The sequence below is a fragment of the Canis aureus genome, chromosome 4, assembly GCF_053574225.1.
Source record: "Canis aureus isolate CA01 chromosome 4, VMU_Caureus_v.1.0, whole genome shotgun sequence".
NCBI classification, from domain to species: Eukaryota; Metazoa; Chordata; class Mammalia; order Carnivora; family Canidae; genus Canis; species Canis aureus.
In genome coordinates this window covers 88,002,153-88,074,241 of record NC_135614.1, presented here as the reverse complement: position 1 = coordinate 88,074,241, position 72,089 = coordinate 88,002,153, and the positions used below count along the sequence as shown (strand labels likewise).

The window sequence follows — 72,089 nt, the reverse complement described above, 5'->3', positions numbered from 1 at the left end:
ACTATTATTTTTGGAAACACTGGAAGGACTAATCACAGTCTTTTGAAACAAGATGAAAAGCATATGTAAACTGTTACAAAGTTTTGATTTCCATTCATTTACTAAAATATAGAAAACAAGTGCAATTATAGAAATCTGCCTATAGTTATATTATCTGATAATTTCCAATTTCAGTAGTGTTGCTGAGGTTTCAGGAAGTAAAAAAAATAATTTGTCTTTTTAAAAATTTTACTGTTTCCCCTTACACATATATGATGTTATTTCAGTGAATAAATGTGGTTCACCTTCTTTTTCCTTTTCTTCACTCCCTACATTCCTCCCTTTACCCACATTAGCATTCTTGACTCTACTCCACATAATTCACATCATCAACCTGTTAGACAGCAACCACATGTCTGGACTCACACAGAGGAAGACACATCCACACACCCAAACACTGGAGGACAGGCTTCTGGAGGTCAAATTCTCAGGTTCGCCCCTTGGTGCGATTACTTGCTGTGCGACCTTAGGGAGGCTTTCTAATGTCTCAGTGACTCAGCTTCCTTATTTTTAAAATTTGTTATTATTTTTAAAAGATTTTATCTATTTATTTGACAGAGAGAGAGAGAGCGTAAGCAAGGGGAGCAGCAGAGGGAGAGGGAGAAGCAGACTCCCCGCTAAGCAGAGAGTCCGACATGGGGCTGGATCCCAGGACTCTGGGATCATGACCTGAGGCGAAGCAGATGCTTAACCGACTGAGCCACCCAGATGCTCCAGCTTCCTTATTTTTAAAGTGAGGTAGGTTAAGAAAGATGTTGTGAAGAAGTGAATTATTCTGTGCCATGTGCTTAGAAAAGTACCTATTACATAATGAAAATTCAGTAGTATCAGTGATTATTATGTTATTATTATTAAATTCGTCAATAGCCTGCTTTTCGAAATACGATCGTGTCTGCACGATTTTCTCCATCTCCATCTTACCTACCTTTCTCCATCTTACCTACCTCACTCGGTTATAGTTCGTGGAACTCCTCCCAAACCAACAGAATTACTGTGAGTCAGTGTCTTCATATCATTCTGTGGTGTGGATACATCCTAAATTATTCAGTCCTTCTCTTAGTGATGAACTTCCATCATACTCTGGTGTTTTACCATGGTGAATAATGCTACAATAAACACCTGGGTACTGTGTCTGCTGTATTGTTTTTTTTTTCCCCTTCAAAAAAAATTAAAAATTAATGGCAAAATACACATAACAAAGTTTGTCATCTTAGTTATTTTTTAAAATTTTTATTTATTTGAGAGAGAGAGAGCAAGCATGGGGTGGGGGGAGGCGGCGGGGAGAGAATCCTCAATCAGACTGCACTGAGCAAGGAGCCCAAGGCTGGGCTTGATCCTATGACCTTGAGATCATGACCTGGAGATCATGACTGGAGTCCAAACCAAGAGTTACCCACTTAACTGACTGTGTCACCCAGGTACCCCTACCACCTTAACTATTTTTAAGTGTAAAGTTCAGTAATGTTAATTCATGTTGTAGTGCAATGAATCTTAAGAAATTTCTTCAACTGGCAAAACTGAAGCTCTGTGCCCATTAAACAGAACTCTCTGTTTTCCCCTCCCAAAACTCCCGGAAAACCCCTTCCAGTCTCTCTCTAAGAATTTGACTACTTTAGTTGCCTCATATAACTGGAATCATAACAGTATTTGTCTTTTTGTTTTTGTTGTTGACTAGTGTAATTTTATAATATGCATAATGTCCTCTGGGTTAATCCATGTTGCAACATGTGATCAGAAATTCCTTCCTCTTTAAGCCTGAATAATATTCCACTCTATATATTCATATATTCATATACACACTACATTCTGTTTATCCCTTCATCTTTCAATGGGCCCTTGGGTCATTTCCATCTTTTGGCTATTGTGAATAATGATGTTATAAGTATGGGTGTATAAATACTTCTTTGTGATCCTGTTTTTGATTCTTCTGAGTATAATTCCAGAAGTGGAATTGCTGGATCATATACAATAATTCTATTTTCAGCTTTTTGAGGAACTGCTATACTGCTTTCCTCACAGGTATCACCATTTTACAGTATCAGTTCTTATTTCTATTGGCTTTCTCTTAACATTTTGAGCCCCAAATGGATTGATAACTTTTATAGACAAGATGTCTGAGAAAGAAAAAATGGGTGAAATCCATGGGAACATATGGAATCCTCTAGAAAGGAATCTAGGGGGACTGGATTTGGAACTGATGCAGCTATAGTCTTAGTACCATAAAAGGTCTTTGTAATTAGATAATCTCTGCTATAAAAACTGAAAGGCTAACTTTTGACATTTAAGTGTATAATAATTATATTGTCATACGTTCAGAGATGTCTTTATGAGTTGAGAATTCACCTTTGTATCTGAAAATGTCAGCATCTTTGCTATTAACAGCAGTAGTTTCTAATCAAGATCCAGAATTCATTTGTGAAACAGAAGTCTTATTTTTCCTACTTTTTTGTGTTTCTGTGCTCTAGATTTTAGATACACACATTAACTTATACGTGACCCTTGTTTACTCCTATGGTTTGCTTATTATATAGCAAGTCCACTGAATTATGTTAGTTTTAAAATAAATTTATTTATTTATTCATGAGAGACACAGAGAGATATGCTGAGACATAGGCAGAGGGAGAAGCAGGCTCCCTGCAGGGAGCCCAATGTAGGACTCGATCTCAGGACCCCGGGAGTCACGCCCTTAGCCAAAGGCAGATGCCCAACCACTGAGCCACCCAGGCATCCTTGCATTATGTAATTTTAAAAGATATTTCTAAATGATGTTATACAAATAATTTCTGTTTAGTGGCTACTAGAAATCAACAATATGGCAGATACCAGTTACAAAAAGTCATATTAATTATTACTTATCCAAATATATTCACAACCCCTTTATGTAGGTATAGACTTATTTATGGGGATTGTGGGATCTTTAAAATTCATATAAATCACTTGGGTATCTTGTTAAAATACCATTTCTGACCCAGTAGATGTGGGATGGACCCCATGATCCCTCATTTCTAACAAGCTCCCAGATGATGCTAGTGCTGCTAGTCTGGAGGCCACACCCTGAATAGTAAGAGGCTAGAGTTACCAACAAAGATCTGATTCTTTTGGCATGAAACAAGTCAATTTTTTCAGTTGCTTTTCATCTAAGAAATTATTTTTTTTTTCAAGATGTGTTTTTCCTGGGCCAAAATATTCATTAAACTCTAACTTGCTAAGCAGATTCTTTTTGTATCTCTGTCCTCCTACAATAATCATCAAATTCTTATTCTTAACTCCAAACAACAAATTTCATTCTTTGTACTTCTAAAATTTTCCTGTTTAGTGCTGGACTCCTTTGTTTTTCTGAGCTGCTGCATCAATAAAATCCAGTTACCAACACTTCCAACTTTAAACAGATTTGACACATTTTTTTTGCTGTATATTCTAATATGTAGAGAACCCACATAAATACAGAATGTTTGAAATCATGATATAAAATATTATGGTAATTAAAATTTTTATGTGATAAAAAGTCTCCACTCTTATATGGAGACTGTAGATCTCACGATGAGGGAGTAACACTATCGCTTATCTTATGGAGACACTATATTCTATCAAACTTTTCAACATACAGTTATTTTATTTGAAGGAATATAATTCAACACTAGTATTCAAGAGAAACATACTATTCCTTTAACTAAACAGAGATGCCAGGCACCTGAGTGGCTCATTTGGATAAGCATTTGACTTGGGCTCAGGTCATGATCTCAGGGTCCTAGAGTTGAGCCCTGCTTCAGGCTCCAAGCTCAGCTGCTCAGTAGGGAGTCTGCTTCCCCCTCTCCCTTCGCCCTCCACCCCGCTTGTGCTCTCTCTCTCTTAAAAAAAAAAAAAAAAAAAAAGACTCCCTTACCTAAATAAAAATGCTTTCAAGGGAAGCAGCATGGTTTACCAGAGTGTAGAATTGATTCTAGGGAGTCAGACAGGATTCCATGATGTGAAAATTCTAAGACCAGGAAGATGTTGAATTGTGGACTGGGGAGTTGGTTGTTTTGCAAAAGGAGATTGTGAAAAATTAGACGGTGTGTAGTACAGAAGGAAATGAAAAGGCACAAGACTTCCAATGACCTCAAGGGTGAGTTTGAGGCACCAGAAGCGGAGTTGACCACCTTAATAAACAGAGAATAGAAGTTCAGCTTATGAATAGAAGACAAACCAAAGAAAGTCTGAGGGTTGATGCCTACCCAAGGCCCGGCTTCTCCTGTTGTATGGAGTTCTAACTCCCTGTACATCCCCCTCTTGTCCTTTCTTTCTGTTATTTTTTATCCTTCTGCTTCTGTTTTTTTTTTTTTTAATTCATTCTCCTCTTTAGCTCCTGACATAATCATTGCAATCTCAATATGCTTTTCATTATTACAATGGAATTGTAATGTTGTAGGTAGGTGTAAATCAGAAGGAGGCTATTTTTTGATTAATTAATTAATTCTAACAACATAGATATCTTCTAAATAGATCTTGCTTTGAAATGTGTTGACTTGAAAGTTAGCATTATAGAAATAGCCTTATAAATATTTACTTCTGGGGTCAGAAGAAGTATAGGTGTAGCAGTGTAAGCATTTTATACTAGACAAAATATTGTAGTGAACAAAAAAGACCACCTTATAGCAAGGTGTCTCTAATTCTTAATATGAAAAGATATAAAGAATACTGCTTGGTGAGGATGAATGTAAACTACCACAGTTAATATTTTTATATTGCTGCTAGAGTTGAAAGGTGATATTTGGGACCTAACCATTTCTAACTTCTTAGTTACCCCATTTACAGCACAAGACATAAAAGTCATTTAAAGGTTTTATAAATGTTAATTCTATCCTTTACTTTCAGAACATTTTTTTGTTTATTTTTCGCATGTAGATTATAATGAATAATGAAGATGATTATAAAATCTAGAACGAGGCACACATACGAATGCACACATTGTATTTTAATTCAGAAGGATTTAAATCACTAGTCTTGCTAAAACAAAAAGCATATAACATGTATTTACTTATTGGCTGTTAAACTCTCAAATGTTTCCAGGAGAAGAGTCATGAAACATTATAATTACAATAACTAGAAAAAATATTAATTTATTCATTTTAAAATCTGGAAGTCACGAAAATTATCAGTTTTTGTGAATTCTACGGAACATACCTATGGAAAACAAAATATGAGCAGGCTTTAACTTTTGCAAATTTTAATTAATGTCTCTGAATTTGACATCATTCAACTGCAAAGATAATTTTTATCTAATACACATTAAATATGTAAATAAATTCAATGTAAAGTAATATGTAAAAACTTCATCCGAATTCCTCTAAGGCATTTTCATTTAGGCCTAGGCTCCAGTTGTTCTTTGATCCCCCATCTACAACAGTCCTGTCACCCTCTCTCAGCTCGACCGCTTTGATTTCCTGCACAGCACTTGTCAGGGCTTGAAATCATCTTGCTTATATCTTCATTTGTTTATAATCTGTCCAGTCCAAGGTGAGTCCAGATTTTGCAGGGTCTGAAGCTCACACAATTTTACTGATCCTTTAAAAAATAATTCAAAATTAGATGTACAAAATTAGATACAAGTTCTCTTGGAAAGACCCATGCTAGCGAGGAGCCAGGAAGCTTTGCTTCCTTGGCTTCGGGGTAAATTTGCCTCTGGTCCCTCCTGTTAGCTTGTAATATCTCGGAGAGCCGGGAGTTTATATCTTGGTTACTGCTCTATCCCCAGCACTTCAAAGGCGTGCCGTACCTAGTTTTAGAATGAATTAAGGAACATGCGTGCCCCACTCACACTTCTTTCAAGGCCCATTATGGCTTTCCTCATGGCAAACACACATTGCTGCTGTTATCAGTAACAGGGCACAGTGGCCTCATATTATTTTTATTGTTCTATTTGAGTTCCTCTATTTGTTTTGCTATGATGTTTTTAGCCAAAGTAGTTGTATTGTAATAAGAACTGCATTTTTCTGTCTAAAGTGCCAGCCAGCAGGGCACCTCTCATGGTCTTACTCCCAGGTGAGTAGCCCTGAAAGATGGGACAAGATCATATTTTACTAAAAGAAGAACACAGGCAACACCCTTTTTGAACTCGGCCATAGTAACTTCTTGCAAGATACATCCAAGAAGGCAAAAGAAACAAAAGCAAAAATGAACTATTGGGACTTCATCAAGATAAGAAGCTTTTGCACAGCAAAGGATACAGTCAACAAAACTCAAAGACAACCTACAGAATGGGAGAAGATATTTGCAAATGACCTATCAGATAAAGGACTAGTTTCCAAGATCTATAAAGAACTTATTAAACTCAACACCAAAGAAACAAACAATCCAATCATGAAATGGGCAAAAGACATGAAGAGGAATCTCACAGAGGAAGACATAGACATGGCCAACATGCACATGAGAAAATGCTCTGCATCACTTGCCATCAGGGAAATACAAATCAAAACCACAATGAGATCCCACCTCACACCAGTGAGAATGGGGAAAATTGACAAGGCAGGAAACCACAAATGCTGGAGAGGGTGCGGAGAAAAGGGAACCCTCTGCACTGTGGGTGGGAATGTGAACTGGCGCAGCCACTCTGGAAAACTGTGTGGAGGTTCCTCAAAGAGTTAAAAATACACCTGCCCTACGACCCAGCAATTGCACTGCTGGGGATTTACCCCAAAGATGCAGATGCAATGAAACGCCGGGACACCTGCACCCCGATGTTTCTAGCAGCAATGTCCACAATAGCCAAACTGTGGAGGGAGCCTCGGTGTCTATCGAAAGATGAATGGATAGAGAAGATGTGGTTTATGTATACAATGGAGTATTACTCAGCTATTAGAAACGACAAATACCCACCATTTGCTTCGACGTGGATGGAACTGGAGGGTATTATGCTGAGGGAAGTAAGTCAATCGGTGAAGGACAAACAGTGTACGTTCTCATTCATTTGGGGAATATAAATGATAGTGAAAGAGAATAGAGGGGAAGGGAGAAGAAATGGGTAGGAAATATCAGAAAGGGAGACAGAACATGAAGACTCCTGACTCTGGGAAACGAACTAGGGGTGGTGGAAGGGGAGGAGGGCAGGGGTGGGGGTGAATGGGTGACGGGCACTGAGGAGGGCGCTTGACGGGATGAGCACTGGGTGTTATTCTGTATGTTGGCAAATTGAACACCAATAAAAAAATAAATTTATTATAAAAAAACACAAAAAAACAAAAAACCAAACCAAAACAAAAGGTCATATTTTACTTCTCCTTTGGGGGATTTTATGGGTATTTGTATTTATTTTGTGTTTCATTTTATTTTCTGATTTTCTTAATTTACTTTTTCTCAAAGAGCAAATATTGATTTTCGTAATAAAAATTAAAATAAGTTCTTAAATCAATTAAGCTCAAGTCTCATAGTGTGCCTGAAGCCTATCATCATTTTGAAGAATACCTTTGCCGTGTGAAAATCTTGTTCACATTTCTTAACCATTTTATCCTAATTTTTGTCTTCAAAGTGGAGGCGGCTTATTTTATACTACAGACAGATATCTTCTGCAATTTGGAGTATTTCTCAATGCCTCGTTCTAAGATCTGCATTTTGTAAATATGAGTTATGCTTCTTGTTCCGTTGAAACATCTTGAGATTACATGTGAAAAATAGTATTGCTCTTACCAGTCTGAGTAACTATAAGGATGAGTTTGGGCCCACAGCCATCCTTATTCTATTTCTTTTCAGAAAGCCCTACATTTTAAAGGCTTACATTTTACCAGTCTCGGTATATTTGATCTCCAGTAATTAACTGTATAGCATCTGGGACAATTACACATCTGTTATAAATGTGGAAGCTGATTGAAAGAAATGACTAGGTGACTTCCCCTTGTGGGACACTGGCTAGAATGAAAATATAGAAACAGACTTCGGGGATTAAAGGTAGCCAATTTTAGTACTGTCTTTTCTTATTAACATCACTCAGAATGTTGCTGGCTAACTCTACTCATTCCAGCACCGTAAACTCACGCTGGTATCAGCCCAAGAAGAATATAATTAAGAAGAAAATTTACTGTCTCCCAAATAAATAAATGAGAAAAATCCTATGCTTGCCTCTATGTTAAACAGAAGTTACTTTGAGACTATTTGATTTGGATTATCCATATTGGAGTACTCCATTAGTCTTGACCATCAACAGTTTGTCTGTAGAAATTCTGGAGCCAAAAGAGGGTATATGAAAAAGTATAATCAATATTTATTGGGAAAATGATAATGGAGGGATGTGAAAGGCACTTCCTATCACCAAGACAACAGTTTTCAAACATCAGTTGAACAGAATCAGATGCCTGTGAACCAGACCTTGTTTACATGCAATATTTTTGATGAGCCTTTAGGAATTATTCGAGAATGAGTAATTTGGAATTCTATATGACCTGGCATGATGGGACTGGGTCTTCAGGGAGCATCAGGAGTTCAGTATTGTGGAAGGAGGTGCGACACAGAGAGAGCACTACACCAGAAGTTAAGATTGCACATTTGTGGGCCCCTGGGTGGCTGGCTCAGTGGTTGAACGTCGGCCTTCAGCTCAAGGCGTGATCTCGGGGTCCTGGGATCTAGTCTCACGTCGGGCTCCCTGCATGGAGCCTCCTTCTCCCTCTGCCTGTGTCTCTGCCTCTCTCTCTGTGTCTCATGAATAAATAAATTAAATATATTTTTAAAAAGCATAATATTTTGTTTTCTTTTTTTAAAATATGAATCTTTTAGCAATGATAATGTAGTGGGTGGTTCTTAAACCTTAAAGTGCATCAAAATAGTCTAGAGGATTTGTTGTTAAAACAGATTCCCTGCCTTTCCTCAGCCTCACAAGACTGAGGATGACGAGGGACAGATAATTTGCATTTCTACCAAGATTTCTGATACCGATGGCTTAGAAACCACAATTTGAGAACAACTGGCATAGGATATTGATGGGCTAAAAATCACTCCGACGTGTAGTTTAAAGGTTATAAATCTACCAGATTTATTATTTTACATGCCTTTGTGCAAAAGGTAAGGAGAGACAAATCTTCAGCTTTTCTGCTAATGAAATGAAAAGGCTATTCTTATAGTTTCTGATATTGTAGAATTTGATTTAAATATGGTAAACCATGACTACTAATTAGCAGAAATAAAGACCTGTAGGGTTTAGAATGTAGCTTCCACGCATCCTTCATCCAGTTACCCTCACAGCAATATCCTGCTTACTATAGACAACATCAAAATTCAAAAATTGACGTTAGTCTAGTTAAAGAAAAACCTTGCTCAGATCTCACTAGCTTTACATACACGCAGTTGTGTGTATATGAAGCTCTATGTGACTTTATCACATGTATGGATTTCTGTAACCACTACCACGACCAAGAAACAGAACAGTCCTACTATCACAAAGATTTCTTTACCTCTTTATTTCTTTATGTTCCTTAAAGCAACATCCACCTTCCTTGCCCCTGTCCTTAAACCCTTAAGCCATTTATTTTTTGGTAATGTGCAGTAATGTGTCTTGATCTTCAGAGCTTACATCCTCCCTGTACTGGCTAGGATAAAATTCAGAGCTCTAAGATTTGGAAGAGCCATAGCCGCCCTGGCCATTAGATTTGTAATGAACAGGTTTCAGTGCCACTAAAGGTAAAGCGAATGTCCTGGTTGGTATATGATGGATCTTTGTTTCCGCAGCACAATAGGGGGGTGGTGATTGCTAAATGTAGGGCTTGCATCTCCATATTTTTCCCACTGATATGGAAAGAGTTAACTCCAGTTCTGAAAGTTCTGGCCAGTGCTTAGAATTTCTAAGAAGGTTTTGCTTTCAGCTCTCCTACACTCATCTGAAGTATTCCAGATAAAAGGCACCAGAAAACTCCATAAGTCTTCTGTGTCAGGTGGTTGTGATTAGAGGAAAATGCCTGCCAGCTGTGTCCACACTGTTAGGAGCGCCTATGGGCTGTCACCATCGGCCTGGCACTAAAGTGAGAAGTGAGTTATTGGTGTCTGAGTCTTCAAGAAAATTAGATCTTAAGAGTAAGAAGTTGTTAAATGGCTGGGCCAGTGTTTTCACAAAAGGAGAGGTGTGGCCTGGGGCAAGAGGATTGGCTGTTGACAGTGGGGCCTTGATCTGGGCTCTTTCAGAGGGGAGCAGGGATATTTGCAGATGAGAGCTCTGGTCTAAGCCCAGTCACTGAGCACAGGGGGTGACACCGCACTGTGAGTTGACTCCTTGGCACAGTGTCTTAGGGTTTGCAGAGGTGTCTCCAATATTTGGGGTCTCAATAGAAAGCAATGGACTATAGTTTTGTCTATTTTTGTTGTTGTTTAAAGGCTTTATTTACGTATTCATGAGAGACCCACAGAGAGAAAGGCAGAGACACAGGCAGAGGGAGAAGCAGGCTCCATGCAGGGAGCCGGACGTGGGACTCAATCCCGGGACCCCGGGGTCACGCCCTGAGCAGAAGGCAGACTCTCAACCGCTGAGCCACCCAGGCGTCCCTGTCTATTTGTTTTTCACATGTTTACAATCTCCCTCCCCCCGCCCACCTATTGATACTATAATGGCTTAATATTAACCCAATTGGACAAACCCGGGTAGGCAAAAAGAACAAGTAAACTTTTCATCCTTTTCCTGGTCATTGTTTGGGGGCTTGATAATTTTCTTAAATACAAAATGAAAATCTGCATATCGATTTTCCTTTTGTTTCCTGTTTCCACCTACCATGGGTGGTTCTCAACATTTCGTGTGCCTAAGAATGAAGGCACAGGGTTTGAGGCACAAAACCTGCATGCTATCCTTTATTGACAGTTGAAGAGATGTTCAACGGTCTTTTTTTTTTTTTTTTTTAAACTTAGGATTTTTATTTTGCTCTTTAGGAACCAAAGCCCTGCCTACGATGAGGCTCCATTTACATATTTTCATGCATTATTTCTTGTGACTGTCACAACGATCTCATGAAGCAGAAAAGGCAGATATGATCTCCATTTTGAGGCTGGGTAAATGAGACCAAGGGCTTACATACACTGGGAGATAATCTTCTGAAATGTTATCTATTAATCATACGCATACAAAGTCTTCTGTCCTTCTTTGTGTGTGACCCTTCCTGTGACCAAGGAGGCTTCCACTTTGCAAAGAGTTGAGTTGTGACTGTTGTGCCAGGAATGTGAGAGAACCAGTCAGTGTCCAGAAGAACTTCGTGTTCCTGTGAGAAGAAATGCTCTTGAGAATCAAAAGGATTCACCCCAGAGGGTGGCAAGATAGAGAGTTTGTCATAATAACCAGTGGGAAAGGGAATAGAAGAAATCTAGACTTTGACTCGTTAGGAGTCTAGGTGAGAGAGTCTTGGCTTCTTGGGTGTCGGAAAGAGTTTGACGGCATTTGGCTTTGCCAAAGGTCTGTGGGTCTTTGGGTGTGTGGACCGTACCTGGTGGTATGGAGACTGCGTGCATGGAAACCCAGCCGATGACTGTAGGTGCCCTGTGGCCATCCAAGGAAGGCCTGCACTGACCTTAAAAATAAAAGAGCCAGTTACTTTGCTAACACGATGAGTTTATTAGGGAAGAGCAGAGGAATTGCAACTTGGGACAAGCAAACTGGCGAGTCATGGGCAAGTCCAAAGGGACAAAGGCAAGAGCAGCTTTTGTCAGGCTTCAGGAGGAAATCGGGGAGGGTTGTTTGGAAAAGTCCATTGGAGAAGAGCAAGAGTTTGAGGTTGTGGCGGTTTCTCATTGGCTGCAGGCGGTGGTTAGTGCGCTGTCGCTGGGGCAGGAGGAGATCTTCCCTCTTCTTAGGAGCAGGAGATAAAATTCCTAAGTGAACCGAGTCCTCCCTCTGCAAGATAAGAATTGCCCTCCCTCTTCCCACTGGTTCTGCAGGCTGCACCTGGTGGTGCTTGTGTGAGAGCTCCCCCTTCAGGGCTTCCTGGCTCTGTTCTCAATGGGTTTCCTTTTCTCGTTTTCACACCTGAGCTTTAGCTGTGCTAAGGACCAGCATGGCTCCTCTTGGTGGCGGCCTGCGTGACCCCTCCAACAGACTGGCTGTTGGCTTGTGTTCTCCTATGTTTCTCAATCCCATCCCAAACGTCTTTTATGGACTCTTCCCTTTCCAGTGGCCGGGTCACTTGGTAGCTGTCCCTGTCATTAATGGAGGGATGTGATATAGAATGAAAGAAACCCTCTCGTGCTAGTATTTCGGTGCAGCTGGATGGTGATGAGAGCCTTCACTCTTGCCAGGGGTGGAGGAAGCAGTTAAACTCGCCTTTTATCTCTGTAGCTCTCCTCTTCTTTCTCTACATCAGCTTTCCTCAATTCGCTGAATATCATCCAAATAATGAAGGTGCATGAAGGACTGTGAAGAAGGACTAGGACTCACATGCAGGCCACGGAAGACATTTATATTAATATTTCAAAGACTCAGACTGCCTTAAAAGAATCATTGATTTCCTTAACATGGTGGCCAACAAAAAGCACGGGGTTCTCTCAGCTCAGAAAAATGCAAATCGTCTCAGCCCCTATGCAAGAGATTTTAAAACACGGAATTGATTCTTCTTCTTCTTTTCGATGTGGTCCATACAACTCACATCTGTCTAAACATACACTATTTTAGCTCATTAATATTTATCCCTCGCCTACAAATATTTCCATTCCTCAAGGAACGTTTATTGATCTTTGCCGAGACTAAGCACCGAAGGCACAAAGATGAATAATGGATGGTTAAAGAACTCGAGGAGATCAGATTCTAGTAGCATATAAAGATAAATTACATATACATGGCAGCAAGCATTAAAATAGAGCTATGACAAGGGACTATGCTATAGGCATCGGAGAATGGAGCGGCTGCCCCTGCTTGCCATTTGGGATGGCACATGAACAATGAGTGAAAGACTGCAAGGTAGAGAAAGGGGAGACAGGAGAAGGAACTGTTCCGGCAAAGAGAAAGAAAAGATAGAGAGCTGTAGCCTAGGTTGTTGGGCTGTAATGACAGATCAACCCAGGGAGGAAGGATTGACTGAAAGAGATGCTCTTGGGCTCTCAGAACCGAGCTATAAGTGGGCTTCGAGCTGGTGGTGAACCTGGAAGACCCTTATCATGTCACCCCCGCCTACCTGTTACGTCTCCATGGGCCACAGCTCTCCTCCAACGCAGGAACCTCCCGATCCCTTAGGCCTACCAGGAGCCTTCTCACCTTGGAGCCTTCGTGCATGCTGCTTTTCTGTCTGAAATATCTTTCTCTCTCACCTGACTCTCTCCTCTGCTCTTTGTCCAAACATCTGTCTTTTGGAAGTCTGCCCCTTCTCATCTCTCAGGTTCCGTTTAATTTCCGAAAGATCTTCCTTGCCCCTCTGACCAACCTAAAAGTGTAGGTTTCCTTTTGCTACTCTCTCCCCTTTTAATTTTTCTCGTAACGTTTATCTCAATTTAGAAGTACATACATGATCATTTGTACTGTACAAAATCTATAACTGTTTCTGTTGCCCTAGTTTTTATTCTCCTCTTTGACTTAAGATTCGCCACCACATTCCCAGAATAGTCTCCCTTCTCCACCATGGATTTCAAAATACTGTCATTCCCTCCAGATCCTGATGCCCAGAGGAGAAATCAGGCTGGAGCATGAAATTTAGGATTATCTTTATGAAGATAAAAATTTAAATCCAAGAGAAGTGAAGGGATCACCTAGGAAAATATAAGTGGCAAGAGCTTGAATCATGTAGGCTTCTGAGAGCTTCTGATCTGATTTCCCTGGAATGTTACCTCTGTGTTGTATCAGATTCACGGCTTGGAAGTAAATTTACTGAATTCCATTCTTTGGTTCTAAGGTCTTCTTTTCTTTTCATTCCCTCTGCATTCTCTCCCACATGCTTCAGTGCATGACGTGTGAGGCTCTAGCTTCCTCCGGGAAGCCCATCCCTCCCGGTCCCAGCCCTCTGGGCAGCTTTCACTAGGGCTGGTGCTCTCCAGGAAGCCCTGGGCTAGGCCACTGGCAGTGGCAACATCATTACACCACCTGTATGTCCTTCCTGGAGGGATGCTGGCCTTGCTAATCTTAGGCATGCCTCCCCTTTTCCCAATTGACCTTGAAGCTCGTGCAAACAGTAACTGCAAGGCAAATTCCTGCTGTGGAACTTCTTGGCATTATCTCCATTTTCCTCACTAGACCTGAACTGGTAGAGTGATACAGCAGAAAGAGCTCTGTATGTAGCAAAGGAAGAACTTAAAAACAATTCCAACTTTGCTGTTTATGAGCTATGTCTTTGAGCAACTAATTTCACCCCTCCGACACTTACTTTTTTTTTTTTCTTTTTTAATATGGAGCTTCCTGTCTCATGAGGTTAACGTGTGAATTAAATATAATGGATTCAAGAATGCTTTGTCAAGTGCTAAGTACATATACAGCTCGATACTCTCATTTGGCATTCGTGTTATTTATCTTTTTTGCGACTTCGCTTATCTTCATAAACAGATCAACAACTTCATAAGGGCACAGATCTTATCTTGCATTTCTTTGTATAACCTCTCAGTGACTTACACATTATTGTTGCTCAATGTGTAATGGTTGTTCAACAAATGAGTGTTGGTGATCTGCCTGGAACAGATGATGATGTTTTCTAACAAATACAGCCCCTATATTTTCAAATGTGTCCCAAAGAAAACATTTTACTCTTGTATCTATACACAGTTAGATTTGGAAATTTGAAACAACATCCTAAGGACGAGGTTTTAACTTCAGCCACTTGTGTGACTTGAGATAAGACGCGAGGAGAGACGAGAAGCATCCTGACCATGGGGGAAGGATATTTTCGGGAACCCTCTGAAGATTTCTTCTTTATGATTTTGAAGTTGTGAAAAAATGTAGAATTCCTTCTTTGACAGTCATAGCAAAAGGCATTAGCCCAACACATTTGCATTCCAAGGAAGTTACTCAGGAGTGTCATACCTCCTGCGGCTGCAGCGTTGTACAGATTTTCTAATTGGTGCAATTAGAAACAAAAAAAAGGCAGTGTCGAGAGAAACAGAAATAGAAAGCAAGAACTATTGGTGGTTGAGGCAGAAGGCATATATTTTAAAAATTGGACTTGGAGCAATTCTGACAGATAATTAGAGCCTGCAGTAAGTATATTGGTTTAATACAAGGAAGTGATCAATTTAGTGTGAAGGAGCGAAGGACGGAGAAATAAGCGAGATCCAGAGAGGGGCAGGCCCTGTGAAAAGGAGAAGATCTCCATGCGATGATACTCTCTTGTCCCAGGTAAGGACCTGACATCGTTGGGCAACAGGTCATTAACCTCAGAACCACATTGCAATCAATGTTCATTGTGATAATATTCGTATTATTTATAATTCAAAATAGCAGCCGATCTTGAATGCTGTGTACACCACACCCTGGATAATTTTCATTCAGCTCTCAATCATCGTGCTCTGTCGGCATGATTTCATGTTAAACAATCCATTTGGGGATTGATTCGATGAGGATCCTGGCATGAGAGATCCAACTGATGTTCCAAAGCAACCTCTCACCGAGACACTATTAAGTTATATATTTTTGGCCATTTCAGTTGTGCGTGACTCCTTTAAATTTCTGGGTATGCGGTTTAGTGCCTATTTATATGGCTTTTATATGTCTATGTGTGAATGCATATATATATCTCCTTAGATGACTTTCTGCTAACTCTTGCCTGAGTTAATGGCATTCGTGCCTGCAGTGGCTGCTAAGTCATGCCTCTAGGAGATGCATGGTCTTCCTTAATGGTTCCTTTTTCCTTCTTAACCAGAGAAAATTCAGTGGGGGTGAAGTGATATAAAATTTTTTGCTAACTTTTAAGTTTGCTACTTTAATCCTGTTTTAGGATTAACATATGTTCCTGGAATTCGAAGGAAAATGAATAGCATTTAGCCTTGTCTTCTTCAGCACCAATGACTTAATAAAATCTTTTTTTTCCCTTGTAAATAGCAGAAACTAATATTTATAACTCAAAATGCTGACAGAGAATTAAGTTTATTTCTAGATTGTTCGTGAGCATAAGCAGCTGTGGTCACTGTCGAAAACAGGTTGGTCAAGGCTTGAAGTGAAATTAATCGAATGAAAAAGTTGTTTTCCACCGTGACTAAATACACGCTAGTAGGTATCAGTCAAATGATCAGTTTAAGACTTGCAAAATTGAAGTATTTCCTGGTTACCGAGAAATCGTCATAATTCTCTCAGGCCTCTATTTCTTTTTTGATAAGTCCATCTGTCTCATCTTTGTTTTCTATCTGAAGATTTGTTTTTCCAGCAGGTTCAAAAGTCATTACTTTGCCCTTTTTGAGAAGTGAATTATTTTTTAAATTTATGACAATAAACTACCACATTAACTTCTGCATAATAAAAATATCTAGAATAGTATTTGGGACCATTATTTTGAATATAAATGTTTAATTTAGGGGTTGTAATTGTTAAAGTAGAAATTTGGAGGTAAGCTTGTTCTGGATTTGGCTATATTTCTGACACCCTGAGCGTGAGGAGACTCCTTAACCATGTTTTCCAGTCGAAAACAAAACAACAACAAAAAAATTTAATAACAAAAGTGTTATAGTACCAGTTGCTTCACTTACTTGGTGTTAATTGGTTTGATTAATTAATTTTACTTCACCAACTTTTTAATTCTGCTGACACAATATACAGTTTGTATTGACATAATATAGCCACAGTCTGTTTATCCTAATTCAAGCATGCACATATGCCATTTTATCTATTTTTAATGGCCAAATAGTACGATTTATAAAATTTTAATTTTCTACTTAATACTGTCTCTGCTGAAGCTTGTGGAATCATTTGGGGACAGTTATTCTTGTTAGCTCCAAACTCATTTGAATCGAGCGACATAAATCAGTGCTCAAATTATTTCTTCTGCTTTTTAAAGTTGGCAGAGACAGTTTCTCAATCCCTGAAAGTTTCACAGGGACCTTTTCTTGGGTTGAAGGAGGCTCTGATCCTGAGATTTCCTTGCCCCAAAGCCTTTAAGGGCTTCTGGTTGCTATGGAAACAAGACATGCATTTCTCAGTCAGGCCTGCATGACCACCTTGGAGAGGAACACCTCATAGAAAGTTTGCTGCCTTGTTTCCCTAACCTGTCCATGCTCCAGGCTGATGAGAGGACTCTACGTTTTCCAGACTCGTTTCCTCTCCTCCTTAATCCAATCTCTTTGACTAGTTTGACCTAAGCTTCCAGCTCATTCAAATTCAAGATCTTGTAAGTTTTTTTCTGATCCCCACAATGAGATATAATTATATTTATCTTTGAACTTCAATAATGTGTTGATTATACTTTTGGGGATCCTTATTTTGCCTCAATTAATGATTATTTATGTACAAGCCTTTTAGCATCTTAATGACAGGAATGTGTCTTTCTTACCTTGGTCTTCCTTTTGTATCTAGCACAAATGCCTTGTACCTAATAAATGGAGAGATCCTAGACTCTGAATGCCAGGATATGTGACAGTCAGTTTCAACTTTGTAACCATGCTATAAATAGATATTGTGGGCGTAGAGGTCGGGGTGGTTGTTTTTGCTTTGAGTAGTTGTGGAGGCCACAACAAAAGATATGAGCTTTGAGCGGGGACATGACAAAGAAACACGTGTTTTGCCACTAGGAGCAAAGAAGTCGATTTTATTCCTACTAGGGATGATAACACAGATGAAGGTATAGGTGATGTTATGGATGGACAGGGGGCATCATTTTAGTTGGAAGCTAGATTTTGTGAGAAAGATGTGAACTATGGGAGGTGAGGTTGAGGTCAGCTGTGAAAGACTGTATAAGGTATGTCGCGTTTGGAATTCATCCTTTAGGCAACAGGAAGGAGATGGAGTTTTTAAAACTACGTATGTATGGAAGCAGCTTAAGTATCCCTTAATAGATGAGTAGATAAAGAAGACATGGTATAAGAGAGCAAACTGATGGTTGCCAGAGCGGAGGAGAGTGGGGTGGGGGGCAAAATGGGTGGAGGAGAGTGGGAGATGCTGAATCAGTCATGGAGATAAAAGGTAGAGCACAGGAATAGAGTCAATGGACTTGTACGAGTGTTGTGTCGTGACAGAGGGTGGCTCCATTTGTGGTGAGCACGGCATCAAACATAGACGTGCCAAGTCACTATGTTGTCCACCTGAAGCTCAGGTAACATTGTGTGTCAACTCAACTTCGGTATAAAAAAGGGAAAAAAGAAAACAAAAAGGCAAAAACAAAACAGGAAGAGAAAGAGGTGACAATGGAATATTAATCAACCATAAGAGGAATGAAATCTTGCCATTTGTGACAACATAGATAAACCTAGGGGATATTACGCTAAGTGAAATGAATCAGACAGAGAAAGACAAGTATCACATGATTTCACTTATACGTGGAACCTAAAAGAGCAAAACAAACCAAACCAACACCAAAAAGAGAAACAGACCCATAAATGTAAAGAACAAACTAGTTCTTGCAACTATATTACTAGGTGCAAGAGGGGAGGCGAGTGGGGGACAGCCAAAGGGGTGAAGAGGATTAAGGTGTACAAAGTTATAAGATAAATAAGTCACGGGGATAAAAAGTACAGGATAAGGAATACAGTCAAAAATACTGTACTAACTTTCTGATGCCAGACGAGAAGTAAACTTACTATGGTGAGTATGTTATAATGTATGTGAGTGTCAAACACTATGTTGTGCCCTTGAAACTAATTTATATTACATTCAACTATACTTCAATTAAAAAAAAAAAAAAAAAACGTGAAAAAGGGTATGTGATGGCATCGGATTTTTTTTTGGTGAGATGTTTCCGACACAGGGAAACCAGTGTCAAGGGGGCCGGCTCCCCAGTCACAATCTATAGTTGCCAATTTGCATCCAATCTACCTACCCCGGTAACGTGAAGTGCGCAGCAGCCAATGCAATTAGAACCTGCAGTCACCGGGAAGGCCACAGCCACGGACCACCTGATTGTAGAAGACTCCCTAGAAGGGCAGAGCACACTATCGGAGTGGAGCGTGCATCGTTTGAAACTTTACATTTAATATATTACTTACATTTCTAAAATGAAGAAATACCTATATTTGCACATAATTCTGTATTTGAAAAAGGATATGAGATTTAAATTGCTCATAAAAGGGGTGGAAGGGAGTGTGCCTTCTGAAAGTCTGAGGAGGAAGCTGGCCTTAGGTCACTTTCAGAGCTCCGGGCTGAAAGCCAAAGCAAGGTCTCTTGTTCTCAGACAGCTTCCTCATCTGCGTGGGGCTAGTTCAGTGTGCTGTTTATCTAGACAATGTGAGTTTTTGGTCACATCCTGACTCTGCTGCCTTAATCTGCCATCAGCCTCCGATATCACTTCTCCTTTCCTCTGTCACCATTCATCATCGCTTGGCTTTCTAGTTCCTAAAATATATGGGTCACATACATTTCCAGTGGAGTAGAACGGTCTCCTCCCCCAGAAAGAGTGATAACGTTATTCATCCTTTATGATTTATAATTTCTTTTAGCCAAGGATGCTCCCAAGAATCGCTTGACCGGTCAGTTATCGGAACGATTTTTTAACCCAGTAAAAATGAGTTGAAATGACTATTGCCACGGGGGAGACAGAAGGTGCTAGAACACCGAGCGGGGCGGTATCTTACCCAGTGTGAACTAGAGTCGGCAGCGATGGGTCCTGGGACAGTAGAAGGCCCTGGTTGGAGCTCCCAATCCTTCATCGCACCAACTACTAGCTGAATGGCCTTTAAATTCCTCTCCTTATAAGTTAAATTCCTGAAATTCCTGACTACCTATAAAATGGGTCAGTTCATGTTAATAGTAAGGAGTATTGCTCCAGGTTATAAGAGGGCTTCGTGCATGTCTTTCATGTAGCCATTAGGAAGCCCAGCTGGAGTCTGATTAACAGGGGGGAGGAAAGGATCCAATCCACCGCAGGCTCACATGGAAAGAGGTGCCATTTTGTTACTTTCTCCTTGGCACATTTTTATTTATAGCCGTACCTTCCAGTGAAAGTTTGTCCTGTCTGAACATCTACATCACTGCCAAGCAAAGGAGGCTCAGATACAGCTCCAAGCCTTTAGTTTCTATTTTTACAACAAAATCTGCCCATAGCTGCCTGTTTACATTACTCTCATCCTATCTGGGCTTGACAAATGTTGTAAATTAGGATTAAAAAAAGAGAGATAAGGGGTAGGGATGGGAAGAGTGAAGTATGTCTGTGAATTCTGGGCCTCAGAAGAATTTCTGAGGGTGTGTGTTTTCAAAGACCAGAGGAATTTTCAGGACTCCAGGCCAGTATTCCAAAATGAATTTATTTTCATATGCTTTTTTAAAGTTTATTTTTTCTATGTATTGCTCCGTTTTCATTAAAATGTAAATCAGTAGATTTCTATATGCAGGGGATTATTTCATGTGACTTTTATTGACTTCATATTTCATAAGAACTTAAAAGATTTTAGTTTTATGATCATGTCCAAAAGCAACTTTTTCCTCAGTAGTAGTAGTCAGAGCCTTGATCTGTAGGAATTTGTGATTGGAGGGATATAAAAAGTTAATTCGATAGAGACACAATAACTATGCGCTCTTTCTGCTGTGCGCTAATCCTTTGGAGTCCAAGTAAATGAGGGATAGCAATAGAAAAAAAAATTGTTAGGCGGCAATTTTTACTGTGAAGGAAAATACACTCTCCTTGCTATGAACGATTCAGTTGTTACCGTGCTGAGGATCCCAGGGTAGTAATCTAGGAGGTTGGAAAGTTTTGAGTCAATAATTTTTATAATTTTTATTCCTGATTTGTTTATTTTCTTACACTGGCCAAGAAAAAAATGCATAGGTGCATGTGTGTGTGCGTGCACATGTATACCCTCCCACCATCCTAGAACACACACACACACACACTCCCTATACCTAAAATCTCAAGCAGACAAATTCCATATATGTGGGAAATTTTATTGACTCATGCTTAGAGGATAGTGCCAAAAACCAGTTTCTAGGAACCAGTAGCTAGGAAACTAGAACCAGCTATTCTTGTCCTCAAAGTTATGTAACCTCAATCTCTTTCCTGGTCACCGGCTGTGAATCTATAATATTTTCTTTGATTTCCCATAGTGATTTCATATCAAAACCTCTATTTCAAATTGTTAAAAGAGGGACACCTGGGTGGCTCTGTGGTTGGGCCTCTGCCTTCAGCTCAAGGTGTCATGATCCCAGGGCCCGGGTATCGAGTCCCGCGTCGGGCTCCCTGCATGGAGCCTGCTTCTCCCTCTGCCTGTGTCTCTGCCTCTCTCTGTGTGGCTTTCATGAATAAATAAATAAATAAATATTTAAAAAACCCACAAATAAATTGTTAAAAGAAATTTCCCCCTAATCCTTCCAAACTCGAGTGTGACCTATCTGGGTTCACGGCCTTACCATTCTTTGAGTTTCATTGAGGTGAAACCCTAGAGTTGAGTGCCATTTCCCCAACTTCCCCTGTAACGCTCAGATTCTTTTCACTCCCCTCTGGCACTGCTTAGTGAGTCCTTCACGCACGGTCTCCTACCTGTCTAACTAATATCTTGGTAACTGGGGCTCTAGGTGCCCACTACAGTCTAAGTGTTTGTGTCCTCCTCAGAATTCATATGGCAGAAGCTAATTCCCAGTATATTAGGAAGTGGACCATTTGGGAGGTGATTATGGTCATGAGGGCAGAACCCTTGTACACGGGATTCACATTCTTCTAAAAGAAGCCTCTGAGAGCAACCTCACTCCTTGCACGACACAGCGAGCAGATGTCATTTATGAAGGAGGAAGCGCACTCTCACTAGACACTGAATCTGCAGGGCCTTGATCCTTGACTTCCAGCTTTCAGAATCGTGAGAAATAAATTGGTGTTGCTTGTAAGCCATCCAGTCTGTGGTATTCTATTAGAGCAGCCCAAACGAAGACCGTACTTTAATTTCAATCCTCTTATTTACCAAATCATGCTCCGGTTACCTTCTCAAAACACAGCTTAGGTAAGATGAATCTCCACAAAGTCTTTAGTGTTTCTGCATTTTTTTCAGCTTTACTGAGATATTATTGACATGTAAAATATGTCAGTCTCTGGTATACGAGGTGATGACTTGATACACATACATATTATGAAATGATCGCCACGATAAGGTTAGTTTCATCCCCTTCCTCACATAATGAGCTTCCTCATTCTTTCCAAAGACGTGACGTGGAATTCTGTGGTTATATCCCCTCACATTTTTATCACTCCATTAGCTTCCTCTTCCAAACCTATCTCAACAGCTTTGTGGTACCTTACTTGGTCCTTTCAGTCAGAATTAATGTTAAAAAATGTGATGTATACTTGAAAAGATATCTAAAGCTACATCTGAAACAAAAAGAACAAGCTGTCTTTTTATAAAACACACACACAAAACCGCTTTTCAAGTCCTATTTTCTTTTGCCTTTTCTACTAAGAACGATCTCCATCTTGGAAAGGGTAGCATAGACAGGTTACAAGAGAAATGAAAATGAGGTACAAGACATCAACAATAGAGACCATTTAAATCCTTCTCATGAGAAGATTTTATCCCCCAGATAAGTGACTTTTGTTCTGATGAAAGAAATTAAGGCTCCATCGAGGAGCTATCGTTCAATCTTTATGTTGGAGCATATGGACAGAATGATATATCTTGTAAAGACTTATTTATTTATTTATTTATTTATTTATTTATTTATTTATTTATTTATTTATGAGATCGAGTGAGCATGGGAGGGGCAGAGGGAGAAGGAGAGAATCTCCAGCAGACTTCCCACTGAGCTTGGCCCAAGGTGGGGCTTGATCTCACGGCCTTGAGATCGTGACCTAAGACTTGGACACTTAACTGACTGAGCCAGTTTTATTAAAATCCTTCAGTGGTTTTCCATTGTCACATATAGCATCTTTTCCCCATCTGGCTTTTTATTTCTCTAGCCTCATCTTACGCCACTCTCCTTTTTTTAATGCCGTATTAAATGTATAGGATCAAATGTATATCATAATTGCAGCAATTATGACAGCATATTTTTTATTTAGTTTATTTGTCCTCCTCCCACAAGGCTTTTACAGTAGGCATTCCTTTATCCTCTAGGCACAACGGAGACAGCACGTGTTCTGGAATGATGTAGATCTAGGCTCTGGTTCTGGCTTTTCCCCTTACTAGTGTTGGCAAAGATGATTAGCCAAGCTGGTTTTTTGGGGGAAGGAGTCAAAGAGGGACAGAACGGCTGTCCAGCCGGTGATTCAGAATATTTCCTAACCCTGTACATGTTTGGTTATGGTTATGTGATTACCGATTATGGGTTGTCATTGGAAAGGTGTATATCACTTCCTCTGAGGCTTTTAAGAAGTGAGGGTGGCTTCTCCATATTTCCTTTCCTCCTTTTGCTTGATAAAAATGATTGTGAGCCAGTAAATTGTGAAAGGCTTTGGTTTCTGAATTATTTGCACAGAGGGGAGCTGAGCTGCCTGATGGCCAGGAACCTTTCACTTTTGATAGTCATTTAGGTGAGATGTTTATTTCTTGCTTATATGTTGTTATGAATTATTGTGTGATAGTCATCTCCAAGGGTGGCCACCAGTAGTTTCTTCACTCTTGGCACACATTTGTCACTCCTTACCTCCAGAGGCAGAGCTTATTTCTCTTCTGCTTGAATCTGGCTGGCTGGCTTTGACTACTGCATGCAGTGGAAAAGATGTTCTAGCTCAGGATGCAAGAGGTCTAGTACTTTTACTTTCTGCTACTTGGGACCCAGACACCCTATCGTGAGAAGCTCATGCAGCATGGAGACTCCACGTGGAGAACTGAGGCTCTCTGGGCGATAGCTCCAGCTGACTTCCCAGGCAATAGCCAGGCCACATTTTCAGCAGGCCAAGGAGCCAGCCCGGTCATGTCTCAGACAACGGTAGCCTCAGTAATCATTATGGGAAGAGGGAGAACCTGCCAGTCAACTTAAAAATCATGAGAGAATATAAAGTGGTTTTTAATAGGCACCAAAAGGCTTTTGAGTCCTTTTTTTTTTTTTTTCTTGAGCAGTGAGCATTACTCTAAGTAGTGCAGTTGCTTTGTGACATTGGTACAGTTACCTGAGCTTCTTCCTTCAGCTCTCATTTGATGATTTAAAAACCCTACTGTATTCATACTGTTGCTGTGATTCAATAAGACAATGATGGAGAGTTCCTTATTCCGTGGGTGATGTGCGGTAGGCACTCAATTTACGCTTGTTTGAGTGAATATGAGTCTTCGGTAGCCTATAAAGATACGTTCATTTAGAAAGTAAAGGACCAGCCTCATTTGTAATCACAAAATACAAAATTCTGTGATAGAATGCATCTCAATTCTGTACTTTATTGCCTTGAAAGTAGACTCACATTTTGTGATTGCATTCTGAGTTTCTTCAGCTAGCTTCCTCTTCATCTTTGTATTCATCTCAGCATATTTTCTTCTATGAATTCCCACTTCAGTTTTATATAACACATCTATTCTTGCATCTTAGTGAGAACACTGAGAAGATATTCTCTTACTAATTTTTTCTCCTGCAGTGTTTTTTTTTCAGATGTATTCTCCTTTTCTGTTAGGTGTAGGATTATTCACAGACCTCATACATAATTGTCCTACTTATTAATTCAACAAACATTTAGTGTGCACCTACTGTATGCTAGTCTCTAAATTAAATTTATTTTCCTTTTAGACACACCTAATTCCTACTACCTATCAGTTTGTTTTTCAGATCAGGATAAATTATAGTAAGAGTATAATTTATAACAAACTATAGCTTATGAGTCAAATCTGACCAACTGCCTGTTTTCTCCAATAAACTAATTGGAACATAGACATTCATTTTTTTTACTATTTATTCATGAGAGACACAGAGAGAGGCAGAGACACAGGCAGAGGGAGAAGCAGGCTCCTTGCAAGGAGCCCAATGGGGGACTCTATCTCAGCCACCCAGGTGGCCCAGAGTTGATCGGTTTTAACAGAAATCTTCTAGCCCACAAAACCTAAAGTATTTACTATCTGAATCTTCATAAGAAAGGTTGTCTGGATGCCTGGGTGGCTCAGTGGTTGAGTGTTTGCTTTTGGCTCAGGGAGTGATCCCAGGGTCCTAGGATCGAGTCCCACATTGGGCTCCCCCTCCACAGGGAGCCTACGTCTCCTTCTGCCTGTGTCTCTGCCTCTCTCTGTGTCTCTCAGGAATAAATAAATAAAATCTTTTCTTTTTTTTTTTTTTTTAAGGAAATTTGTCAACTCTTGGTTTGTGGCAATATGAACAGTTTGGGTTGGCATAGTTTGAAAGGTTATGACTACATGGGTGTGAGCTGCTTTGACACTGGAAAGTCTGAAACCTATGCCATGAAGTAAAGGAAAAGGTACAGGGAATTTTTAGTCTTTAAAAGAGAAGCTTTAGGGGGGCTATATAATTTAAAAATGCCAGATCTGATTGATACACATCACCTCTGCTCATAAATGGCATACCACTGGTTGATGAATACACTACGGAGATACTTACAAAGGCAACCTGGAGTTTCTATAAGGAATGGAACAGTAAATACTTTTGGACTCAGCAATTACACCAGGGAATGATTGCTAGTGAAATGCTTTCCTATGTGTAAAAAGAGGCATGGTCAAAGATGTTGATTGGGGCTTTTGTTCATAATGGCCCAAACTGGGAAATAACTGTTAGTGTTGAGGAATGATTAAAGAGCATTGAATGGGTGTACCCACTCTATACATGGTTCTTTTTTTTTTTTTTATGATAGTCACAGAGAGAGAGAGAGAGAGAGAGAGAGAGTCAGAGACACAGGCAGAGGGAGAAGCAGTCTCCATGCACCGAGAGCCCGATGTGGGATTCGATCCCGGGTCTCCAGGATCGCGCCCTGGGCCAAAGGCAGGCGCTAACCCGCTGCGCCACCCAGGGATCCCTATACATGGTTCTTTAATGGAACAGATACAGCCATGAAAAAGAGTGAAATAGTTTTATATTTCTTGTCAAGCTATGTTATTATTCTGCAGCAAAATATTTTATACTACGTAAATATTTTAAAAACATAAGTAAATATTTGTCTATAGAGTTAAGGCTAAATTCAACTACATGTGACAGAAAATCTCAAATTATGGTGGCTTAAGGCAGATAGAACTTACTGCTCTGTCACGTAAAGTCCAAGGTGTATTCCAGGGCTGCCGTAAAGAAAGCTTTATGGTGGGAGGGTGCCATGCTCCTATCTTGTTGCTTGCCATGGGTGACTTTCACTACTATGGCTTCTATGGTTCAGGCAGCACAATGAGGAAACTCTATAGTGTTCAAAGAGAGGGCTGACTATATGTCACTTGGGAATCTGAAGGGGTCAAAATCAAGGGTTAGGGAATTTGAAGATTGCAATCATGTGAAAGAAAGGCATATCTTGGTCATGATAGTGACTATAAGATGAAGACAAGAAGGTAATGTGTTCGATATGAAGTGTTTTTTAACAGGAGGTGGGTCACAGAATTTGGAAATCAATAAAGAAAGGCTGCTAAAGATTCTTCTCCTAAAGACATTTAAAACTAAGAGGAATATCAGAAATGATCTGGTTCGACTTAGTCATTTTACATCTTCTAATAGAGTCTTTTTTTTTTTCTAATAGAGTCTTAAAGAGAAAAATAAAAGCTCTATTCTAAAGCATTTTAAAGATATTAACCTTTCATGTAAAAAATCTTTAAAAATATGGTTATACCTGCATTTTTTATTTACTTATTTCTGTATTATTTCGTATATCATTATTAGTGAGGGATAAGAATCTTGCATTGGTGTTCAATGTGAACTCTGGAGTCTAATTGTGAGGGTTGGATCCCAGAATTTCTACTCAGAAAGTCTATTTCCTGCATCAGCTTAGTTATTTTTGTCTGTTTCAGTTGTTTCATGTGTAAGAAATGGACAACACATCAGAGGTTGTGACAAATGACATCATATACATACAGTGTTGGCAGTGTTTGATAATGATCACCAAATATTAGTTAAAAATGACTCATTTAGCTGAAAACATGCCTTTGTTAAAGAGAATATGATTAAATCTATGACCCAGAATAAACTATTTTATTAGTTAGAAATTCTGCAAAGAACTGAATGCTTCTGTTCTGACGGTATCTACTTTCTTCCATTGGAGGTGCGCAATGAGTTCACGGTCCTGATGACATTTTTTGGCTCTGGCCTTCATAAATCTTACATTTGGCATCATAGAAACAAACCAAGTTAGCACTGGAAGAAATCTGGGAGGCCATTTATACCATTGTCCTCGTTTTGTACATTGGGAAGTAGACACTCATGAGGCAGTTGGTATCAAAACTTGGATAAAAACATGGGTCTTTCCATTGCTTAACTTGGACTTTAAGCATTAGGTAATCATGGCCTCAGGGAGACTAGTGAAGAATAAGATGCTTTCAACATTTTAGAGTAAAAAAAAAATAAACCTAACCTCTTATTGGAGATAAATGTTTCCACCACGTTTTTAAGAGAGATTTATTTTGAATGAGAGAGAGAGAGAGAGACAGAGAGAGAGAGAGAACAGGCATATATGTGGGAGGGAGAGGCAGAGAGAGAGGGAGAGATTATCTCAAGCAGATTCCCTGCTGAGTGCAGAGCCTGCTGCAGGGCTTGATCTCAGGACCCTGAGATCATGACCTGAGCCAAAATCAAGTGTCAGACACTTAACCCACCGGAGCCACCCAGGTGCCCCACCCATAACATTTGTGAAGAAATTTATTTATTTATTATCTTCTCTTCTGGAACTAATTGTGGCCCCTCTCTTTTGAAGGGATAAAGTGGCCAATTGCTTATTGTTTTCTCTTTCACCTCCATCCTTTGTCCTGAGTTGTTTGCTTTGTAAAGTTGTCATTAATGGAGGATACGGGTTGTAGAATTAAGAGGGAATCATCATGGAAGGAACTGGAAATCAGTTTTAATCAGCCTGGGAAAATCAAAACACCTTTGAACTTAAAGATGTCTGAATTTTCCAGCTCGTTGATTTAATTTTAAGAAGTTTGGATAACAAAAGATAGAATATATACATAGTTCACTGCATTTAGGTAAAACAATTTTTACTTGTGTGAGATCATTTCTCTCTCACTTAAATTGTTTTTGTTTCCAGAAAACCTACACAGGAAAGAAAGCATGTGGCTATGTGGTACCATTTGAGCTAGTTGGCAAATTAACACCTGTATCTCTCAGGATGATTGTTGCAGATAATTTCCAGTCTAGGTAGTTAAAGCAGAAAGGAATTTACTAGAGGGTGTAGGGCTACTTATGTAATTTCCAGGAGTGCCAGATACCAAGCACATATGCGGCATCCAGACCTGGGACTCTTCCAGTGGAAATCTACTGCCACTGCTGTCCTTGCTCCTCGGCACCCACAGCACTAGGCACCGAACCTTTAAAATTCCCTGCTGCTATCCCCACAGAAGACCACGCATGGGCACACTGAGGCTCTTGGTGCTGACTTCCATCTTCCAAGTCTCAATGGCTACATCTGTGTAGTTGATGGTTCATGTGCAGAACCTGCATTTCAGGGGAAGCTATGAAAGTCTCAGGGCCTCATCTCTGCAAGGAGGTCGGCATGGGGGTGGGCTCAGCATCGTTGCAGAGGAGATAGACAGTAATCTGAATATGTCTGGGAGGGAGACAGGGCCCTAGCAATCCTCTTTGCCATTTTTTCCTGAGTTGTCAGTAGGGACAAGTTTATTAGAATGTATATCATTTCCAAAGAGGAAAGTGATGGAGAAACTAAGAAAATATACTTGGTATAAAATGCACTTTGAATGGGAATAACCTACTAAATTCAGTTATGTAACTTGGCTCATATACAGACAATTCTATTTTAATTCTAGAAGGAGTATTAAGAGAAGGATTAGAATATGGGCAGTCTTCACTTTGCAGAGTTCCTATATGCATGAGTATCAGTTGCCACCGTTTAGTTAGATAATGACAATATGGCTTACGTCTCGGTCACCGCAGTGTATCACCGTGTGTGGTTGCATAAAGTAGAAATTTCACGGCCAGCTCTTCACTTCACAGATCACTACATCAATCACTGATGGGTGTCCTGATCAATGACTGGTCATGTGTTTTCTTACAGAGCCTGTTGGTGACTGGCCATTGTGCATTGGCCGATTCGCACACCAGGAGCAAAGCATGCAGTTGTGTTGTTCTTTGACTTCGGTAACAAACCCACACGACATTTCACAAACACTAGATAGCAGGAAGAGGAAATTGGCCAACAAAGATGAAAGCGTAGTGGAGAAACACAAAGTGATAATATTGACAGTAAGATTCCCATGGAAAGTCACCAGCGGCTGTAGAACTGGCTGATCATGGGAACACGGGTGCGGCCACCAGTTGAGAGACCCTGGGGGTGGTGGTGAGAACAGCTTAGCGATGGAGATTTACTCATCCAAATGAGGAAAGCGGTTGAGGTGAAAAGGGTGATGTCTCAGAGGAAGTGATGCTAGCAAACTTCACGGCAGAGGAACTCTCAGAGATATCGCACGACATTGAAAATGTAAAGGAAAAATATGTTGCAAACAGATCCAAACATGAAAGAGTATGACAGTTTGCCCAAATAGGGAAAAAAAAAAAAAAAACACCTCACTCAATTATCATATTGTAAATTACATGATGAAGAAAAATCAAGAGCTGTTCAAACTATTCTTGATAAGCTCTTTTTTTAAACAAAGAAATAAACATTAGGGGCACCTGGGTGGCTCAGTGGTTGAGCATCTGCTTTCGGCTCAGGTCATGACCCTGAGGTCCTGGGATGGAGTCCCACATTGGGGTCCCTGTGGGAGCCTGCTTCTCCCTCTGTGTCTTTCATGAATAAATAAATAAAATATTTTTAAAACTAAACATTTTAATTCTCCATGTTTCTAATGTTTTAAACCACAGTGTATTAAATAAATATTAATTTTACTCTGTTATAACCAACAACAGGGAAGTTTTAATATTTTGACAAAGATTTTTGAAAGTCATGGAACAACTGTAATTCTATCCATTAATTAGTAAGATCACTTCGCGTGGTTTCACCTTGCGCAGTTGTTTACATGGTCCGTACTGCCATGCAAGAGGAGGACCTGCCTGCACCTGCAGTGAGGGTCTGCGAACATCCCATATGTCCCTATTGAAAGAAGCACTTTCCAGTTGAAAGGCTGTATGTGCCTTACCAGTTAAGACCCAATGTTAAAAGCACCGGAGTCCGTGCTTGTCCATAGGGCATTTTAACGCAGATTCGAAAAAAGAAAACTCCTTCTCTCTCCTGGCTATAGTGAAGGAGGGGTCCCATTAGATATGGCCCTGCTGTGCCCCGCTCAGCCTGCTGATGTGAGAGGGGCCCCGGGCTGGTTTCAGGGAATCTTAGTCCGGCTGATGGAGATAACCACATGTGTGTCTGGACCCCAGAAGCTGAGCAGAGTTCCCACTACCCAGCAGAGTGGGCAGGAAAAGCTTCAAGGTGGACGTGGGTCTCCATCAGTGTCTTGAAGGTGAGGAACCAGGGCTGGGGGTAGGGAGAGGCAAGTGGGGCCAAATTCTTAAAATGTGGGGTCAGATTCTGTCTTCACTTAAATTTTTGATATTTTATTCATTGTGAAGTGTTTACGTTAATTTTGATTTTTCAAAGTAATTCATTAAAAAGTTGTTTGGTTTGATTAGTGAGTTTTTTGGTCTCTTTCCCTAAATTTGGACTACCCCGCGTACCCTTTCACATTCCCCGCCTTACAACTTTATGGGGTACTTTATGTTGCATTGCTGATCCACTATCAAAAGCAAGGGAAACAGCATGGCCAGGACTTCAGGGACTGAAGGGAGACAAGAATTGTGATTCCTTCTTTAACGTTATTTGTTGTTAGAAATTTAAAATGCCGGCAACATTCAGTTTTGGCTCCAAGTGACAGGAAAACATACTAATCTCTGAATAATCTATCAGAATGAGAACATTTGACTGTAATTTTATTTATTTAGTTATAAAATAAAATCATATAATTTTATATAAAAATATAAAATTTTATAGAAAAAATTACAGTCATTTTATGACAAGCTACATGATATTTTTGTTGTGTGTAGGGATTCAGGTCTAAGTTTACACACAGGTAGGGTTGCCTGATTTAGTGAATGAAAACAAAGAGTGTGTGATTACGTTTGAATTTTAGATACACCACAAATAATTTTAGACTAGGAGTACTCCATGAAATATTTAAGATAGACTTATTCTAAAAAAAAAGAAAAAAAGAAAAAGAAAATCACGCCTGATCTGAAATTCGAAATTACTGTCGTGAATTTTATCTGACACGTCTACACTCTGTGAGGCTGTAACTGGTTTAGAGAAGGTTAATTCCCATCTCCTTAGCTGGCATGGCCACGAAGTTTAGGTCTCAACACGTTAATGAAAATCACATGTGAATGCCTCGAATTGGAAGTGGTTTTGCAAACAGTAAATTTTTTTAAGTGCTAACTTCTATGTCTTTGAATAAAAGAGTTTCTTTTAATTGGGTATACGCTTCTTTTTCTGTCCTTTTAATATTGTGCTTTCTTTCCTTCTTTGGACTTTCAGCACAACAAAATTGGTCTAACAGGGGTCAGCCTTCATCTTTTTATCTCATTCTTTTGACAGCTGACAACAGAAAAGGAAGCCACGTGAAATCAAAATATGAAATCAGGCTCCACCTCACAGCTGGGTGTTGCTTACTTCCTTGTTCATGATCCATTACAGTGCTCAATTTCAAGTAACTTTCCTCTCCTGATCCATGTAATAATTATTTTTTAAAAATTTTTATTTAAATTCCAGTTAGTTCACACACAGTGTAATATCAATCTCGGGTGTACAATACTGTGATTCAGCACTTCCATACAGCATTCAGCGCTCATCACAAGTGCCCTCCTTCGTCCCCATCGCCTATTTCACCTATCTACCCCCCTACCCCCGCCACCTCCCCTCTGGGAACCATCCATTTGTTCTCTACAGTTAAGAATCTGTTTCTTGGTTTGCCCTCCCTCTTTTTTTTCCTTCTTTGCTCATTTATTTTGTTTCTTAAATTCCACATATGAGAAAAATTATATGGTATCCTTTTTTCTCTGACTGATTTACCTCACTCGGCATAATGTTCTCTAGACTCCACCTTGTGTTTTGAAGTCATGGTAGATTATCTAACTATCTATCACATTTCATATTTGTAGTATGATTAATTGAATGGCTAACAGCCCATCTAGCATTCATAGAGTAGTAGAGTTTGGAAAATTGGCCTGTGTTAGCTGTAGTGATTTATGGTTTTCTGTTTAGATCAGGGAATTCTTATTTTGTTACATTTTTTTCACTTGCCATTTTGTTTTTGAGATTGGTTCTTTATTTCTTTTGCTTTCAAGTTTTTCCTAATGGTACTTTACTGCCAGAGCCAACACAAAACATTATGTTACATTCAGCGAAGTCCGTTCGGGTGCCTTTCCTCCTCTTACCGTTCCTCTTGCTCTATGTTGCCAGGCACCTTTCTTAACCTGGCAGCAAATGCATACCATTTCCAGTCGACCCAGACTTGTTCTTGCTGTTTCAACAAGAACATTGGAAATACTCACTCCTTTTGTTCTGCTCATCTTCTCTGAGATTTAAATCCTAGAGAGAGAAAAACCACTTATTTTTCTGCTCCTGATGAATTCATCCCACTGCTTGGATATTATATACTTAGGGCCCATGGAGTCACGGGGTGAATCTGAGGGACCAAGAACTTGCTAGCAGTGACAGGGATAAGTGCATAATATTCAAAGACCCCTGGACCCATCAAGGATTTTGACAATAAGCTAAGCACAGTGCTAAGTGCTAAGGGTACAATTGTGCATCTTCTGTTTTTAAAGAGTTTGTGTGCTTGGGGATAGATAAGCATACATGAATAATTCTGATGATAATTTCATTTATTATTGTTATTTAATGCTAGTGTTCTGTGTAGAGAATGATGCGAGCTGAAGTGGGGTTAAAGGTGATCTTTTCGAGCAAGGTAGGAAAGAAGCTAGTGTCAGCACAAATCCGCAGTGTGGTTACAGATTCACGTAGCACTGTTAGGTGATCCTTGTCTGAATATGGACAGCAACACTGAACACCATGCACTGTGAATGTTGATTTTGAAATAAATTGGTTTTGCTACTAAATACCAGGAGGATGGGGGTGAATTGAATCTCTTTTCCTTCAGATTGTGAGCAGCTAAAGATGCTTCTGTCTTCAATGGCGGCCCTTCTCAATAGTCAGGTGTGAGACATAGAGCTCCAACAAAGAGGAGGTTGGTTGTAAAATCAATTAGATCTGGCAGGAAACATTCAAGTTTGGCAGGTTTCCCAGGAGTCACACAGTTTGGGAGGCAAGCAGAAATGTCCCACCAAGCAAAACACTAAGGACCTGTCACCATTCAATTGTCTACCAGCAGCAAAAGCCAATGAGCTCTGGAAGGAGGTTGTTTCAAGTTCTTGAGCAAGAGCTATCAAATGTGAATAGTTTTATACTCTTTGAAAAACATTTTTTTTCTTAGGATACTGGCAATCTTTTTAAACTTTTTTTTTTTTTTTTTTTTTTAAGCAGAGGGAAAAATGGCAGAAGAAATACAGAAATACATGGTATCTGAAGCTTTTGCAAACATAAAATATTTGATGGCATTTTCAAAAACTGAAATCTTGGGCAGTCCGGATGGCTCAGAGGTTTAGGGCCGCCTTCAGGCTGGGGTGTGATCCTAGAGACACGGGATCGAGTCCCACGTCAGGCTCCCTGCATGGAGCCTTCTTCTCCCTCTGTGTCTCTGACTCTCTCTGTGTGTCTCTCATGAATAAATAAATAAAATTTAAAAATTAAATTAAATTAAAAAAATAAAACTGAAATCTTATTTAAAGGAAAGTCTGAGCCCTGGGATATGGGCTATCATCACAAGTCCCCATAGGATACCTTAGCTCCTATTTGAACCTGACTCTGGGGTCTTAGCCTTGACAATAAACAATATCAACAATAAATCAGGCTCCATGTGGTTGCTGGTTGTTTTGTTGTTGGAGCCTGCGGAGACTCGGTTCTTCCTAAGTCAATTCAATTCAATTCAATTCAATTCAATTCAATTCAATTCAATTCAATTCATTTCAATTGAATAAATGTTTGTTGATTATTCCCATATGGTATTTATAGTAATTGGGGTAGTGGGTTTTGGGGGAAAGGGGACTAATTTGGCAACCCTTACTTATTTCATATCTCTCAGGTCAGATCTATGATTTGTGCTGAGTATCAGATTCATTCTGAATCCCTGAAAATGACTATATTGAATGTGATTTATTTTGAGATACTTTAGCTTAGTCAGATGTACACAAACACATACAGAGTATCCTCTATCTCTTGGATCAATTAATTGACATTTATAGTATTCTAACCAGAAATACATACTGAAGTGGTTGATTAGCACTTGAAAAACTAAACCCTGATGTCTCCAGGGGTGGCTGAATAAAAGTGTGCCAGCGAACTTTTTTTTCTCATCAATCCTAGAAAGTCACAAAATTTTCATAGTGGATGTTGGTGAAATAATTATGCTCAAAATATTTGAATTGGCTGGAAATATTTTTTCCAGCTCTACTGAAATATAGTTGACGTATAACATTGTGTAAGTTTAAGGTGTATCATGTGTTGATTTAATATAATCATATATTGTAATGTGATTACCATTACAGAGTTAGCTAACACCGTGATGTCACATAATTACCGGTTCTCTTTTGTGGTGAGGACGTTTAAGATCACTCTCTTAGCAACTTCCAAGTATGTCATATAGTGTATCATTAACTGCCTGGTGACCACGATGCTGTGCATAGATCCCCAGAACTGATTCATTTTAGGATTGGAAATCTGTACCTTTCACCAATATCTTTGCATTCCTGCCCCCTCTCCCCCAAACCCCAGCCCAGTAATCACTATTTTACTCTTTTCCTATGAATTATCTTTTTGAGGTTCCACATATAAGGGCTATCATACAGTGTTGGTCTTTCTCTGACTTATTTCATTGAGCACAATGCCTCAAGGTTCATCGCGTTGTCACAAATGACAGGGTTTCCTTCTTTCTCATGGATGAATACTATCCCATTGTACACCTGTACCATATTGTCTTGATCCTTTCATCCATTGATGCACACTTATTTTGTATCCATATCTTGACTATTGTGAATAAATGTCGTGATAAACATAGGAATGCAGATACCTTTTCAAGATCCTGTTTTCATTTCCTTTGGATATATACCCAGGAACGGGATTGCTGAATGATATTAGATTTATTTTTAATTTTTTTGAGGAATTACCATACTGTTTTGAACGGTGGCTGCATCAGTTTACATTCCCACCAACAGTGTGTAGGATTTTCTCCACATCCTCGCCAACACTTATTATCATCCGTCTTTTGATGTCAGCCATTCTAACAGGTGTGAGATGATATATCATTGTGGTTTTGATTGGCATTTTCCTAATAGAGATATTGAGCATCTTTTCATGTTCCTGTTGGTCACTCTTTGAAGAAAAAATGTTTATTCAATTCTGCTGCCCATTTTATTTTAAGAGGGGTGGGGAGGGGCAGAGGGCATCTTAAGTTGGCCTCACTCCCAGTGTGGAGCCTGAGATGAAGTTGGGGGTGGGTGGGGCATGACGCTGGGCTAGATCTCAAGATCTAGAGATCATGATCTCATCCAAAATCAAGAGTCAGTCACTTAAACAACTGAGCCACCCAGGTCCCCCTGCCCATTTTAAAATTGCTTTTTAAAATGTTTTTTTTTGCAACTGAATTGTGTTAGTTCTTTATAATTTTTGGATATTAGCCTCTTACCAAATCTATGGCTTGTAAGTATTTTGTCTCATCCTGTAGGTTGCTGTTTCATTTTATTGCTTCTTTTGCAGTACAAAAGCTTTTTAGCCTGATGTAATTCACCTTATTTATTTTTTTCTTTGTTGCTTGTTCTTTTGGTGTCATATCTAAAAATCACTGGTAAGATGAATATCAAGGAGCTGTCATCCTCTGGGTTTTCTTCTCAGAGTTTTATGATGTCAGGTCTTATGCTTAGTCCTTAGTCCATTTTGAATTCTTTTTCATGAGTGGCACAAGATAGGGTTCCACTCTTTTTTTTTGCATGTGATTGTCCAGTTCTCCCAACACCACTTTTTTGAAGAGACTATCCTTTCCCTAGTGTGTATTCTTGGCTTATTTGTCAAATATTAGTTGACTGTATATGCAGGGGTTTATTTCTTGGGTCTTAATTCTGTTCCATCGGTCCATGTGTCTATTTTTATGCCAGCACTGTATTCTTTTGATTATTATAGGTTTGGAGTATAGTTTGAAATCAGGAAATGTGCCACTTCCAGTTTTGTTCTTTTTTTCTCAGCTTGGCCTCTTCAGAGCCTTCTAGTCTTCAACACAAATTTTAGGATTTTTTTTTTTTAATTTTAGGACTTTTAAGAGTTTCTATACAAAACGCCATTGGAATTTTGATAGGAATATTATGCAGCAATGACCACCCTTGTGGGAAAGGTGTAAGATTCTAGTGAGCCTGACAGACGTGCTAAGCAGTACCGTAGGCTTAGGATTCGCACCATTTCTGTGGCAGCTGCATGCAGAGGATCTTGCAGTTCAATTCTGCCCAGGTCATTAGCCAAATCCTGCTGCCAGGATATTGTCACATCTGCTTTGAGTGAACTTATTAGACAAAGTGGGATCTGTGTGCCCTAAGGTCAGAGAGAAAAGACTTGATGTGGTTTGCAGAACAGGTATATGACTGTATGTGTGAGCGGATATCTAACTATGTTCACCTTCTCGTGCGCATGGCTGAAATTCCATCAGAGGCTTCTCTCTGAAGTAATCTTGTGACTGTGCTATTGCAGGACAGAAACACCTCTTCTGTCCTGCAATATGATGCAGCCCTCATCTACCCCTTTCTGTGGATGATCAACAATATCTTTAAAAAATCTGATATTCCTGATATTCATGAGTGACTTCTGATCCGCTCCCATCAGTGTATGCTGTGTCAACAAATATTTAATAGAGTTTTCTCCTTTCCTAGCACCGGAGGGGAAAGGACTTTGCTAATTAGGAGCATGATTGGAGAAAATGATGTATTATACCTCTAATTATTTTTCTTTACCTTTAGATGAAACTTCTAAGAGGTATTCGGCGTTTGAAGAATTTTCAAAAGAGTTTTTCTTTTTATGCTTCATCTACCATGACACCTTTTTTTCTCTGGGAGCAAAGTCAGAGAAGGGTATTTGGAAAGAAAATTCTGTTGCCATGATTAAAAGAAACATTCACAACTTTTAAAAGCAGCTATGTGTGGAAGAAGCCTGGTGCTGAGAGTGAGGTCAAGCAAGGGATGGGAACTTGATTTTCCCAAACCTGTCTGAAGGACGTGTTCAAAAATTTCTCCATGAACTTCTCGGGATCTAAACATATATAGCAGACATTTAGTTAGTGACAGCATAAAATGAGGCTTTCCAGGCTGATATGAAAATCTGAACATTTAGCTTAAAGTCCCTCTAAAATTAACACTGCAGGAATGCTAAAGATCAGATCAGAGAATCTGATCAAGAAAAATGAACTTATTAAGTAATGAAGACACTGAAGAGAGAACAGAGGAAAATCACTTGGTTGAAATACATTTGTCTTTTCAGAACGCTTGCCCTTTTGCTTCTGTTTTGAGGGGAACACTCTGAGTTTCCAGGAAACTATTGGCCTTCCTACTATCCCTTGTTCTCTGCCCTTGCTTGGGTATGTGGCTCATGCTCTAATACCAGTAAAGAAACGATGACTTATTATGTGTGCTTTCATTCCTTCCAGAAAATGAATTTTATTAGCACCTACGGCTTGCACATAACACATTTGCAAGCACTTCATTTGTTGGACCCTGGTAATAAAAATGAGATTTCCTTTAACAAAATGATATCCTGACATTCATAAAAATGAAGTAGTAGGATCAGTCAGCCAGCTTAGAAGGCTCCATGCCAAAGTGATAACAGTTTAAATAACATAAAGTACAATGTCAAGGTAGTTCAAGTAATAATATGTAAATTTCTACTAAAAAATAAGGAGAAAAAGACAATTCTTTTTACTGCAATGTACCATAAAGAGCCCACATTCTGTATGACTAGTTTGGATATGGCCAATGAAAACCAACAGTTGGTATAATCTAACTTGCTCTCCTTAATTTGTAACAAAATGAGAGTCAGAACAAATGATTCTACAGAAATCATAAAAGTGGGAACACTAGCCTTTGTTCTTCAAATGGTGAAAATTTAAACAAATTCAATGAGCTCAGGACAGAAGATGAGTAGGTTAATAACATATTGGTTACATAATAAATCAAGTTCAAATAAATGGATCTTATGTCTATTTTTTTCTACCTAAATTGATGTCACATTTATCTTTATGATCCTGAAACTATACCTTTAGATTGAATTTGTGGGAAATTAAAAAATATTATATATTTATTTTTATATGAAAACCTTTTATCAATTGCCTTCATTTCTATGTCATTGCTAATGAAGCATGATGGAAAGATGCTTCAAGAAATAGTGGCTTATTTATAAATGGAAGAATTTTTATCAACACCAAATGGGCAACAACTAAAGGTCAGTGGTTCAAGATAAAGCAACTCATAATTTATGGATTTTTGTAATGCCTTATGAGGAGGTTGCAATACAAACACAGATTTGTTTATTCTTTTTAGTTTCTCTTACTCATTTGCTTCTGAGTCAGCTATTGTCTTTTTAAATTCATCCTTGATGTGAAATTGCTAATTCAAAAATAATGTGATTAAAACATAATAGAAAATTATTGCCATAAATGCTCCCACAGCATGATAGTAGAAGCTCATTATAAATGATTTTTTTATCTTGTAGTTCACTATTTTCCTCTACTAATCGATATAGTTGACAGTGTTTATGTACCAACGAGTAAAAGGAAGTGATTTGAATCTGTTGAATTTTATTTTTAAAAAATATTTATTTATTTACTCATGAGAGACACAGAGAGAGAGGCAGAGACACAGGCAGAGGGAGAACCAGGCTCCTTGCGGGGAGCCCGATGTGGGACTCGATCCCAGGACCCCGGAATCATGCCCTGAGCCAAAGGCAGACACTCAACCACTGAGCCACCCAGGTGCCCCAAAACTGTTGACTTTTAGAATTAAAAAGAGATTTACAATTCATCTAACTTCCTTACTTAATTGGTGAGGAAAATGAGTGTTGGGTATGTTAAATCATCTGCCTCTGGTGACACAGATGTCATGCTTCTATTCTATTGCTTATTTTTCTAATGTTGTGTTCAATTAGCTTATTGTATCCAGGAAACTCCAAAGTCCTTTGAATACTGTGGTCACTGGTTGTCCCCTATTCCTCCATCTGTGTGGGCATCTGTTCTACAGGGTTTATGCTTCTTCCCAGGGATCCGAATCCTTATTTCTCATCTGACTCACTATCTCTAAGCTGGCCAATCCACCGACTTACTCAAAGGACTGAGTCCTAAAACTCATGTGGCTCAGGGAAGAGCATAAGGTTTGCAATGTCCGTGATTTCTGCTGGTACTACTAATTATTCTTGTCCCATGGCTCATGCACACATGAATATACATTAGTTCTACTGTTTAACTGCTGGAAAAATTATTAAGAAATATTCTAAATGATGTGTGTTTTAGCTAATTTCAGCAAAATGAGGCCCTTCCATATTCATTCTTAGATTAATGTATTTTTATGATCATTGAAAGAATCCAAAACATGGCATAAATTCAGAACTTAATTTTGATAAAGGCTGATCAAAAATATAATCTGAAAAATAGAATGAACTAGAAAGATTTTTTTTTAAAGATTTTACTCACCTATTTGACACAGAGAGAGAGAAAGAGCACCGCAGAGGGAGTGGCAGGCAGGGGGAGAGGGAGTGGCAGGCTCCCTGCAGAGCAGGGGGCCAAGGTTGGGCTCAATCCCAGGACCCTGGGATCATGACCCAAGACTAAGGCAGTCACTCAACTGACTGAGTGAGCCCAGGTGCCCCAAGGAAGATTTTTTAATTAAGGATTTTTTGGCATCAGGTGTTAAGTTTCTAATCTTTTTTCTCTTAGGAACAGGCATTCGAAAGAACAGCATGTATCAGGACATATCATATTTGCTTAGCTTTTTATTTGCAAGGAAGTAGTAATCCGAAATTATGCTCATTTAACTAAAGACAACAAGCATTGGGAACCTATTATTTTTTTTTATATTTCTTCTCTTTTTTTCCCTCTCTTTTTGGTGTGCTCTCTTTTCTAGAGTTCTATATTACAGTATTCCAGCTTCATTAAGTAGATCTACCTTAATGAGGAAGATGTAGATAAGAATGAAAAAAAAATCCAGATTCTAAGAAATATACCAACTTGAAACTATGTTATTATTATAATGCGTTTATCCTTTGCTATTGAAACCTATTCAGTCTCTAAGATGGGATAGTGAGAGTTCCAGTAGTAAGTTCAGGTAACAAGGACCATTGTGAATTATTTGAACCCATTCGTGTCCTGCATTTTGGATACCAAGTAGTAAGAGTTTGAAAATTGAAGTATAAAAAAAAAAAAAAGAAAGAAAATTGAAGTATACCTTTCTTCTAAATGGACCCATTTTGCCAGTTTTATCTGAATCTATTCTAAATTTGGAGAGTTTTAATAGAAAATGTTACTTGTATTTTTGAGTCTGTAGGGTTAGACCATTCTGCTGTCAGGCTTCCCATGGACACTTGATGTTTTTATTGTCAGTCATTTTTTAAAAAGATTTTTATTATTATTTATTTGAGAGACAGACAGACATAGTGAGAGAGAGCACAAGTAGGGAAGAGAGGGAGAAGCAGGCTCTGTGCTCAGCCATGAACCTGATGCAGGGCTCAATCCTTGGGTCATGACCTGAGCCAAAGGCAGATCCTTAACCAACTGAGCCACCCAGGTGCACCTTGTTTTGTCAGTCATTTTGAAAGAGGGATTTGGGAGAAGGACATAAAACAGAGGTGAGGTAAAAAGCATCTCTTCACTTGGGGGTTAGGAGTGAGTCTGCGTCTAGACTCTGAAGCATGAAGACTTCTGGAGTAGATCCAGGGGAGGGACTGTTGGGTGTGTGATGGGGCAATGATATCATTGTTCAAGTGAAAGAGGCTCCCAGGTCTGTGAGCCTCTCACTCTGAACCCCATCTAGGGTCCTGACCTCCAGCATAGCCTGTTAAAATTTGTCACTTGATTTCACTTGTAAATAAAGAATGAAAAGGGAACCTGTTTCCATGTTCAGAAAGAAACCAACATGGGAAATGTCCTACTCCCAGACTAGAGACAAGGATTCCCAAAGCATTGACTGGATGTGAACAACGACCTCTGCAGACTATGATAGTGTAAGTGATATCAGCAGCGGAGGCAAAGGTCCAGCAGCAAGATAAGATGTCTGAAACAGGAACACTAATGTGAATGGTAATAACGCCGTTACTACTACTAACCCCAGCACCACCACCACTACTACCGTTATGATCACTACTACCTCTAACACATGATTAAATGCTCTGTCCCTGGCATTGCTCTAAGCACTTTTCTGAAATCACTCACTTGATCGTAATGACAACCTATGAATTGCTATTATTGTCCATATTTTGCAGATAAAAGAACTAAGAGAAGATTCAGGAAAGTCCAAGATCACACAGCTAAGAAATGTCAGAGCCAGGCTTGGAAGGTGGGTAGCCTTCTGCAGAGCTCCTGTTCCTCATAGCCATATTTTTCTATACGATGATCTCACAGAGCTAGGGGATGGGTACATGAAAGCTAATATCTGGCAATAAAGCTGGTAGAGTCTTATTTAAAAAAAAAAGAAATAAAAAAAATTTTATTTGCAATATTTCCAAACAAATATAGTTTAAGATATTTGTATTATACTGTATCTTTCCTATTATAAATGTTATTAGTGTCAGTATTTAATGTCTTTAAGAAAATCTGATGTTTTTCTTTTCAGAAAGGCTTCAGGACATTTTGATCCATCTTATGGGTATAAATCTGATATGATATAGAAGGATGATGAGGAGGTTAAGCACACAGCGTTTATCTTGGATGTGGCTTCCAAATTATGTTGATGCTTACCTTGATATTTACCTGACATAGATATAGATTTTAAAGCATGGAAGAATTATTTGGCTTTTGTATGCTTTTCGTGGAGGTAAGTGCACCCGGTGAACTGTGGACTCGTTCTATCTGTATTTAGACACTTCTCTGGGAGCCCAGCCGTCGTAGTCGTGGGCATTAACATACCATCAAGGCAATTTGGGAACTAACCCTGTCCCTGGGGACGAGGATGGAGACACTGAGTTCAGGACCAAGGACAGCGGTGACACCATTGGCTTCTCAACAGCCATTAAGCGTTGGGTGAGAGGATTGAGACTTGGAAGTCAGTGTGATGCACTATCTCTCTGAGCTCCAGTCGTGGAATGCATGTACTGAGAGAAAAAATTCGGGGTTGGATTAAAACAGATTGCTTCCAGGCTAGGAATTGACTGAGCTTTACTTTCCTCTCTCTTGCTTTTCAGGGCTAAAGTAGGGAAATATTTTCATTCCTCTGTCTTCACCTTATGATGTTCCTCTTTGATTTTGGAATCACTGCTGGATGTTTTGGTGTTTGTCCTAAGGTTTCAGAAAGAAACCATAATTTTCCCACTTGAATTTCCTTTCAATTTGCCTGATTGGAATTTGATATCATGTATCAAGTGATTCATCAGTAGCATTTATATCTAATCATTTGGGCAGGAAGCCTTGCATAAACACAATTATGTTGGGTAATTCCCAATTATCTACATGGAACTCAAATGGATATGTGTCCTTTAAAGTCTCCAGATGCCAATTTGGGGGAAAACACAAAGCAAAACAGAAATACACTGTTCTCAGCCAAAAGTCTCTTCTGGAACAAAGTTCTACATAACAACAGTGTAAGGGCTTAACCAGGGATTCTCAAACTTGGCACTACTGACATTGGGGGAAAAAAGGTTTTATTTTATTTTATTTTATTTATTTATTTATTTATTTATTTATTTATTTATTTATGAGAGAGAGAGAACACATGCAGATGAGAAGGGGTGGGCAGAAGGAGAGGGAGATTCAGATTCCCCACTGAGTAGGGAGCCCAAAGTAGGGCTCAATTCTGGGACCTTGGGATCATGCCCCAAGCCAAAGTCAGAAGCTTAGCCAACTGAGTCACCCAGGTACCCCTCTATTGACATTTTGTGCAGGATATTTCTTTGTTGTGAGAACTGTCCTAGGCATTCTGGAATGTTCTGGCTCTCTAAAATGCACTCAGTGATGTCCCATAAATAGGTCTCATCCATGTGCACATTTATTTTAGATGCTGCAACCCAACAACAATAAACAGCATGGCCAAGACATTCAAAGTTCTAACCAAACAGGTGAAAAAAATCTAATAGCTATTCACACAATTAGCAGTTTTCAGAAGCACTTGAAAATCACATCTTATTATTCTTTCATAAAAGTCTTGTAAGTTATATTAGTTGTGGCTAATATTATCTCCATCACAAGGTGAAGAAACTAAGTTACCATTGAAATCCACAGGTATTTGATGAGTTCATGCAAGTGTAGGTTTAGAGCTTGAGTCTCCATGGTGGGAAAGCTCCTGTCTGGGAGTCCATCAAGGTGAGTGGATGTGTGGGTGTGGATTGCCTGAGTTCAAGTCTTGGTTTTACCAATTCCTAGCATGGAAAACTGGGCCAGTCATTTAATCTTACTATTTTTCAGTTTACTTGTCTGTAAAATAAGGATTATACATGGTAAGATTAGAAGGGACTTTTTTTTTTTTAGAAGGGACTTTATAAGGTATGCAAGATTGTGAAGAATAAATTATCAGCGCTCATACGTAGTAAGTGCATAATAAATATCAGGTATTAATAATAATGACTATATTATTATTACTATTATTATTATTGAGAATGAATAATATAAAGACAGGTTGCCTAGATTTGTAGTCAAGCTTCATCTCTATGAGCCACATGGCCTTACACCACTGATTTCTCCTTTCTCTGCCTTCATTTTCTTACCCACAGAAGATGATAATGAGGGAACCACCTCACCTGAAAGAGCTTCTGTGAGGATTCAATGCACATAGTGAAGGGTGACTATGTATAAACTACAACAATAATAATGAACTATAATAATAAAATGAAACAAAATGATAATCACTCCTGAAACATAGTTATATTACTTATATATTTATGTTATGTAATAAATATAATAAAAATAATTATATTTATAAATAAAAATAATTCTTCTTCTTCACTAAATACATTATCTTTCCAGACTCAGCTCAATTTGAGCTTAGCCTACATAGTCTTATCTGAGACCACCTGTATCAGCCAGGACTTTTGTATGTGAGCCAGAGAAGGCGATACTTGTCATCTTAGGGCTTTTTTGGACGAATACTGCTGGGGAGTCAGAGCAAGGCTGGAAGTCCAGCTCTGGGAATGGCCAGGAACCAAGAGAAGCCACAATTCTGGAATCAGGAGTTGCTCCTGGAGTCACCCAGCAGGAGCAGCCTGGACACTGTTGCCACGGCCAACCGCATCCATCCATCCTCAGATCCTGTGCTCCTCCCAGAGGGTGGGGGTCAGGGGCCCAGGAGAGGCATCTGCCCCATTTCAACTGGCTGCATGGGGCTGGAGACAGAGGGTCTGGCCTGTGTGGTGGGTGGCACAGCCTCTCCCCTGATACACAACACATGGGAGAAAGGGAGTTCCTAAGGAGCCCTGGGTGGTATATGAAAGGGCTGTGGATGTCTCAGGCTTTCCTACCAATGTACAATGTATTTACCTGGGGAGGGGGGTGTGGGAGGGAGGGTGGAGAGAGACAGAGAGAAGAGAGAGAGGGAGAGAACACTCTGGTTTCCCCTCTAATAGTTAATCACTATGATACTCTAAGAATTTTAATCTTTTAATGATAAATTATTTCATTGAAATACATCAATTTTTCCATTTTATAGCTAAATATTTGCTTTGGGTAGGGGTGCAATCAATGTCTCACTAGTGGGAATAATGAGGAATGAGTCTATTGAAAAAAATACTCAAAATGGTAAAAGAGAAAAACATTAAATCACTTCACCTGCTTTTTACAGGGCACTTACTATGCACCCGACTCTGGCTGGTGTTTAGGACCAAAGGTACAAAGAACACAGGTCGTCCTCTAAAAAGTGATCGTCCAAGCAAAGACACCAGCAAATTAGAAATGCAGCACAGTAAAAAGTAGCTGTAGTATCGAGTGACAAGTGTTTCCATAAAGACATAGGTAATACGCTTTGGTAAAACAGAGAGAGATGTCACTGCAGGGTCATGAGCTCTGACCTGAAGTAGCAGGAGGCTGGGAGAGAGGACATTTCGGGAAGGGAAGAATCAAAGGAAAGAGAAATACCATAAGGAGAAAAGACAAATATCTCACAACTGTTCTATATGTTTCATTGCATCTTGTTGCCATTTTTTGGGCTCTTGTGATTTTTTTAAATGAATTTATTTATTTATTCATGAGAGACCCAGAGAGAGGCAGAGACCCAGGCAGAGGGAGAAGCAGGCTCCCTGTGGACCCCAATGCGAGACTCGATCCAGGGACTCGGGGTCACTCCCTGAGCTGAAGGCACACGCTCCACCACTAAGCCCCCCCCCGGTGTCCTGATTTTTTTTTTTTTTAAGGCAATAGAGCTGGCGAGTGACAGCCCGCTGTCCATCCGATCCTGTGCGATGTGTAGAGCCATGTTTCTGGGGTAATTTCATGCTAGTCGTATTTCTGAAAGTGCTCTCAATCTAGGGCTGCCTCGCCCTTGTGTGGATAGTATTTTGAAAGGGGGACACATGCCAGTGTTTAGAGAGAAACAAAACGTCTCCTCTGCCAATCTAATTCCATTTGAACATGTCCTTATGCTCATTTTGATAAGACCTAAATCAGCAAGTCTGGCTCAGGTGTCAGGATGCATCAGATGAAAGTGCTGCAGAGGGTGGCACGATTGTGAGGTCAATTAGCATCTTAATTACCCACTAAAATTAATTAAGGTAAAGGCGGACACTAGAACAAATGACCCATGTGGGCAATTAGAATAGCCCTGGATACCTAAGATAAATCTGCCCTTCTTTTCCTGCCTAATCACAGTAAAGCCGTTCCAAATTTATCTCCTTTGAAAAATTATTAGAAGACTCAACTAGGCTTTAAGAAGGCGAGTGCAGCCTGAACTAAAATAAGAGGTGAAAAATCATGGTCTCAGATTTTTTTTCCACTTAAATTGGTGGTCGGCAGGCTGTTCCGGTAAAGGAGAGGAAGCCTAGGAACACGCATTTTAGGCGCGAGGGCCGTAGGCCTGTGCGACAACAATTCGACTCTGTGGTTCTTTTTTTTTTTTTTTGGAAGAGAAAGACAATAATTTTAGTATCAAGCATTAAACCGTAATAAGATGTGTGTGGACTCTGCAGTTCTCGTGGGAAAGCCTGCGTAGACGTCGTGAGAGGTAACGGTTGTGACTGTGCTCAGTAAGACTTTGTTCACAGACACTGCTAACTTTGAACTTTATGTAATTTTTACATATCCTGACATATTCTCCTTCTTTGGACGTTTTCTTCCCCCAAAGCATTTAAAAATGGGAAAGCGGTTCTAAGTCTGCAGGCTGTGTAAATACACGTGGCAGGACAGCACCGGCCTGCGAGCTGGTTTGTCCACCCCTGGGTTTCATTCACGAGAAACTCATGAAGTGAGATGACAAGGCCCAGTGGTTCCATGTGGCCCGGACATGACAAAAATAAATAATATATATGCTAGCTTAGCACCGCAGGGGGTGACAGGGAAGAGCAAGACACATTTTTAAAAATATTTTATCAGGTTTTGTGGCCTTTCTCCAAGATGTGAGTCCATCACGTGGTGATGAGCCTTTTTCAGGCAGCGCCATGTATCCGTACAAGAATGTGACTCCCAATATCACTGGGAGCCAACAGGTTCAGATTTCTTTTAATTGCACTTGAAATATCTTCTGAATCTGACCACTCTCTTTTAAAAGGTTTTATTTATTTATTTTTTGAAAGAGAGATAGAGAGAGGAGAGAGGGGACAAGCAGGTAGAGGGAGAAGCAGGCTTCCTGCTGAGCCAGGACCCGGACGTGGGGTTTAATTCCAGGACCTTGGATCCTGACCTGAGCCGGAGGCAGACGCCCAACCAACTGAGCCACCTGAGTGCCCCTGACCACATTTTTTGATAAGAACTGATATTTACTGGAATTTGAGACACGGGTGATGGACATCGACGTAGGCCCGCGGAGCGCCGCTGCGAGCTGTGGTGTGATATTCTGGTAGCAGTACTCTCGGGTTAGTGTTAAGTACCTCTGAAAAGATTGTCTAGGGTAGGATATAGGCGCAGAGTTGGACCTCGCTCTTGTACCGCTGTCTTGCTCGTTTCACTCACCTGCGGATACACCGTGGCTGTGTCTGTGTTCTACGTTGATCCGGTGGATTCCTGGGGTTATTAATACCAGGTTGAGAGTGGTCTATTTGGGGGGGGGGCAGTTTCCAATGACACAAAGGTTGAGTTTTCTCTCCCACCCACTTCCATCGTCCCTCCCTTTTCGAAAGACTTGTCCACTTACCGTTTTTATATTGCTCCGTTCATATTTTTTATTTGCCAATTCAAAATCCTGTGGAAAACCAGGAGTGTCGTTCTCCTCTAATGTGACACATTCTCCCCCTGAGAACTGCTCTCAAAAAACAAAAACAAAAAAAAACCCAAAAACCAACAATTAGGGTGGAATGCTTCTCCCAAATATGTCTAAGTGTTTTGAAATATTGTGGTGATGCAGGCTTGGTAAATGTCTTGAGGTTTGACGGGAAAAGAAATTTGAGTTGAAGTTTGCCCGGAAAACTTGTATTCCTGTAGAGAACACTGGTCCTAGGGGCACACGGGCCCCCAAACCTTACCGTCACAAACACACAGGTAACAGAATTTTAAAAGGTCAACATAAAAACAAAAATGGATGTTCTAAGTGTTTTTCTCTTCCAGTCCCATAAACTGCTTTGTGCGCTCTGGGGTGCACCCCCCGGCCCTGCTGCGGAGATCAAACATCCTATTGGCTCTGAGAGCTGAGGTACAGGCCATCTGTTTTCTGCTTCACTGAGGTTGTATTGTTTAATGGCTTCACACTTTAGTGGCGCGTGGAGCACTGAATCATATTGTTGTCCATTTGGGCATGAGGATGCAGAGTTAAGCATATAGAATATTCTTTTCAGTTGTGGCCCATGGTGAGCTTGATGAGTCTGGCGGTTTCCATGATGAAGCAGGTTATCCCGAGCACAGTCAAGCTGATGCAGCTCGTGCCCGGGCAGGGGCCCTGGGGAGTGGGGATTCTAGTGCAAGCACCATGGCCATTTATCTTGGTTCAAATGGACTGTGACAGTCATTCTGCGGGCTGGCTCTGGTCGAAGCCAGTCAGTTCTAGTCGAAATGAGTTCACAATTTTTCTAATCGCTTCCCAAAGCAGCACTTAGCCCTTTGGTGGCGGGTGCGTCTCATTTTATACCACGGTGATGGAACCTAGCACCATGCATATACGGACACATATAATAAACTGTGTCCTATGAGTTTAAGAAACCGTGCTAGGGAGGCCTGGGTGGCTCAGCGGTTGAGCGTCTGCCTTCGGCCGAGGGCGTGATCCCAGGGTCCCCGGATCGAGTCCCACATCGGGCTCCCCACAGGGAACCTACATCTCCCTCTGCCTCTCTCTCTCTCTGTGTCTCTCATGAATAAATAAATTGAATCTTAAAAAAAAAAAAAACAAAAACACACCATGCTATTCTTCTCCAGCATAGGAAAATGTAAGCGCTTCTCTGAATGTTGAATAAAGGCTTTTTCCTTTATTAAAGTAATTGCAAACAGTAGTGATTAAGAGGTGATACAAGTACACAGCTCCCTGCCCACTCGCCCCAAACTCACCATGCTTGTTGACATACTTGACTATTCTTAGCTTCTAAATATTTTCTCATTTATTTGAAAGAAGACACTTCTGTTTCATTTCTGAGGGAGTACAGTCACAAAAGGTGATGTCAAGAAAACCAAAGAAATGTATGACTTCTGGTTAGAAGTGTTTAGGATGCTGCGGCCGGGAAAGGGGAAGGGTGAGATCAGAGGAGATCAATGTCTGTTTTGCACTGACAGACAAAGGAAATGGTGATTTTGGGGAAAATTACCTGCCAAATTGCATTCTCTAATCCTGATCTTGAACTTCATATCTACATTCATTTTAATGATGAGAGTGTGGAAGCAAATAGCATTAATTAGGACATTTTGAAATGGTACCAGAGTAGAGAATATTTTAAAATCAAATTAATAACAGAACGAACAGAAATGGGATTAGATAGGTGAGTAAGGCAGTAATGCTCTGTACAAATATACAAACAATAATATAGTGCACAGATGGGCTGATATTAAGTACTGGATTCATGGTCTGGAATAAGCAGAGTTGCTTTGTGTGTGTGTGTTATAATTGGAAACCACGGCATTTCACTGGCAAGCAGAAAACATAATAATTGGCTACCGAGGACATTTCCTAATCAAGGGCTTAATAGACTCTGGGTATTCTTGTACTTTTGAGGTTTAATTTGATTGTGTGAAACTAATAACTTTCAGTTTAATAAATGATGTTAGTGATCGATTGAAATGTCCATAGTAAAATTTAGTGCTGGTTTCTAAAACTGTTACGGAAAACCTACTAAGTAGATGGCTAATATCGACAACGTAGTAGTAGTTGCGAATGTGTCTTTTGAGATGAACAAAATATGGGGATATCGGCATTTGATTACACAGCCGGGCTAGGAACCATATGTTTACGTTTGGGTTTCTGCTGTCAACAGTGATTTCACATGGCCAGAAAACTTCATCTGGAGCAACAGAATCAGGGCAGGCACAAAAGTTGATATTCAGCGTGCTTTAATAGGGCATATGGCTCCAACACCACGGACCAAATTCAATGTCTTCTCTATAGGAAATTTTTGCCCAATATATTTTAATATTTATGATCCCCTCCAAGGCATTTTGGATGCTAATAAAGACTCAAGGCAGAGATGGACACTTTGGCAACTTCAAGGCCATTTTTGAGATGGAAAGACCCGGTGCTAAGTTTAGACTCATAGGTCTGTGGTGTTTATAGACTTGGCATCGCACTGCACCATGAGTTCTAACAATAAATATTCTTTAAAAAGGCTCACAAATCTTCTTGAGCACCAAATATCTCTTCACAAATAACATTTTAAGGGGTGGATGTAAATAAGCGCAAACCATAAATAATAGATGGCTCTGGATTTATAAATGAAGGAAGAAAGAAAGCATGTGCTTAAGTGTGACCAGGAACTGTAACTGTAGCTTTTGTTAAATGTTTGAAGAAGAAAACATTTGGTTCAAAAAATGGTTTATTGAGTTTATCGAGTGCCTCTTTTCTGCTGGACACTTTCCTTGGGTTGGATCAACTGCTCGTTAGGTGGGACTTGACCTGGTCCCGGAACTTTATTTATATTCTTGTGCCATATTTGGCTTCTTTCCTCTTTCTGTGGGCCTCACCTCCTTCTCAGATTCTATATATTTTAAAATGACTATACACTCATATGTACATATTCTCTCTATATATACATGTATGTGTGTTTATATGTGTGTGTGTGTGTGTGTATCTTGCAATATCTTCCACAGTTATCTTCTTCAGAAAATATACTCAAATATTATTAGAAAAGTCCCCAGTGAGGCTGTGGAGGTCATCCTAGCTACACACGACCTCTCCTTGGTCAGGCTGCATTACCTTCTACTGGGACCTCTGCAAAAGGCCTCTGGATTCTGATAGCTTCCCTTCTCAATTTCCTGTGCACAATTTATTGAAGAAAAAAATAGCTGTTCTTTCATCTCACAAATATGTAACTAAATGTACCAGGTGTTTTGCTAGGGGCTGGCACCAGTCTGTCTCTGGCAAGAAGAGCTACATTTTTGAGGGACCCAGTGTGAAATGAAAACGCGAGGCCCCACATTCAGAAATAATTAAGAATTTCACCCTGGCAAGAACAGGGTATGAGAGCATGTGTGGGGCTCTCTGAGCCCAGGGCCGGTGTGGCTGGCTGCACAGGTGGCATACGTCAGATACCGACCACAGACCCTGGAGTAATTTCCATAAAACACTCTTTCCATCTTGTGACTCTGCCTATACATTTCTAAATGGCCCCTAGTAATGTTTGAATTCCAAGAACGCTCTACCTTTTGGCCAAAATCTGACTTTCCATCCTTGCTTTTTTTTCATGCTTCTACTAATTGAAGCTCCTTCTGCCTAATTAATGGAGAATAGAGGGGGGGAAATCCATTTCCTTAGCATCTCAAAGATACTAATGGCTATTTGAAGAAGAGGTCTTGGTGGGTCTCCCCAAAGGGAAAAGTGATCCTTAGGAAGGCACGTACATAGAGAGAGAAATAGGGAAGCCCTTCTGCATAACAGGGGAAAGGTACAGGAGGAGGTGCCACGGGGCACGGGGTACGGTTTCAGGAAGAAGGGATCTTGGCTTCTCTGGCTACGATTTCCCAGAGAAGAAACCATCTGAATGAAGGTCCATATTTGCGCCCTGGTGATTGTAGCATGGAAACCACTCCTCCCCACCCCTTATCTTCCCTGCAAAATCTCCTGCTAACTTTACCTTGCTCAGTGATGCATTTGGGAAGAATGGAGTCTTTTTGGCTACGCATGGAAATTCAGAGTCTGAATGTGTTAGAGTTGGTGGTTGCAAAAATCAGTGAATTCATGAGGAGATTACCAACAAATGGATTGTGCGTGTTATTATTTTCCACATCCCATACATGTCTGACATAAAGCACTTCTCTGTCACTCCTCTTAACCTCCTCTCTGCCCCAGGTCTTCCTTCTTTATCCTTTGTTTATCTAAAACCTACACATCCTTTGATGCACAAATCAAACTTTGCTTTTTCTAAGAAATCTGAAGGGCCATTCTGCCTCAAAAATGATCTCTTCTGCTACAGATACATTTTATTTATTACTAATCCCGTGGCACTGACTTCGTTCCTTTTTCTAGATAGAATTGTTTTATATGACGCTGCTTGATATCCCTTTATAGTGGAAGCTCACTGAGGCAGGGCTTAACTCTTCACCTCTTTTTACCATCACACCCAGCCCGGTACTGTCTATACAGCAGAAGGGATGCTGATCCCAAAGGGGAAGCTTGATCGGGTTGGAGGAAACCTTAATGTTGAAGAGAATGAAAGGAGGAGCAGGAAATATTTGGGTTTTAGAGACAGGTTGGCAAAGCCAACGCTAACACTAGGTGATCATGTTTCAGAGAAGCAAAGCTTCTCATTGAAGTTTGCTGCTAAACATTCCCGTCTAAAAAGTCATATTTTGATCAGGTATATTAGTAAGTCTAAGACTTTTTAAATAAGCTCCCTGAAGCAAGTTACAGAAAGTCCAATGTAAGTCACAGGAGAAGTGTAATAAGGGACACTCTGAAAGCATCCAAGCTGTTCTAGAACACTTTTGTTCCCCATAACAGGCTGAGATAATCACTAGTCCTTTGGGAGGAACTTGAATCTGAAATACACGTACTCAGAGTAGATTTCCCTGCCACACTCATGATGCTTAACGAACTCTTATTGTTTTCATGGTAGCGTATGGGTTCAACCTTTCCCATTTATTTGCCACGTTCACAATGTTTTATAGGTACTATTTGTACAGACACCTGATGGGGTACAAACCACGATTAGTAGAGGACCACCTAGATAATATTTCCACCTAGAAAAATATGTTCCACCTAGAGCAGGCTACAGACAGGTAGGCAGTGCACCTTAGAGCATTTTGTCTTAAAGCTATTTATTGCTGTATGGACACCCCATGTAAAGTTTTGTCCAAACGAGAGGGTTGGGATGAGGCAAAGAAACAAGACCCTGTTGCAGACAACAATCTCAAGAGTAGGGATACATTTTTGTTATGCCAATGAATGCGGTAAGTTTATATTTGATTTCAGAAGGTGTTGGTGACTGAGAAGCCAAGCCTGGTGATAGTGGTAGTGCTAGTGAGTAGATGTCTATACAGTAGAAAATTCAGATGGCCCTTCCTGTATGAAGTCAGGTGAGTAAGTAGCAATATGGATCCAACAAATGAGCAGGTTGGAATTTAGAAATCTCAATAAGAAATGACTCACTCGTTCAAACAACTTTATGTCTGCACCTACCAAGGAGGTGTAGCCTAGCAAGTTATTAAGCTACTCAGGCTTACAGACTTGGAAGCTTGGTTTTGTCAGGCAACTGAGAATCGTCTAAGGCTCAGGTTCATAGTAATTGACCTTGAGGCTGATACATGGACATAGAGAGTAAATTCATCCATTTGTCATGAAGGATGTAACTGTCGTGGAAACCAGAGCACCCAACCCCCCAGCATCCTCTCCCTGGAGGTCAGCCTGTAAGGGAAGCTAAGTTCTGGTCAGGATACTTGGATCAGAAGGCGGAGCGTTGATCTGATGTACTGCAGTGTTTCCTGTCAATAGGCTAAATTAGGCTATTGTTTTCACCGCTGTAAGAAAGATCTTGACAATGGACCACAGTATTCTGGACCTGCTGGCTAAGCCTATCGCTTGTTCAAAATGTTGTGATGAGTCGTGTATGCATACCTTTCTGTCTCTTCTTTGCAGCTTCCATGACTCACCAAGCCCACCTTGGAGCATCATATTCTTTCTTTGGATTTATGAATGAACTCCATCTGATCCTCATCAGATCCTTTAGGTTTAGGTCTTTAATGTGCTCTTGAAAAATGTGATGACTTCTTAGAAATAGTCTTATTCTCTTCCTGTTTCGTTGATGATGACTTAATTTTTTGCTTGTGGACAATAAGAAAAAAGAGACAAATCCTGGTCATTGTTGGCGGAGGGTGTGTGTGTGGTGGTAATTACTGACTACTTTGGTTGGGAGTGACAAGGTCTTCAAGAAAGAAATCAAGAGAAGTTTCTGGTCACAGGAAAAAGCTGGGTCACAGGAAAAAGGGAGCACTTAGAGTGAGGATTCTGGTGTTGATTCAGCTGCATAGTGACCTATTAGCATAAAGAATTTACCGTGATCCACGTTGTGCCTAAATCCGTGGCAGTGGACAAGTACAAAGGCACTTGAGTGATAGGCCTGTTCTGGTCAGAACGAGATGGTGTGAGTGAGACCCAATTTAAACTAAAGACATGGAAGCCTGAGGCTTGGAGAAAAGGCCTGACCCATGAGGTTGGTCATTCTTTTTGGGAAACCCAGTCCTGTCCTGGTTGATGGAACCAGAGGAGAAGGTGAGATTTTCACTTTGCTTCTTGTCTAGTCTACCCTTCTTTCTGATAGGAAAGGAGAAAATTAGATCACATTTTTCTTGTAAAGGTTTAGTGACATCTTAACTGATAGGCATTCCCACATTTTTCTTTTTCTGTCACATTCTGGCAGCATTAAGACAAGATTTTATTTTTAAAAGCACTACACCCCTCCCCTAAAGAAAATAAAAACATAAATAACTTCTAGAGTGGTTGTATCACCGGCTTCAGATAGATTTTGTTAACAAATCCAACTTTTGTCCTTACAGAGATATTAAAACAGTGCCTTATAAATTCAAACCCAAGACATTATTAAATTCTTAGGAACACAAGAAATAGACTAGTTGTTCAGCTGCCAGGTTTTTTTTCTCTTGTACCCAAGATAAAGAAGCAGAAAACCAAAACCAAAACCAACAACACACTAACAACAAAAAACCCCTCCCAAAACATTACAGTGAAAAGAGTTGCTCCAGGGCATAAGCCCTTGACTGGTGCTGTGTTGCATAAAATGTGACTTTAGGAACTAAATTCTGCAAACCTATGAGAATGGGTTATTTGCAAATGGCTCTGTTCCGGTCCATAATCAAGTATGAATGAAAGTGTTTAATTTCATTTTCGGGTAACTAAATTGATTGTACGCCTTTGTTTTCACCAATCCACACTTCTGCTCCTATCCTAGGGTTTAGAGTACAAATTATTTCTCAAGGAGGTTCTTCAGAAAAGTAGAGTTACCTTAATCATGAAAGACACAGTGACGTTGAGGGCTACGTTTGAGTCCTGCTCTAATATGTGTCTGGCCTGCAGATCTAATTTACATATAATCCTTGTGGAACAAGATCTCTCAGGGGAGTGAGGGTCTCTCATGGGCTTCAAGACTGGATTTCCATATGTTACCCAGCGCTCCGGAGCATGTTGTTGGCCGCTAAATGGTTTTTATTTTGCTAAACTTTCCCCAAGGTATGAAAAGTACAAGTACAGTCAGTTCTGCTACAACATGACAAACATCCTCCTATGCAAAAATCACACAAAATAAAAGACAAAGAGTTTGTGGGGGAAATGAGGTTTAGGCATGTAACATTCAAAATCTTCATCACTGACACATAAAAAGATGGAAACTGGATAAAACAGGCAGCATGATCCCATACATACGGAAGGGTTAAGAAATATAAGAATACATACACGGTGCATAAATACAATAAATATGGCACTTTAATCTTAAGTTTGCTTGTAGGCTTGTTATAGCTCATGTACCTGTGAAGTGGTGGAAGGACAGTCATTCTGAAGTCACAGGAAGGTCAATTCCACGTGTGGATGGGCGAGCTCCGAGCCCCAGAATAGACTGAGGTAGCTGGCAAATGCTCCTTTGTGAGTTTTCTGTATTTCCACTCAGCGCAGTTCAGCATAGTTATATTTTCTACTTTCACCTAGTGCTTCTTGCAGATGAAACTACAAGCTACTGAGAAATTCAAGACTCTTGTTAAGCTCAAATTTCCCCCTAACATATCAATTGTGGTGGAACAAAATTTGCACTTCAAAACAAGCATTCAAAACAGAAACTGGCTGTATCTTTTTTCTAAGTCACCATCCTACCATCCTGGTCATTTTTGTTGCCTTGGCATTTTCATGAGTTGATTTTGTAATAGTTTCTGGGGCAAATTTTTTATCTTTTAGAATAACTTTTATGAAAACACATGTAATGACAAATCTGGGAAATATTTTTTTTTTCTTTCAGAAGAAGGTTAAAATGTATTCTATTCAAGCGGAATCTATGCAATGATCTTTTGGCTCCTATGAAGGTTTTGTTTTTATCTTTGCAGGCTCAGCTGTCAGGGCCCATGTCTGTTGCTGAGTGAAGGCAGCCAGTCGGCTTTGAAGGAGAACGAGGCTAATGAATACAGAAATGCAGAAGCAGGAGCGGGTATGGTTCTGCCCTAGATAAACCCATGGCACTACCACCTGCACCCCCATTTCACTCTGTGTATGCTGTTTTATCTGTTGGAATTTCATGAATCCATACATTTCTGTTTTTGTGCAAGCTGTTCGGGTTCCTTCCAATGGCAACCACGCCACTGTAAGCGCCTATTTGTTTACCCCGCCCTTAGGGCCTTGGGTGGCTCTGTAGTCTGATCTTCCTTCCCAAACACCGAGATGTTCTCTTAGTACAACTCTGAGCAGTTCATCTGCTGCTTCTAACTAGTTAGATCTCCCTATAGAGTTGCTAAGGCACGAAAGACACTGCTTACTTGAGTGGCAGAAAATAAAATTGCCCTCGAAAGGACAAAAATGGATACTGACCAGCTCCTCATGGGTACTGGCGAGCCCTTTGTCGGTCCAGAGGGAGACAAACTCCTTCCAAAGGCAGAAGCAAGTTGCCCTGAACAACTCATGGTTGGGGCTTTTCGCTGCCAAATAAGGAGAGTATCGAGCATATGCCCAGGCTAGTCTACTTAGGCCAGGCTGAGCTAGGGGAAGCTAAGTTGCTCTGCTGGAAAAGAGATGAAAGGAGTATCAAAATGGATAAAAGTCAGAGTCAGGCTGTGGAGGCTGAGAAAAATCAAGGCCATCCCACCTCAAGTTTAGCATTAGCTCAAGTCCAGCCATTTTAGGCCCTTGGGAATAAGAGCTGAACTTTACAGGAAAAACTGCAGAATGTCCTCAGTGTCCTTGGCAGGGAATCCCATATCAGAAAGACAACAGAGCTCAGAATTGCCCTCGGCAGAGAATTCCATATCAGAAAGACAACAGAGCCCATACCCATGGTAGAAAGTCCCATATTAGAATGAGAACAGAGCTCAATGTCCTTGAAAGCCCCATATCAGAATGTTAACAGAACTTGAGAAATTCCTCTACCCCTTCTGAAAATCCCTTAGACCAGCCCATAAAAAACCCAGCTGTAACCCACTTTGGGGTCAAAGTCCCTGCTCTGCTGTGTCGGGTACACTTGGACCCAAGCTCGAGCCTGTTAATAAACCCTAGTGTGCTTGCATCGGTATCGGCTCCTTGGTGGTTTCTTGGATTCACAATCTTGGGCACAACAAGGCCACATGGTTTAACAGTACGTCTATCTGTAACAGAGCCCACACCTATGTGATGGTGGGAATGTGCAGAGCTTATTCCCACATGGAGGGTTTCTTGGTTTCTGAGTGACAAACTTGTGGTTAACAGAAGGTTTATGACATGTTCAAGGTTGAGAAGTTAAACTTCTTTGTACTGCTTTTGACACTTTCTTTATGTTCATGAGTTAAGCTTTCTTGGGTCAAGTTTATTCATTTGGGCTCAGGGCTTTCCTGGACATGTAGGCTCCACAGACCATCACTTCTTCTGGGATTAATCTTGTTACTTCCTGAAAAACTGTTTCTGCTCATATTTATTATCCATTTTGTTGAACTGGGGTCCTTAAATTCAAATTAAAAGGAACACATTATTTAAATGTTCTAGTTCTAGGCTAAAATATAGCAAAGTGAGGGTATGGGGACACATTTTGGCTTATGGGCTTTGAATCCTGTATGGTTCCCTCAAGGAAGTTTTTGACATATGGCCTGAATACATGAATTTTGTTGAATGTGTATTCATTTTTCTTTTCCAAGTTGCTTTAAGGTTTAAGATCATTGAGGGTATAGACTACATTTTGTCTAAATTATGGGCAATAAGCTACTATTAGTTCAGAAATCATACATGAAATATATCATAAAAGACTGCAGAGCAGACCAAAAGAGTCTTAAGACCGAGGCTGACAACTCCTGAGTCAGTGAAAGACTTAGAAGGACTTTTTTTTTCCTTCTTTCTTTCTTTCTTTCTTTCTTTCTTTCTTTCTTTCTGTAGTTTTTAAGTGGGGTGACTGAGTTGGGAGTAAGGTTACTATAGAGCAAATAGTATCATACTATTAATTAAGAAATAATCTGTAATGTTCTATATTCCATTTCTTTCTTTAGTGAAAACAATTACTTTGAGTTGCAACCTATTAGTTCGGTTATTATTAGTAAACATTAGCTAGTTTTTCTTCCACCTTGGTATTACAATTTTAGGTTTGTTACTTTTATGAATTTAGGGAGCTTAAATTTTAAACTAAACAAACATGGAGTATTCCCAGGGATGGTTCCTCATAACAATAAGTGATATTTACTTAATTTTAGCACATTAAGTTAAGTTTTTGGCTGAAGACCAGTGTTATTTTTTCCTATGGTGAGTTATTCCTAAAAATAAACCTATGTTTTAATTTAATCCCTCGATGCACTCTCATCCTGTGAATAATGCCTTTTTAATGAATTTTACATTAGTCCCCCAAATCCTAAGAAACCTAATACATTTCTATAAATTCCAAACTTTGGGGGTTTCAGTGCCAAGCTTTTAAATCCAATTTAGTAATAGGAAAAAAAAGGAAAAAATGTTAGTCTAAGTGTTCTTGTGATGACTTTTAAAGTTTATATGGTTTACATATATAGTTTCAGACAAGTTGACATCTCTCCCTTTTTCTTTCTTTTTCTTTTTTTTCAATTAATATTTTTTTTTTCGGATTTTCTTGTTCCATTCTTAGTCTACGAACATAGAGCAAGTAGATTTTTAGCAACTCCTAAAGATATTCATTGTAGGAGGAGATCAGCTTTGCTGCAAAGACACTTTCCACATTCAGGTTCCAGGAGAAGAGGGCTCCTTGCCATAAGTAACAGCAGGGAGGGGGTAGGAATGGGTACAATGGTGCAGGGGCAAGAGGGATGGGCAGCAAATGACTGGGGATGGAAAGCACTTAAGACAAGAGATAGTTCAATGAAGATTTCTTTTTAGTGGCATCCCAAGGATCCTGTTGAAATAAACTTTCAATAATCCTACCTTAATTTTACCTTATTCTATGGGCAGTTGGATTTCTTACAGAAGCTGGTAAAGGAGCTGAAACCTGAGTCAAGGGTAGATAGAGGTCAAACGGAATTAAGATTTGCAACAAGGGTAAATTTGTATTTCTTTTAATGATATACACAAAAGTAAACGTTTGTGATTAGATTTTATTTAATTAAGAAACCTGGTCTTAAGTGGTATGCTGTCTACATAGATCACATTAAAAGAAACGCAGTCCAGTCATAAAAATTAATTAAAAGAGATTAAATTGATATTAAAAATGTTGGAAGGGCACTAATTTGCAAACGGCAGTAACACATCTTAAAATCCTCTCCTCCACTCCTTTCTCTGTCAGTATCTCCCATATCTTGTAGCTGCTTTTCCATGTCCCTCACTCTCCAGTCCTCAAACTGGTCTCCATTCCCATCTCAGTCTCCACTCAATCTTCTCTAAACCCAATACATAATGACAGATATTTGTTGAACATATATAGTCTCTGAAGCAATGATGGGTGATAAAGATATACTGGTGCCTAAAACAGAAAAGCAGTCCTGTTCTCATGATCCTCTGTTATTCATTCTATGGGGGTGGAGGGTTTTGGGTGGCAAAGAGACAATAAAAAAGACACTTAAGGAAAATATATACAGTTATGTAGTTATAAATAATAGTAATAAATAATGAGAACCCAAAACAAGGATAGTGAGTTTACAACATCCGTTGGAGGGGGTGGTGGCCAGTGGATTTCTTGCCGAGAAGGGGATTTTGGATAGAAGTTGTAAAGAAAGAAAAAGCAAGCCATGTAAATCTACGAGGTGAAAGCATTCCAGGTTGACAGAATCAAATACGAAAAAAATCTGTGTGTAGAGTAATTCTGGTATGTCCAAGGATGGGAAAGGAGGCCTTTATGGCTGAAGGAAAGAGTAGAAGGAGAAGACTAGTAAGAAGAGGGATCAGAGAATGCATGTGATTTTATATGTAATAGACTTTTGTCTTTATTCTGCATGAGATGGAGGCCCTTGGGAATTTCTGAGTAAAGGACTGACATTATCTTATTACATTTCAGCAGGCTCTGAATTGAAAAAAAAGCACTAGAGTGAAGGGAGGTAAGGGTAGATGCAAGAAACTCAATCAGGAGACTTTTACAATAATTTAGGAAACAATGGTGTCTTGGACCAGGCTGGTCATATACAATAGCAGGATCTTGAATATTTTTTTGAAGTCAGCACCACCGTGATTATTTTTGATAGACAATTTGGGAGTTAAAAGAGAGACAATGGAGTCGTTATTTATGATAGCGGGCTCTGAGGATGAGTTGGTTTGGGGACAAATTTCAAGAGCTCAGTTTGAGATATAATTAAGTTTGAGATGCCTACTACATACTCAGAAGTATAGGTCAGGTAGGCAGATGGTAATATGGGTCTGGGTCTGGATTTTGAAGAGAAGTCTGAGCAAGAGATATGAATTTTGGAGGAAGTATCTCATGCCATGGAACTGGGTGAAATCCCTAAGGGAGTGAAGACAGATAGCATATTGAAGAGGTACAAAGACTGAGTTTTGGGCATTGCAATATTCAGACATGGGGGGAAGAAAAGGAGTACAGAGGAGAAAGAAGAGCCAGAGAGATGGGGAGAAAACAGGTGAAGGTACTGGTCTGGAGGCTAAGGGAGGAAAGCACTTCCAAGGCAAGGGTGCGATCAGATGGGTTCATGCTTCTGATAGATCATTTCTGGAGAAAACTGGAAAATGAACATTGGGTTTAGTGATACGGAGATCATTAGTGGCCTTGAGAAGAAGTAGTTTCAGTGGAGCAAGGGAGACAAATCATCATTGAATGTTCAACAGAAAGAGGAAAATTGGAGAAAGTGAGATATAGAAGGCCCTTTCCAAGGAGTTTTGCTAAAACAAAGAAGAGAAAAAGGAGCAACAGTTGGGAAGGAAAGTGAGGTCAAGAGAGCTTTTATTTATCTATCCTTCAATTATCTACCTATTCATTCGTTTTTTCATGTTTAACCCTGGGAGAAATGTTTATTGGCCAACAGATTGATCCATTAGAGAGGGGAAAAATAATGAGAAGACACAGGGAGAATGGCTAGCGCGATGAGTGACCTTGACGGCGCAGTAAAGGATGGGGATCTAATGCATAGGTGCAGGATCTGTTTGGCTGGGAGTTTTGGAATGACAAGTCAGAGGTCTGGACCCTGCTTTAGTTCCTTCTGCTTTTTTTTTCCCCCTTCTCTCCAATAATGTAAATGTAAATTATCCCTTACAAGCTGGAAAATAAAGAATCTTACCCAAAAGAATCCAGTGGGGAAGAATGGTGAAGAAGACATGGAAACCACAAAGAGAGATGGTTGGGCATAGAGCATTGTGATGTTGGAATACTTTGCGTTCCATATCTTTTTTTATCTCTTGGAAATCATTTATATTTGCAAGCTGGAGTGATCAATGATTACATTTCAATAAAATAATTTTTTCTCTGCTGTAAGGACACAATGAGTTGAAAATTGAGAAAAATCCCTATATAATCACTAATTGTTTAGATAATGCAATGCCCATCAACAACTTCACTCTTTTTCCATGGCTGAATTGACTGACTGTTTTCTCCCACTGGAAGGACACAATATGGATTTGAAGGCTTGCACAGGACCCTGCATAGTCAGATACTATATCAAGGGGCCCTATTGTTCTACATTAGACATTTCCTTTTGTTTAAAGTTTCCTCAGAAAGCCATTATTGAATAAGAGGAGGAGGAGGAAGAGGAGAAGGAAGAGAAGAGCTTTGGATTCTTTTGGAAGAGTTAAAGATAGATTGGGAACCTGCTGAATGTGGAGATCCCTAAAAATATTCCACCCATCTCAAGAATAGTGAGCATCAAAGGCATATACAGCTTTGATCACCATTACCAGCTAAACATCCCAGATTGAGACAATTACCGGTCGTCTGTGGTTGAGGATGAGGATTTGATCTGGAATATCTAACCACAAAGTGAAGACAGTTTAACAGCTTAAGCTAATGAACTTGTATTTGATTTACGAGATGGTTATTCTAAAATTATACATCCATATGTATATGATTATGTAAATGTATATATTTTATATATAATATATATTATTGCTAGAGATAATGTCTCCAGATAGATCTAATATATATTATCAGAGATGATATCTCTAGCGATAATATTATTAAATATAAAATGTGGGGATCCCTGGGTGGCGCAGCGGTTTAGCGCCTGCCTTTGGCCCAGGGCGCGATCCTGGAGACCCAGGATCAAATCCCACGTCGGGCTCCCGGTGCATGGAGCCTGCTTCTCCCTCTGCCTGTGTCTCTGCCTCTCTCTCTCTCACTGTGTGCCTATCATAAATAAAATAAAAAAATTAAAAAAAAATAAATAAATAAATATAAAATGTGTGTATAAAGTATATTTAGTATATATGTATATAAAATATATATTTTAAAAGTATATATTAATGTATAGACAATTATACATGTGTATGTATCATATGTAATATATTATCTCTAGAGATATCTCTAGAATAACATGTATTATACACATAAAATATAGGTGTGTAAAAAATACATATTTAACACAAATTTTATGGTAAAAAAGAGTTCCTAAACAGCAACTTCATTTCTGGGACAGAATCCTTGTAGTAGAGGCAACAGAGAAGATTCTTGCTCCTCTGGACTGGGACAATGTCTCATGGCCCTCCATGTATACAAGCTTCTTTAAGGCTATTTCTCATTTTGAAACCACAGTTTTGTTTTGTTTTGTTTTTTTGATTGAAGATTTCCAAATTGATAAACTCCAAGACTAAAAAAAAAAAAAACAAAAACCTGAATCCATCCCTGTCTTCCATCACTTTAAGTGTTCAGTCCAAAATGGCAATTGCATAAGGCTGGTGTGGTCTGATATTATATAAAACCCCAGACGCATTACACAGTGACTCCTCCTCCAGGTTGTGTCCAAGTCAGACTTGAAAGTTTCCGAATGTTTGGTTGGGGGGTATTACACGCTTCTCTCGTCTTTGCTTCCCTCCTGCTCTAGTTAGCTTCTCCTCGTGATCTCTCTGGGGTTGGCCTCAGGGGGAGTAACCCCAAGTGGCTGTGCAGTAGCACTGTGGTATGGGTGTGTGCTGGTGTAGCAAATTATCCCAAACTGACCCCTTTTTCTTACATAATGAGTGCTTTGGTGTATTTCTTGGCAATATTTTCTTCTGAATCTTTTCTGCTGCTCACCTGATAAAGACAGCATCTTCCCTGGGCTGGCCACCTGGGACTCCTCCTGACCCCTAGGTTCATTCTAGTGCTCACCCTCTGTTTTGGTGTCCCTTTGCCCTTTCAGATAGAACTGCTTAAGGGATCTCTTTTTAAGGGCTTCCCATGGGAAGGCCCACGTTTGGGTTTTGAGAAACTTCTCCGGGTGTGGAAATGCAGCTTGACATAATACACTCCCTTCTCCTTTTCTCTAGGCCTTGAATTTCTCAGGTAACCTTCCTTTGGCTCGAGGTTAAGGGAACCATCACCTCTGCTTCCCCATGGGTGTGTGTGGGTCAACACAGCTCTCTGACAACTCGCACTGAAGAGATCTTCTCAATCATTTGATCTTTTTAGGCTGAGGTCAGCAATCAGTTAACACCAGCAGGACCAGTGTGGGGGCCGTCTTCTCTCCTCCCCACCATTTAAAAATTCCTGAAGGAATGGTTTAGCATCGCTCTTCAACTGTAGGTGTACTTAGAGCCTATTGTTCTGTGCTTTACCTTAGCGAGATTAAGCTGAAGTGGGAAGAATGGCGTGTAATAACCTGTTATACTCCCAAATTGGAAAACACAGGAAAATGGAGATGAAACGAGTCTGAAAGAATATTTTGGCAAATGGAACCAGTGTACAAAAATGGGAGGATAATCCTGTAACGTGAGGAGGTGACCACCCAAGGCCAGAGGGCAGTGAGCTCAGAATAAAACCTTTCCATTTCTGACTTGGCAAATCGGGCCCATCTCTATTTAAAGTGGTGTATAATTTCCTTTTCTAATCTAGGTTTTGACTTCTAGGTATTACCCATAAAGACAGAAAACTGTAGAATGGTATGGAAATGTAAACCGCAGCTGTATGGAAATGTAAAGTCTAAGAACCAGCGGATATTTTTTCATGTTGTAAATGGGCCCACAAGAAAGACCCTGTCTTGGTTTCCCACGATTTGATAATCTCGTCATTTGCTGGGTTACAGAGCCCAATTCTGCACCATAATTTCCAGGCCTCTGCCACAGGTTAGACAAATGTACCGTCCAACCCCCCAGCGGGTTAGCTTCTAGCCTAAACTGGTCCTCATAAAGAGGTGAGATTTCACGGAGACAAGACTCTCCATTCAAACCGGGTCTGGAATGGAAATAGAAACTCCTTGGTTTAAATGATCATATCGAGTTATGGGGATAAAATCATTAAAATGTTAAATTCTTTCGGGGATCCCTGGGTGGCTCGGCGGTTTGGCGCTTGCCTTTGGCCCGGGGTGAGATCCTGGAGTCCCGGGATCGGGTCCCGCGCCGGGATCCCGGCATGGAGCCTGCTTCTCCCTCCTCCTGTGTCTCTGCCTCTCTCTCTCTATCATAAATAAATAAATCTTTAAAAAAAAAAAAAGATTTAAAATGTTAAATTCTTTCAAACACAGATGATCCTTGGTTTCTGAATCATCATGTGGCATTTATTGGTGAATCATCTCGGATTTTGCACACTTGTTTGGCATGTAGGCCAACAAAGGACTCACACTGGTAGATACTGACGGGGACTCGTAAACCAGATCCATCTGCCATAAAACCGACATCAAAACAATAATTTGCAAGACGTGCTACACCGCGGGCTGCCTCCGAGCAAACTGAGCGCGCACACAGCCCGGAGCTAAGAGCGCGCTCAGCAGGTGGACGGGCGGCGGAGAGCACTCTCGCGAGACCCGAGGAGCCCTTAGCCCGGGCGAGGTCTCAGCAGATGGACAGACGGTGGAGAGCACTCTCGCGAGACCCGAGGAGCCCAGAGCCCTAGCGAGGTGTCAGCAGGTGGATGGACGGTGTAGAGCACTCTCGCGAGATCAGAGGAACCCGCACCCCAGGCAAGGTCTCAGCAGGTGGACGGATGGTGGAGAACAGTCTCGCGAGACCCGAGGAGCCCGCAGCCCTGGCGAGATCTCAGCAGGTGGACGGATGGTGGAGAGCACTCTCGCGAGACCTGAGGAGCCCGAACCCCGGGCGAGGTCTCAGCAGGTGGACGGACGGTGGAGAGCAGTCTCGCGAGACCCGCGGGCGGAGAGGGGACCGGAAGTGTTCCGTCGGCGGCCGGGCGGGGCGGCCGGGGCGCTGCTTCTCGTCCTGGGAACCGTTTCGCGGGAAGCCGGGAGCCGGCGGCTGGGCGGGACGTGGCGGCTCGAGCCCTGCGCCCTGCGGGTGTGCCTCTGCCGCTGGGGCGCCTCCGCCTGTCCTCGGTGAGGGGCGCTCGCGGGCGTGGGGCCTCCCCGGGTCGGGGTCCCGCCGCCATGGCGCCCGCGGCCTCCGCGCTCGGGGTGCTGCGGGCCGCGCTGCTGGCCGCCGTGCTGGGGGGGCCGGGCCCCGCCCGCGCGCTCGTCCGCGCCTCCTCCGCGCACCGCCGCCGCATGGACTTCGCCGACCTCCCGGCCCTGTTCGGGGCGGCGCTGAGCCGCGAGGGGCTGGAGGGCTTCCTGGTGGAGGCGCGGCCGCCCGACGCCTGCAGCGCCGTGGCCCCGCCGCCCCCGGGCGCCGTGAACGGGTCGGTGTTCATCGCGCTGCTGCGGAGGTTCGGCTGCGACTTCGACCTGAAGGTCCTGAACGCCCAGCGCGCGGGGTTCGGCGCCGCCGTGGTGCACAACGTGCGCTCGGACGCGCTGCTGAGCATGGTGCGGGGCGGCGCCGAGGCGCAGCAGCAGATCGCCATCCCGTCGGTGTTCGTGGGCGAGAGGAGCGCCGACTACCTGCGGGCCCTGTTCGTCTACGACAAGGGGGCGCAGGTGCTGCTGGTGCCCGACGACAACCTGCTGCTGGGCTACTGCCTCATCCCCTTCACGGGGGTCGTGGGGCTGCTGCTCGTGGCCTCGGGCGCGGGGCTGGTCGTGCGCTTCGTGCGGCACCAGGGGCGGCTCCGGCGCAGTCGGCTGACCCGCGAGCAGCTGGAGCGGATCCCCACGCGCGACTACCAGCGGGGAGCCCCGGACGACGTGTGCGCCATCTGCCTGGACGCCTACGAGGTCGGCGAGCGGCTGCGGGTGCTGCCCTGCGCTCACGCCTACCACAGCCGCTGCGTGGACCCCTGGCTCATGCAGACGCGCAGGACCTGCCCCGTGTGCAAGCAGCCCGTCCGCCGGAGCCCCGGGGCGGGGGGCCCGGGCCAGGAGACCCGGGGGCAGGAGGAGGAGGGGGACGAGGCCGGGGCGCCGAGGGCACCCCCCGCCACCGAGCGGACGCCCCTCCTGGCCTCCAGCCTCCCGCTTCCCGCCTCCTTCGGCTCCCTAGCCCCAGCCCCGGGTGGCGTTCCCGGGTCTGCAGGTGATCCGGCGCCCTCCCCATCCTCCTCTTCCTCTTCTGCTGGTGTCCTGGTCTGATGCTCCCCTCCAGCGCCCCCCCCCCCAAGACCTGCTTGCACACTCCCTTCAGTCTTCCCCTCGACGGGTTGGAGACCATTGCCCGCCACCCCCCAGGTTTCTTTCTCCCTCCCTCGACCCAATCCTTCTGGGGGAGGGGGGGATGGGAGCCGAAAGGGACGGGGCTCTTCCCCGGCCGGGCTAATAAAATTGTTTTTGTGGAAGAAGAATAATAAGTAAATAAATAAAAGTATCCAGGATAAGTGTGAAAACCATAGGTGACAGCCGTCAAAGACCATTTGAAAGAGTGTATTTTTATGATGTGTGTCGAGGATGAAAAAAAAAAAATTAAAAACCAGAGGCGTTATTTTAAGTCACTCAGGGTGTCTTAAATTCACTTTGGGACGTTAATATTTCCCATTTGGCCTCAAAGCGATTTCTCCTATCTGTAAAAATTTCAGTGCATTTACTTTGGCTATTTTTGAGACGGGTGAATATAAGTTGAGCGATTTACACTCATCCAAACGTTTCATTGTCATTGCTTAGTGCCCAGAAAGCGCAAAACTGTTGAAATGCCTACATGCTCATGAGAAAAAATAACTAGGTCGTAGGTCACTTGTCCTCTGCTTTTTCTCTGCGTTAAGTGCCTGTGTAGATATAACATTTAATTGCTTTACACCACGCGGTCATTTAGCATTGAATATGGCTAACTGGGGTAGGATATTAAGAGAAGGATTTTTAGCTTTGTCTTTCACATCTTAGAACTAAAAACCCCTTTAAAAGAAGGAACCATGCCACCTGAAATGGTGATTTTTCAGCCATGTTTTATTTCCTGTGTATGGAGCTGCCTATGTGGAATTGGGTAAGAAAGGAGTACTAATGAGGGATCTTTATACTCCTCTTTTTTTTTTTTTTTTTTTTTTTTTTTTTTAGAAATTAAGGTATTTTTTGCCTTTTAATGATTGTTAATGGTAACTAAGCAAATTCTTATTATTTGTACACCCGATTTCAACTCACCTCAGTCTTCCCAACAATGCACTGGTAAGGCAAAAGATTAAATACGCTCAGTATAACTATTATTTGGAGTAAAGTGTTCTCTTTCATGCAAGCCTTGAAATAACTCTTACAACACACTGAAAGACTTCTATATTGGAAAACAGAATTAAGAGTTATAGGAAGATGGAGTATTCTAGCTGATATATAGTTTTATTACCACAAAGATGCACTTAAAATCATGATTTTAGAACTGAGATGGTTCTGTTAAATCAATCCTAAATTCTACCGCAATTGATTATCTGTTCTATTCATGAATGTTAGGCTCCAGGTTTTTTATTTCAGTATTTTTCACAATGTGCATTGTTTGGCATAGGTTTCTATTAACGTACGCATTGAGAAGCATTACACAGTATTGAGGGCCACAGGACTGTGGGTCCCCCAAGAAACAGACCCTGAGGTGACCAAAGAGTTAAGGAAGCAGAACTGGGCAGAGGGAAAAGACTGGTTCACCAGAAATCTCTGCAGGAGCCCCAGAAAGCACTGGAGCTTGGCCCAATAGAGGTGTCCCAGAGGACAGGAAGAGAGCAGGTCCTCATGCCCCTGCGGTGACCAGCCGTTTCTTACAGGCCGACACAGGGAGGGAGGAGTGATCTTGGGCTCGTGGCTTTGTTCAGACAAGGACAGTTTCTGGAGTGAAACTCACCTGAGAACTTTCGATTACCAATGCCCGCAGCCACTGGAGGACTGAGAAGGGTGGGTCTGGGCCGACCACCACAGCAGCTCCTGTACAGATTTACCGAGGCGGAGCGGATCCGAAGAGCAACCAGCTGTGAGAAACTTCACTCGCTTTCTTTGTGCGAGGGTCCTTGCTGTTCTAGTGCGATACTGTGAGGTTGGCGCTAGAGGTGAGCCGCAAACAGAAAGTGCCTAATTAATATTTGTGTGAGTTCCCCCTAATGGGAAACAATACAGAGAGAGTGGCCTCTGTTAAACTGAGTCGATGATGAGATGAAGGTAAGAAGCAAAGACTGGGAAGTGTTTGCAACAGCCTTTCCCTGGCTTGCAGGCCGGAAACGGCGACTGTTGAGCGTTGCATGTATTCGCTACGAGTCTACTTACTAAGCATCTACTGAGCCTCGATGACGTTCCAGGCACTGCGAGCACGTGTAACACAGAGAAGGAAGATGTCATTCCCAATTCTCTGATATTCAGGAGAAAACAAACACTCGTGACATAGTGCGACGCTTGTGACATGTAGTAAGAGAGGGGATGGATGACCCAGGGAGGGTTATCGGTGGGCTGGAATGGCTCATACTGGGTCAACAGAGCAGTTGCTAAGTTTTTGAAAGCCTTGCCACATTCCTGCTAAATACAGGCATTATTAAAAACTAAATTATACAAACTTACCGTGAAATAAACCATATTAAAACAAAGTTAATATGGACTCAAAACTCATCACTTCCTAATTATTTGGCCTTACGTATGCTGTAGAGATTCTTCATGTCTGTTAGCTCTGTCTCAATGTACGTCTCACATAGTGGTGAGCTGCTGTGCGTGTCTTCTGATGTCTGTGTCAGTGACATTACACTGGAGCCTAAAATTGATCACAACACGAGTCTTTAGAGCACAGAAATTGGCAAATGCCTCCCCCCTCATCTCACTTAATCAGGATTAGATGTTTTGTTGATTATCTAGACTTAAGAAAGTAATAGAGACACTGTTAGTGATGCAGATTAAACGTAAATATGTGATGTCACATCTTCAGCCCTTATGTTACAAATAGCACCAAAAAATCGAGGAAATATCTTCCAGGGTTTGCAGACTAGTATCTGGCAAATAAGCCCTCATGTCATTGATGAGTGAGGGCAGTTGTCAATGCGTCCACACTTTTCCCCTTTTGTTTTACTCATTAAGATAAATGGAAATATCAACTAATATTTATGTCGGAACTGTATCAGTTTGTCAATGGCACGAACAACTTCTGAATTGGGAAGTAATCAAGCGTTTATTCATAGTCTCATTTTGTGAAATCACGGTTGAATTGCAATCATGGTTTGGCTACAAGCTCAAGAGTTCAGCAAAAACCAGGCTAAGTATTCTGGGAAGATAAATGAGCTACGTCATGTTTACAACAAGGAGCGCTGTGTATTTTATTGTCTTCATAAGCTGTGTACTAACACCCCTTTGCATCACGAGAGATTGTAGCAGAATTACGGACCCGTCTGCCTCCCCGAGTTTTCTTCCACGAGAGCAGGTTGTTCGACCTTTCCCGGCAAACCTGTGGGTGAGGCAGAGCGGTAGGGAGTTTGCACAGTTCCTGTGTGAGCGCGTGTAGGGGCGCACCGCCCAGGCGGAGAGGATGGCGGGAGAAGAGAAGGAAGAGGAAAGGGAAGCCTTAGCTGAGATCACTAGTTACGCTCAGATTCCTCCCCTTGCCCTCATTCTGTGTTCTGCTGTGGAGCAGATCGCGATGCAGACAAAGGTCCTGGGCTCTCCCTCACTCTGTGATCAGTGCTGCCATCACACGTGTACTGGCCCTTGGCTGGGCCGCATGGAGGTGCTCACGTGCAGCGCTTCCTAGAGTCCTTGTTTTTGCCACAACCACATTTTTGTGACAGCCTATTAAGCGCTGTTGAAATCACCTGCTTTCCCTCCTGAGTCTCTAGGCAGCCTGGCGCTGTGTGGGTTCTCTGTTCAGGGCTCACGTTCTTGGAGTTACTTTGGGAAACCTCAGCCTCCCTCACATCACTGGAAAGCACCGTCTATCCGTTACCAGAATGGCAGGGCTGCCTCCTCTCCGCCCTGGTTTCCATATTGGACGTGACCAGGGTTCATGACCTTCAAAGAGACCCTGAGAGAGTATTTTACTCAGGACTCCTCAGGAGAGCATTTCTTTAAGTGAGATTCTGCTCTCAGCCCTTCCAGAACATTTTTCCAAGGTCCCAGTTCTCAAATCTCCCCCTTCCGTGTTTATTTTGCTTTTTCCCTCACGTAGATACACTTTAGTAATTTTTTTGGAATTCATAAGATTGAATACTTGGCAAATCAGAAATACTCTAGAGTCTAAGTTTAACTATTTTTTTTCCAGTCAAAGCCATTTTTAGTATTCTTTAAGACTTTAAAAAAGTGATTAATAAAATTGTTTTTTTAGAGACAAATGTAAAATTATTATGGCTTAATTTTTTTTCTCCAAAAAGACTTTTTTTTTTTTTTTTTAAAGTTCATTATATAGCACATCCCTTGGCTTTACGTTTCTTGGGGGAAAGAAACAATACATTTTATCTAATTATCGTGAAGTACTAGCTCAATCACTGTCATATACCTAAAATGAATACATAAATATTTTTGACTCACTTCTTTAAAACTTGATTATATAAATGAGCCTGTAAACATTCTTCTTCTTTTTTTTTTGTAATTAATATGTTGTACACCAAAGCAATGTGCATTGAAGTCAGTGGAATATTTTTAAAGATGCACTAATGTTTTCAAAGGTGCAACTACAAGTTCTACTGTCTCTAACTTTCTCAGGTAGTCATCCTAACTCTACACATTAAAACAAAATCTATTCATCCATCCATCCATCCATCCATTCTTTCAACCAGCTGATCAACCAGTCATTCATTCTGTAAGTACTAGCCTGTGTTCTAGTGATCTAACAGTGCGCAAGAGAGATAAGGCCCTGATCTTATGGGAAGAAGAGAATATTAAGCCCAATAAGTAAAATGTGATAGAAAAAATTTGTCTCGAGTACTTCTCAGAGTAGAGGCCTTTAGGCCTTTAGATGGGGAAGAAAGGTCTAAAAAAGTGTGGGGAAGAAATGAAAATAATGCTGAGATTTCAAAGGCGTGAAAGGGCTTGGCCCAGGAATGTGGAGGGGCAGTAGTGTTTAGGCAGACTGAAGCACAGTGCCTGCAAACCTACAGGGAAGAGAATGTGACAAGTTCTACGAACAAAAAGCATTGCAGTATTTCTAGGGCTTGGATGGTGAAGCAGGGAGGAAGGTTTGATGAGGTGGCCAGTGTGAGTAGAGGCTAGAACGTGAAGGGCTCAGTTAACTGCTTAGAGTGTTTGGAGTTCTCATGATGACTGAAGTGCAGAGAATGGGTTACCATGGAGGATAGGACAAGACTAGAGCTTGGGAGGCCAATTAGAAGGTGGTACGGTAATCCAGGTAGAGACGATGGGTCACCTGATCTTAGGTGGTGGCTCAGGGATACAAAAAAAAAAAAAAAAAAAAAAAAAGTCATTTGGTGTCATTCAGGTAAACTCTTTGTTATAAGGGTCTC

General features: G+C 40.9%; 1 long non-coding RNA gene and 1 pseudogene across 2 annotated transcripts; both read left to right on the top strand.

The window, feature by feature from the left end:
* The first annotated feature begins 15,007 nt into the window (after window positions 1–15,007).
* LOC144311968 (uncharacterized) lies at window positions 15,008–42,764 on the top strand. Of its 2 annotated transcripts, none has more exons than XR_013377444.1 (3): window positions 15,008–15,283; window positions 41,682–41,755; window positions 42,278–42,764. It is a non-coding gene; the product is annotated as an uncharacterized LOC144311968 (long non-coding RNA). The 2 variants fall into 2 exon arrangements; XR_013377445.1 differs by lacking the exon at window positions 42,278–42,764 and adding an exon at window positions 42,032–42,226.
* A 22,846-nt stretch (window positions 42,765–65,610) lies between these two features.
* Window positions 65,611–67,231, top strand: LOC144313072 (E3 ubiquitin-protein ligase RNF167 pseudogene; annotated as a pseudogene).
* Window positions 67,232–72,089: the final 4,858 nt, after the last annotated feature.